This window comes from Haliotis cracherodii, unplaced genomic scaffold (assembly GCF_022045235.1).
Source record: "Haliotis cracherodii isolate W230 unplaced genomic scaffold, xgHalCrac1.p SCAF_30, whole genome shotgun sequence".
Lineage (NCBI taxonomy): Eukaryota > Metazoa > Mollusca > Gastropoda > Lepetellida > Haliotidae > Haliotis > Haliotis cracherodii.
This window is the reverse complement of record NW_027266287.1, coordinates 1,220,512-1,281,459: the sequence shown is the minus strand read 5'-3', so window position 1 is coordinate 1,281,459 and position 60,948 is coordinate 1,220,512. Positions and strand designations below refer to the sequence as shown.

At 40.3% G+C, this 60,948-nt stretch overlaps 1 protein-coding gene across 1 annotated transcript; it reads left to right on the top strand.

Moving 5' to 3' along the window:
* Positions 1–10,941: 10,941 nt before the first annotated feature.
* Positions 10,942–56,420, top strand: LOC139477050 (large neutral amino acids transporter small subunit 2-like). Its single transcript, XM_071259613.1, has 11 exons — positions 10,942–11,624; positions 44,718–44,843; positions 45,494–45,593; positions 45,903–45,947; positions 47,326–47,449; positions 48,243–48,346; positions 49,031–49,127; positions 50,255–50,404; positions 51,249–51,333; positions 51,752–51,844; positions 52,871–56,420. The coding sequence occupies exons 1-11, from the start codon at positions 11,120–11,122 to the stop codon at positions 52,933–52,935; spliced, it is 1,494 nt and encodes a 497-aa protein (XP_071115714.1). The 5' UTR covers positions 10,942–11,119; the 3' UTR covers positions 52,936–56,420.
* Positions 56,421–60,948: the final 4,528 nt, after the last annotated feature.

Genomic DNA, 60,948 nt, shown 5'->3' with positions numbered 1-60,948 from the left:
ACTGATTACATCATCTCGAGAAAACATAATTCTTCCCGTAATAATATTTTACATGACTCTTGCAAATATTGGGACCAAACAATAATGAAATATATAAGGGTGTGCTTAACTGTTTTTTCTTTGTGTATACATGTAGCAATGACGACTAAGCTGCGTTCACACAGTGCCGATTATGGCTTCCGTTTGAGATCAGACAGCGCTACGACACGAAAAGTGAAAAAGTCGGATTACTATCCTAAATGATCTGGAATGTCCTATCATTGTCCGAACGCAGTCGTATACGTTCGTAACAGTCCTACGGATCGGGAAAGTTCCAGACAGGTGTGTCCCGTAACATTCGGGAAACTCAGCCGATTTTGTCTAATTGGATTACAATCGTGACTATGTCGTGACTATGTCGTGACTATGTCGTGACAGATTCTGCTGTATCGGATCAAAATCGTCACAATGTCCTGTGTTGCCTGGACGGTGTCCTGTGGATCGGGACGCTGTCGTGATGAACGGGCATGATTTGGAGAAATTGTTCATTGCATTTTCTTGTCGATTGAGTCCAGATTGCGTCCAGATCTTGCCGAATGCGAACGTTTCACCGTCCGGTCACTGTCTGATCTCTGTCGGATCGCATTCGGGAGAATCGGGCTGCTGTCGGGACAGATTCGGTCGGTTTTTTACCATGCAGAAGATACAAATCGGATCAGATTCGGATTGAGAACAGGAGAATCGGGACGATTACAGCTGGAAACGGCTGAATCGGGGCGCTTCCTGAACAATATGTGATTGTTGTCGTGATTAAATAAATGTTTTTTACAAAAAAATGAAGTTCCGTCATTGCCAAGTGGTGTTTAACCAGTTAGTTTAGACCACGGTCAAAGACAAAGGAGCCATGGTTTAACGTACAATAAAGCGCTGCAGGGAGAATAAACTACTCGAAGCTGCGCCCTCATGGTTTATTCTCCCTGTTGTGTTTTATTGTACGATAAACAACCTCCACTCGTCGTTTATTTCTTAAATATATGGTCCTAAAACCTTGTACGCAGTAAAGGAAATTATCATACCTCCATGTTAGAATGACGAGATCTGATTGGTCCACGTGATCTTGATAAAATACTCTGTATCCCGCCTGCGAGGGAAATACATTTCTGAGAGGGTGAATAAATCCCTTAAACCCACCCCGCCACGAAGAAACCAGACTAAACGTAGATTTCTCCACGGAGGAATAAATCCCTTATACCCCACTTTTACTACCCCGGTCAGTGGGTCAGTGTGCACTTGATTTTTCATTCTCTGCTCCATGGGGAGTATACAAGCCAAGCTACATGTGAGGCGCTAGAGAATCGATCGTAAATGAGGTCGCTATTTTTACGAAGAGAAAAAAAACCGTAATCGATTTATATATCATCCCCCTTATCGTATTAGGCAGCACGACCACAAAGGTAGCCTACAGTTCGTGACTTGGAGAGTACTTGTGGTCTTCCAATGTGTGTTTTAATCGATAACTGTCAGACTGCTGAAGGCGACGCGACTCGCCCACGTTTGAAAGTACGCGAAAACCGGTGATGCAATCCACGTTTTGTATGACGCAATCTGTTTCCAGTGGCCGCGAATACCAGGGATTAACGATATGTTATCACGGAATATATGTACATTTGTGTAATTGATATTATTGGTTATAACTCTATACTGGTGTAACTATTATTGGTGACAGCCATATGCACATGTCCGGCTAAACAACTGACAGTGGTTTCTTTATTATTTGACGTCGCACCAAGCAATATTCCAGTTATGTGGTTTTCAGTCAACCGAGTCACTGAGCCTGGTCGCAAGCATAGATACTCCGGGCCTACATTTTTACACGGAATCTCACAGAATTAGTGGACTAGCTATATAGAAAATAATGAACTATGCACTATGAGAAAATCGTGAATAATTGTGAATACGCCAGTGTGAATTCCGCTGCATCTTCGGTAATACGGGGTATTATACTTTCATTTCATTATGATATACACCCTTGGCCCATTAGCTGTACCATTGCTTCGTTTTGGAAGTGACGGCTGTTGCACGGCAACGATGTCATTTTTGTGGCAGGCAATTACTTTTTTTCAGTCTGAAGCATAATTATTTTGTTTTGTTTTCAAGAATTTTGGGGGACAGTTAAGTCGGTCCCTTAAGGCGCTGTAATTCGCCGTGCAGAGTTGCGCCCCTTGGACACACCAGAAGGCGATGATTGTGGGTTCGAATGATCCCGGTTCGCCCCGATTGTGTGAATTTGGGGGACAGTTAAGTCGGTCGCTTAAGGCGCTGTAATTCGCCGTGCAGAGTTGCGCCCCTTGGACACACCAGAAGGCGATGATTGTGGGTTCGAATGATCCCGGTTCGCCCCGATTATGTTTCTGAATTTATCAACACCATACCTGACCACCCACGCCGCACTCAGCAATATTCCAGCTTTATGACGGCGGTCTGTTAATAATCGAGTCTGGACCAGACAATCCAGTGATTGACATCACGAGCATCAATGCACGCAATTGGGATGGTAGTAGTGGTAGTAGTAGTAGTAGTAGTAGTAGTAGAAGTAGTAGTAGTAGTAGTAGTAGTAGTAGTAGTAGTAGTTGTAGTAGTAACATTCGCATTCGCAACCGCATTTATGATAACAGAAGTCGAGGAACGATAAAAAACATATACCTATACCTATGCTGTTTAACGCCGCAATCAGCAACATTCCAGCTATATGATAACGGTCTATAAATAATCGAGTCTGGGCCAAACAATTCAGTGTTTGACATCGTGAGCATCGATCTACGCACCTAGATTTTGTTTTAAGTGAATGATATTTTAATGATATGATTATTGTCTGTTTGTTGTTTAAAGCCGCACGCAGAAATATTCAAGCTATTAGACGGCGGTCTGTACATTATCGAGTCTGGATCAGGCAATCCAGTGATTGACATCATTAGCATTGATCTATACGCAATTGGGATACGATGGCATGGATCAACCAAGTCAGCCAGCCTGACCACCCGACCCCGTTAGTCGCCTCTTACGACAAGTAAGGGTTGCTGAAGACCAATTCTAATCCGGATTTTTACGAATTCAGACGTTAGGTGGTGTTGAGATGTTCTGTTATGATTCTTGGAGAAGCGCCCGCAGACACGCACTCCCAAATAAACAATGGTCTTCCAAACCAGGCCACACATGCAACTGTGTGCGATACCATCTCCAGAAATGTCAAGGCCGTGTTATTAAGTTCTCCACGTGTGAGTTTCAACAGTGAAAACATATGGCTCTTGAGAACATTTTGACCGATTACTTAGAAAGATAAATTCGCTTATTGCCTCAGTAGCTTCCATTAAGCAGATAAACCAAATGTGACACATGCGTTTATTGGCTATAAAACTGACAGGCTATCGATACAACAGAGAAAGCCTATTCAAATCGTAATAACAGTGAGTGAGTGTAGTTTTACGCCGCTTTTACCATTGGGTTTCACAAACTGTACCCATATGGGGCTTCGAACCTGGGCCTTTCTTACCTTGGCGAGTGAACGCTTTTACCACTGGGCTACCCCACCGCACTGGTATCATATTCATTTTAGTTTTACCGGATTTTTTAGGTGGACCCGGGAGGTATGGTAACGAAATGATTTTTTTTCGGTCACTTATCCAAAACATGAAAAACAAAATCTGTGTCAGAATTAGCTGAACAAGTTTCATTTTTGTCACCAACACATTTTATTTTTCAGTACCGCCAGTATGTCCAGAGAAAAATGAATGAATGAATGAATTTCCTCCAGATTAATCGGAAGAATCTCAAAACATCAAGAGTATAAATAATTAAATAACTAAGTAATGAAACAAAAGTGAGAAATATTGGTAATAATTACTGCACGTTGTTTATGATATGTTTAATTTGATATAAATACTTTGAGAATTCTATTATAGTGAATTTTGGGGGGGTTGAGTCCCATCCGTTATTCGAACCCACACCAAATCGCCAGCAGACAGTCAGATAGTGTTTCCAGTCGACTGCCAGAACATTGAAAAATATTAAGTCTTGATATCGATTTTCATTTCAGTGAATAAAAATAACAAATGATATACAACATCACTTAAGTGGCACTGTATAATTCATTTTGTCAAAGTCAAAGGATAAGTGGCGGGTTTATTTGTATCTAAGGTCACATGACCCAAATTTCAGCACGTACGACGCTTTAGTTTGAAGGGCGCAGAAAATTGACAGGTTCATGCGCATAATCAGAGATTAAACCTTCTACAGATACAGTGAGTGAGTGAGTTAAAATTTGACGTCGCATCGGCATTATCTCAGCCATATAGCGACTTAAAATACAGAGCCACGTTTTTTATTTCATGGCGCCATAAGTTAAAATATACATTGTATATCTAAGTGAGTGAGATGAGGTGGTGAGGTGAAATGGGGTTTAACGTCGCGTCCAAGATTATTGCACTAATATAGCGACGTGCATGCACGTGTGTGTGTGTGTGGCTGCTTGTACTAGTCCGGACTGATGCCGATTTATAGTGCTAGCCACTGAGATACCATGCCGCAGTTTAACATGAATACCCCACTCAGGCACAGTATACTGACTCCGAGTCAACCAGTCCTTGTTTTAGCCCCTTAATGCCGAGCGCCAGACAGGGTAACAACAAGTACCATCTTTTAACGTCTTTTGGTATGACGTGGCCGGGGATCGAACCTCGAACCTTCCGCTCTCCGGGCGCCGATTTTAACAGTATTCCCGTTGTATCAAGGCGTAATATATCTAAGAAGAAATGGTATAGTAAAACGAAGCTAGGAATACTTCTCTGCTTGACTTGTAGAGAGGACAAAAGAGTAGGGAGTGAAACTCCTCTTCTAAATCCTTGTATAGTTACAAGTGAGTGAGTGAATTTAACGCCGCTTTGAACAGTATTCCAGTTATATCGCGGCGTGTCGGCTTTACGTGGGATGAAAGCCCGAAGTGATACAGGCCTTAGACGTTTGGTGAAACCACCGAGCACTGATATGTGCTCACAGACCAAGAAATATAATCGGGGCAAACCGGGATTCGAACCCACAATCATATGTTTCAGGCTTATCTTTAGGGGCACAACTCTGCACAGCGAATTTCGGCGCCTTTCATAGCTGGGCGACCCGTGCCCCTTGTGGTTAACAACTAGACTAACATATAGTCTCTGAAATGAACACATCTTACAGAAGAACAAATGTTGTTAACTTATCTCAATAAAAAAAATAATAAAAAGGAGCCCAGAGACTCTCTTCATGTTCAGAGACCCTGATACTACTGAAATCTAGACTTAACGAACATTGTAGACTTGCATGGGCTGTATTGGATATATTTGTATCAGGGTCTTTAGGACCAGAGACCATATAATAATCTATTATATGGTCTCTGGTATGAGAGACTAGTTAAGAACGTGTACAAAGGAACACGCTTGGGTCTTGATTTTGTCTTGTATTTGTTGGTTTTATTTACATACAAAGAAGACAAGGACAAACAGTACAAACAGTTACACATGCACCCCATCTTCCCGAGGCAAGAGAACTAACTGACTTTAAAAGTCCAGTTTCCACCCTTGCCGAACTAAGCTGGAATTCCTGGGCTCGATTGTAGCGCCACCAATAATTATTACGAGTTATGTCCTTTCTATGCCTCTCTTATTGACCAATCAGATTCAACCTCTCGAATCACTTGCATTTGCTTCAAACAAAACGGTGGCGCCCAGTCAAGACGATCTGATCGATAATCAAGATCTATATTGTGATCAAACGAGTCTTACATCGCGAAGTGCATCAAATCGCGTGAGCACCTTGATTAAAAACATGAAAAGATTTAGAAAATATCTGTTGACTACGAGTTAGTGGTGCACATGTTTTGCAAATGCTGCAGTCGACCGAAATCTGCATGAGACTTTACAAACCGGATTTCGATTTCGGTGCGCGATTTTGATTGGACTATGCATAGACTCGTTAGTCCAGCCAAAATGTAACTCCATAATACCAGCCTAGTTCGGCAAGAGTGGAAACTGGACTTTTATAGTCAGTTAACTCACTTGCCTCGGGAAGATGCATGCACCCATGCTCCGTATGTTTGTATATAGTTAGTTCTGTGATTCTTTAAAACACAATTATTTCTAGTATTATATTATTTATCATTAATTTCCCGGATAAGGGAAATAAATAGATCAAAGATAGAATTAGTTACTTCACCCTCTTAACTCCCCCCACCCTTACACACACCCCCACACCCCACACCAACCCCGCGTCATACCAAAGGACGTTAAACGATGGTACATGTTGTTACCCTGCCTGGCGTTCGGCATTGAGCTGCTATAGCTAAAACAAAGACTGGTCAGCATACTGCGTCTGAGTGGGGTATTCATATTCATGTTAAATTGTGGCATGGTATCTCAGTGGTCTAGCACTATAAATCGGCATCAGTCCGGACTAGTACAAGCAACCACACACACACACACACACACACACACACACACACACACACACACACACACACACACACACACACACACACACACACACACACACACACACACCTCGATCCCCGACCGCGTCATACCAAAAGACGTTAAAAGATGGTACTTGTTACCCTGTCTGGCGCTCGGCATTAAGGGGCTAAAACAAGGACTGGTCAGTATACTGTGTCTGAGTGGGGTATTCATATTAACTGTGGCATGGTATCTCAGTGAGCTAGCACTATAAATCGGCATCAGTCCGGACTAGTACAAGCAGCCACACACACACGTGCATGCACGTTGCTATATATGTGCAATAATCTTGGACGCGACGTTAAATCCCATTTCACCTCACCTCTCATCTGGCAGGACTGAAAGAGTTGATTAGGTTGGCTTACGCTACGCAGGACACAGGGACACATGACCTCACACATGACGTGAGGATACAGGCACTTGACGTCATGACACAGGCACATATGACGTTAGGACACAGGCACGTGACGTCAGGACATAGGCACACATGACGTCACACATGACATTGGTACACAAGCATACATGACATTAGTACACAGTACACAGGGTCATGACACAGGCACATGACGTCAGGACACAGTCACACATGACGTCAGGACACAGGCACATTACGTCAGGACATAGGCACACATGACGTCAGGACACGGGCAAACATGACGTCACATAAGACGTCATACATGCACATATATGACGTCAGGACGCCGACACATCTAATGTTAGTGCACAGGCACACATGACGTAATGACACACATGACGTCAAGTTCCGTGGTGTTGAGGTCAGGTAGTCTATCTCACAGTTTCTGAACCATATTATTTTCCCTTCTTCCCGCCCTTTCTGTCATAACCGCTCTAAATGTAGCAGGTCTAGATTTTCCTCCGGTTCAGGTTCTGAATCTCTCATATCACTGGGGCTATTTGTTATTATCAAAATTATATAATGTATAGTCAGAGACTAAGCGTTAGTCTAGCGGTCAGGATGTTCAGCTGGCCGTGCATGTCATTTTTGAGGCAGGCAATTTCTTCTTAAACAGTAACACCCTACCCAGACACAGTATACTGACTCCCAGCCAACCAGTCCTTGTTTAATCCCGTTTAGGATAATCCTTGATAGTACAGTACTGTTCCACGAATGATCATAATTGAGGCGGATCCTGGCATCCAAGGGGAGTAACTCTTGTGTGGCACCTGAGTATAGTGGTTAAAACGTTCGTATGTCGAATCCCTATGCTTCCCTATTATCCGCGTCTTAATGTTACTGGAACGTGTCGACAGCTACCGAACTTGAGGGTGTTTCCCCCTAAATAATCATTCTGACAAGTAACTATTCTCAGAATATACAAGCAATGTTGTAACGACGGAAGCCCATCCTATACCAGACTAAAGAAAATATATAATTTTCATAGACACAAATAACTCCATTTTAATTGAAAAGAAACCCCGGTGAGATGGGAGATGTACCTGAGTAAAATCTAGACTTACTTCAATAAGGAACTAACGATATTAACGTATTATGTAAAATACAGTCATGAAACAATAACTTGTAAAACTAATAATTAAAATATAGGTTTAAAAGTGTGTGATAAAAATGTATATGGAGTTTAGCCTTGTGGTTAAAGCGTTCACCACGAAGACCAGGGTTCGATTCCCCACACGAATACGCGATTAACCCTTTCTCGTTTGTTTCAGTTTTAGCCACCATCAAAAATGGGTATTAATTCTCGGTAAAAATGCGGGCCTTAGTTGAATATCACTCTCGCCATCCACTTAAAATATGTCCCAAATTTTACACTCATCGTATTTCATACTTATTCCGTCGTAGTTGAATAGTATCACACAACAAGATATTTTCGCTGCCCGTCGTTCCTCCTACATCGTAAGCTTCGGTTAGGAATGACACTCGGTGTGTTCCGATAGACAAGGGGCTGAGTAGTTTGGACAATACAGGGAGCCTGAGACAACAAGACGACAAGTGGGGACAAACAGTTTGACACCTGAAGGTGTCTAGACGCCGACCAGGTGTGGACACAATTCACTTGTCAGTCCTTCACGAAGACTGACCTCACGCAATCGCGAAGAGTTATAGAGAGAGAGAGGGGAAAGAGTTCTAGAGAGAGAGAGAGAGAGAGAGAGGGGGAAAGAGTAATAGAGAGGGGGGGAAAGAGTTATAGAGATGGGGGTGGGGAGAGTTATAGAGTGAGAGGGGGAAGAGTTATAGAGAGAGAGAGGGGGAAGAGTTGTAGAGAGAGAGAGGGGAAGAGTTAAAGAGAGGGAGAGGGGGGAGAGTTAGAGTGAGAGGGGGAAGAGTTATAGAGAGAGAGGGGGAGGGGGAAGAGTTATAGAGAGAGAGAGAGAGAGAGAGAGGAAGAGTTAAAGAGAGGGAGAGGGGGGGGGAGAGTTATAGAGAGAGAGAGGGGAAGAGTTAAAGAGAGGGAGAGGGGGAGAGTTATAGAGAGATGGAGGGGGGAAGAGTTATAGAGAGACAGAGGGGGAAGAGTTATACAGAGGGGGGAGAGAGAGAGAGAGAGAGAGAGAGAGAGAGAGAGAGAGAGAGAGAGAGAGAGAGAGAGAGAGATCCTGTTATGTACAAAACAATTACATGTCATATGCCCTTTTCTATTTGTTTAAAAAAAATAATTCAGCAACTGTTTTTGTTCGAAATCGAGTCAATAAATTGTGTGAAATCAATGATTAAAAGTAAAACTCCATCAAGTGCTCATGATAAACATCCATTTAATACCATCTAATACCATTTGCAACAGCTTGGCTAATTTGGTAACCTAGCCCAATAAATTGGAATATATTGTAATTCAAACAGGACTAATCCACCTTAGTCATGCGTTCACGGCTAATCGCATATTATTAATAACACAACCAATTGTAAATGCCCCTTGCTTATCAGATGGAAAATAATGATCATACACATCAAATTAAAACATTTTGAACACGTTTTCCATTTTGTAATGGACAACAGGTGCGATGCATGTTGATTGTTATCTAATAATATTTTGATTTATTTCAGTGATTCTGTCGAGTGCACATTTCAAAGAATTTTCCATATATCTGTAACACATGGTATGGTTTCCACAGGTGAGTTGATTGACATGCCTGTCCTGCACAGTCAGCATTACAGCTTTGCATATGTGACAATATTTCTTATCTCTGGTATGAGCCTCTATGAGCTTTTACGCTGGAATACCCAACGTTATTATGAGGCCACTGTTTCACGATATAATATTTTAGGTTTGTTTGTTGTTTAATGGCCTATTCGAGTCTGGACCAGACAATCCAGTGATCGATATTGTGAGCAGCGAGCCATCACCCGGGCGTGTCCCCCATTTTGACCATCCTATCCATTTATTCGCCTCTTGCGACCAGCTTTGGATGCTAGGGTCCAGTTCGAACCCAGGAGGCTACGTGGACCACTATACAATAACTGAGTTCCCAGTTCACAGAGTGAGTGAGTATGTTTCTACGCCGCTTTTAGCAATATCCCAGCATTATCACAGCGGGGACACCAGAAACGGGCTTCAACATTGTACCCATGTTGGGAATCAAACCCGTACCTTAGGTGTGAAGAGCGAACGCATTAACTACTCGGCTACCCTACATCCCTCAACATGGCACTGGCGGAAAGGACAGCGCGATCCCGCGGTGGGTATACGTACAATTAGGCTCTTATAATACAAGTGGTGTTCCCACAAGAAATGAATCGGCGACATTAAAATCGCCGCAAGCTGATTGTTAATATCTATATTCTCCTTTAGATAAGTAAATAATTTGTACACAGTGTTAACTATACGTACATTTTTAAACAACAACAATTTAAACAACTGGAACATGACACGATGCAGAGTACAAAAACCTCCCACAATATCTAACTATAATTTCACTATTTCAGTCCTCTTTACGAGAATCAGTTAACTACAAAAAAAACCCCCAAAACCAACAACAAAAGAATACAACTTTCGCTGATACAAAAGGACACCTGTCATATCAAAATGTGAATAAATAAATAAATAAATAAATAAATAAATAAATAAATAATTGTAATGTTCAACACTACGAATTGATTTGTGTAAAAAAAGCTCCCGAGTTGACTCAAACTCTAATTAGTGTCAACATTAAATATTCAGTTTGTTTTTATAATATTTGGTATTTCATGGGGTGTGTAATTTGTAAAGGTGTACAATTTGTGTTAACCGTGTTAAATTTTTCGCATATTGTCATTTGAAAGGACATATTTTAACCCAACTGCACAATAATAGATGACCGTCAGTTGGAGTTTGGTCCCGCGATGATTGAGTTATCCAGTGAGGCACGAAGGCGGTGCGCTGCACGAAAGTGCATACCAGCGCAACAAACAAAAGATCACGTGATACACATAAAGGCGTGACGTGTGCGCAACCCACGTTCCCATTGATAGTTTACAACTGAGACAACACGTTGTGATAGCGCTCTCGTACCGGGCTTGCTTATCAGTCGAATCAGTGTGTGTGTACACTGTACGATACGCTGTGTGGATAAGCTCTGATATCAAGTCCTTTATTAATCAATCGGGCATTTTACTACTAGCGGGGAATTAACATCTACGAGAAAACATGGCAGAAGCGCTCAACGATTCCTCGATGCCTCTCAAACCGGAAAATGGTGATGGAAAACCAGGATCACCCGAAACACAGCAGAGCGAGGGTGGAGTCAAACTGCAACAGAAAATCACACTTTTAAACGGCGTGACTGTCATCGTTGGTAGCATCATCGGATCGGGGATATTCGTGAGTCCCAAGGGTGTCGTAGAAGGCGCGGGAAGCGTGGGTCTGTCTCTCATAGTTTGGATCCTCTGTGGCTTGTTTTCGATGGTAGGAGCTTATTGTTATGCTGAACTTGGAACCTCAATCGTACGGTCTGGGGCGGATTATGCCTATATATTTGAAGCGTTTGGACCGTTTCTGGCGTTTCTAAGATTGTGGGTAGAATGTATGATCGTTCGACCCTGCTCTCAAGCAATAGTGGCTCTTACATTCGCTTACTATGTCATAGAGCCTCTATTTCCCGACTGCGACCAGCCAGGCACTGCAGTAAGACTTCTGGCTGTCGTGTGTATATGTAAGTAAATATTTTCTTATTTTTAACCATTTCGCTTTTATCTAGTGTATTAACTATAACCATATTTACAACCACAGTTCTTTTCCCTCAGCTGTTCAAATCATCCCGTTTTTCCCACACACCAGGATCCAGATTCATCAGGTTTTAATAATCATGCGACTTATATTTTATAATTTGATCCATTTTTTTTTGGTAATCACGGTACACAAACTTATGTGTATTTGCCTTTCAAGTTATATTTAGGCCGACTGTTCATTTCATGTTCCTCGTGGCAAGGAAGCGCGAGGAAAGCCACACGTGTTTACCCCAGTAACAATGACAAAAGACATCCGGTGTTATGTTTTTTCTCGTTGTTATAGCGTGACATCTGTGAACATATTAACACTGATTACGAAAGACCATGGTAGCTTTAGTAGTTAGGACGAAAGTATATATGTTGACATTTAATTGCATCATCCGTCACACACTCGATGACCCACAGCCACCAGATTGTGATGATGAAATCAAGCCACGTGGTAGTGTTGAGGTGCGCGCGAAACTGCGCTGCCTGAAAATGTGTTGACAGAAAACATGCGCACGAAGGCCGATGAAATGATCAATGTTGTTTTTTGGTTTTGCGGTGTTGTCACGTTTTGTAAACACGATACCTATGGGCTTATACTGACCCCCAAGCTCGGTGGATCGGAACGAGGTTTTGAAATTCGATACACCTGTCATTGCTTAGCTTCAAATACTGCTATGAATAAACGTGATAAAGGACTCGATGTAGTTTTTCAGATGTCGCAATGAGATGCGAATATATGTTGTTATTAACTCCTCGTGTTACAGATGATTATTATATAGAGCAAGCTGGCTTGTCTCTCCTGCTGGAATCAATAAGATTGTATGTGTGTTGCTAGCTATTTGTGTAACACTGTCTTGTCAGCATGGTAAAACTATTGGTTACCTTAGCAACCAAGCTTAGTTGTCATGATGTAAGTAAATAGATATAACGGTTGTTAATGTTATATAGTGCAAGTTTTTTTTTATCGTGTCATGTTCCAGTTGTATATACATGTACCAGTTGTATATACATGTACGTACTTACTGGATGCTTTATAGAAATTATATACAGTCGTGTGAATGAAAGGAAATAATTTAATTACCAGCTTAAGACGATCTTTATGTCACCGATTTATTTCTTGTGGAGAACACTATTTGTATTATATTAGCCTAATTATGCCTGCAATTATCGAGAAGACTTCCGCCCTATAAATGTGTAAAATTAAAAGGATTGATCGGCAATGCATACATATATAACTTTTGGAGGGAGGGGGGATACGGCCGGAAGTCTTTCCCAATTATCTGTATAGGAAATCGAGCGAGTGGTCTTTCGCGCGGTGAGTGAGTGAGTAAATGTTGCTTTAAGCCGCATCAGCAATATTCCAGCTATTCGCGGCTATCTCACTGTCCGTTTTCTGGTTGTTTACTGTACCATCAGACGATCTATTGTGTTCAACTGATAACATAAACATTTTGACGTTTGTTGTTATTTTCCACACACAAAAAACAATTCATTTTTTCACCACTGCGAACAGACTCGCCTTTTGGGGCATATATCTGAGCAAACTATTCACTTAACTATATTTCATTATTCCGACAGAAACACGCCTGTGTGCCACAATTAAGCTGAAAACTGTTTCCGTGATGTCATTTCTTATCTCTGGTTAGCATAAACAAGCCTCGCTGAAATTTGTGCGTATTTATATGAGACCAGCTAAACTGGCTAGGTATTCTTTTGAGTCACTCAGTTGAATATGGGACGATTGGGGAATTGCACCATTCATTATTGCCAGACGACCTGGCCCGGGGATAGAGGAAAATAATTAGCCTCCGTTATTCAGTTATAAGCTTTTCGTAGTTACAAAACTACGGATTGTTATTTCCTACTACCCCCAGGCCACGTCGTGTTATGGTATAATGGCGACATACCACACGATGAATAACCATTCCCTGTTATATTATAGCCGCTGGGGTTAGGGCAGGGTGATTGCTTTGCCCTCTTACTGTTAGTAGTATATAAATTTTATTCATTTTCTTTTCAACACTGCCAACAAACTCATCATTTTGGGCATATTTCTGATATTTCAATATCTCAAGAGTTCACTCAAATGTTAACAATGGAACCCCACGTGTATCTCTTGTGATGTTTCTTTTGTTAAAACGGTCTTGATTATTTAAATAATGTCAAAGGGGCGGTAGGTTAGCCTAGTGGTTCAAGTTCGCTCGTCACGCTGAAGACCCGGGTTCGATGTGTGAAGCATATTTCTGGTGTCCTCCGCTGTGATATTGCTGGAATATTGCTAAAAGCGGTGTAAAATCAAACTCATTCACTATAATAATGCCAAACGTGAACATTATGTTCTTTAACCAAATGTTAATGTTGTCATATATGTATGCACGAAACATGGTGTGGTGTATCCGTTAGCAAGTGTAAATACATTGACGTATGACTTGATACATCGTATTGAGCTATATATTGACCCAATACAAGATACTAGCCTCATATATACTCAATACGACAGGATGCCCATGCATGTCACATGATTGCATCAGCTCAACCCCAGCACTCTCTCCCAGCGGATATCCGTAATCTCTTGTTTTCCATTCAGAATTCCCATTTTCTGAGAAACTAGAGCAACATGTGATGATTCTTGGGGATATTTCGTTAATGTTACACGTTTTAAGACGATAAAGTTACAAGTACAACTGTCTTAGATTTTCGATGTTTTTCAGTGTCAGGTCAGCTTGACATGCGTCTAGGAAATCGAGCACGGTGACCAAGCCGCGCCTGTTTATACAGGAGCTGTTGACATGTCGCCATCCGACACGAAAAGTAGTCCTTGTCGTGACGCGATGTTGACGCTGAAGTAACGCGACGTGCTGTCTTGTACGGATTTTCTTGTGGATCGATTTGACGTTTCAGTGACAGAGAGGAGTGGTTGCACAACTTTACCACAGCTATAAAAGCAATGGGAGACTTTTTGGACAGTTAGAATAGCCAATAATTGTTGAAACCGGCCTCACGCGGAGAACCGACCAATTTCCCTCACGAATGCACTCGCTTACTCCTCGTCAGTGTGAGACCCCGATAGGGTATTGACGTTAACGTGGGCATGCGCAGTTGATGAGAGATGTCTGTTAGTGCATCAGTGCAATCCATCACCAGGCAGTCCTTCATCACCTCACCTACTGGTGTGTTCCGAATGCATGAAAAAACATCGGTTCCATTTTGTTTACCTGATCAACATTTACAATTGATTAATATACTTTGCTGTATCCCAGATCGATGCGGGTCTTACGAACTGAGCGAGCAGATTGTTTTATGGGGGACCAAACATTAAAATTGGTTACGTCCCACGCTGTGCGGTGGATGGAAATGTGGTAACACCTGCTGATGACGACAAAGCAAGATCTCCGCAGTTTTCAATTTGCCCTCGTCTGTAATATCGATTTAATCGATCTGCAGGCTGTTGCCCTATCTCTTCCACCTGTTGACCACATCCTACATGTGTTCCCGTGCTCCTCCCCCCCCCCCCCCCCCCCCCCCCCGCGGTGTTGCATCATGCCCCACAACACGTCGGGGAGATGTTTGTGCACTCCTTCAATTGTCATATCACAGCCGCGAGCAAATGAAGGACTTATATAAGTGTGATAACTCCCAGAGGTTAAGTAACAATGGAACTGAAACACTTACCATTGTCTATTGAATTAGTTTAATTCAAGATTTATCAAAGCCCGACCTACCTACAACCGTAAGCCGGATTAAAGGAAAGAATTCGGTTAATTCGAAGAATAACCTTGATCTGAATGGTGATTGCGTAGTCTTGTTCGGGACTGGTTACGAACACGTTGGACTTGTGAACATGTATAAGCAGGACCAGAAATTGATTATGAAAAATATTACGGCTATTTCATCACTCATTTACGTCATAAATATTTTGAAATTTAGCACCAACAAACGCATGCATCGATTGACACGTAATAACACACCATGTATTTTGGCAGGTCGGTTTTAGTGTACCAAAGAGCATATCACCACGAGGTCAACGATATCAACGTCAACACTGAAGTTGTTTCTGGGGCGGCAGCGTTCCAGATGTTTTCAGCTATTGAGTATTTACTCACATGCTATAATTCACCTTGGGTATTGATAGTTTTCTTTGGGTATTCAATTAGAGACCAACCCACGCGCTGCGAGGAATGATGGATTATCCCGAGTGACTGAATGGTGTTAATCGCTACCCTTGGCGGGAGACTTACCGCGTTCTTTTACGGGGGACAGATAATCAGATATTATGAGTTTCATGTAGACTATTCCAGTTATTATTACTCCCTTGACATTTTAATAGTCAAAATGAAGAAAAACAAATGAAATGTCAACCGTACAGAGAAACTTACTTAATATAAGGGTAAGGTAATAAGCCTATTTACAAGGGCCTTTTCATATGCAGAGGCTCGATAATTCCTTGAAAAATAGCCTTATCGTTATTATAGCTAAAATGGATGGAATTTGTTATCAAATAAAGAGAAACAACAATATCGGTTTTGAAGAATTTACTGCAATCAACACGAATGGCACCGTCTCTCTCCTACCCCGAATTCCAAGCCCAGCATAGGTATGCCAAGTCGCCACTGCACCGGAATGTGGAATGTCACAAATATGGAAACATCAAAGAACAAACCAGATGACGTCACTATGGACGTGACGTCACCTATCCCTATGACGTCACCTAACAACGGGCGTGATAATAGCCCGTCGTCAAGCAATATGAGGGCATTATCAAGTTACAGTGGCCCGCTCATTTCTGATAACATGCGGGCGGTTTGATGATAATTCTATCCATTTTAGCTATAAGGCAGACTATTGTTCAGATGACGTAATGTGATCAATTTGTGACGTCATCCGACTTCAAATATCGACAAGGTTTTACACACAATCATTTTACCCTCATCATTAGTGTTATAATTGTACTCTCTGAGGTCCTGTCTTTTGGGTTAGGTAAACCGATGAGTAGATCTTTTTAAAACTACCGTAAACTACGGTTATAACGAACACGCTTAAAACGAACTGACGGATATAACGAACTGACGGATATAACGAACTTACTTTTTGGTCCCGACTATTTGCTGTAGTTATGTTTATAACGAACTAAAATTAATTGTCCCTTTGAGTTCGTTATAACCCTACTTTACTGTAGTTCTACTTCTGAGCATGTTTCACCCCAAACTGGGTCCGCCACTGCTGTTTCAGTATCTTCTAGCAGTTCGGCTGTCCACGTAGGAAGGTTTTTGAGACATTGAGTCCAGCGCCTTGTCAGCCTTGACGGTCTCATGTGTCGCTTCCTGGATCCTCATTCACTTCTGTGCGTTATGTTGACCAGGTCTCAGTCGCTGTGTGTCTTGGCCCACGACATATAGAAACTAGCAGTATGGGCAAACAGAGAAATCGGCAACTTCTAAGCTTCGGCTGTTTAGAAAAGGCTCCCAGGTATTGATCAATGCCCACATTTCAGGTTGCCAGTTATGCAAAAACCAAACACATCGTAGCACCGACTTCAAAGGCAGCGAGATTTCGCGAGACTCAAGGTTGTGTTTGTGAAAGGTCGGAGGTCAAATGTCACACAGTCACGTTCTACAGATGTTGCTCTCTACCTTGCTGCGTGTCACGATCGCGGGTAGCATCCGACGCCTTGGCTTCCAACGTTCGGCATATTGATCTGAAATAAATCCCCAAATGGACAGAGAGAAGTGACCGCCCTTGGTAATTGAATAGACGCACACTCAAGTTGATGCATATGTCGGCGGTTGTGTTGTGTGGAAAAGGTGTGAAGACCGTCAATAAGACAAAATTTAATGAACAAGCATTTGCGACATTTCAAGACTACTGAACCCGCGACGATATCTACCGAAGGATCGAAAGGGTGTTATTTTTTCTTCTACCATGAATTTTGAATTTACTCGATTCTGATTGGTCTATCAGAGGCAATTAAATCACAATAAACCCCCTCTGATTGAAACAGCTGTTTTGACGGCCGCATCACCGCGGAAGCTAATATTCACAGAATAGTACTATTTTCGGTCATTGTCGGTAGGCATATTTAAGTAATTATATCTACAATTACGAAATGCACAGATGCGGTTACAGATGCATCCTATTCAAAGGATGTGTGACAATACATTTCGTGCAGAAAAAAACACGACAGAAATCAACAAAGGGAATGTATTTACGTTTTGGAGACAACAGAGAGCTTGGAATTTTGGCGCTTTTCTATATACGACTGTGACGTCATTTTTTGCGTCACAATGAGCGATATGACGTCATAATGGTGATGCGCGATGTAGAGCGAAAGCCTGGCAAAGCTTGCTTTTTTTCCTTTAGGGATGCCCACCTCATGTTAGCTTACCAAGTTGCCTTGCTTATATGCTTTCAATGCCTGTCATATGTTCGAGTGAAGTATAACGGTGTAAACAAACTGCTTGAGTATATACAGCACCATATTTTGTTCGGTGATTCCGTAATTCAGATCGATAACCCACTCAAAACACTGAACTCAACCCATGCCGCTTCACTCAGTATATTTGCTATCACCAAAGAGTTTGCGTTTTATTTAGTAATGGTAGAATGGAGATAAACATACTGTGTTTTCAATGTAGAGCTAGGTTACCTGTAGATTTAACCGCGCTAAATTTAACATTTGAAACCTCACGCTGCGCGTTCGGTTCCAAATTCAATTTAGCGGGGATAAATCTACAGGTAACTTAGCTCTACATTGAAAACACAGTATGTTTATCTCCTAATTAACCGTTTTAAAAAAAAAAAAAAAATATTTTATCAGTTGGGTACAACAAGGCCATGCTATTGTTTCGTTACTGTCTATATTAAAAACGGACGTGACTAATGTTTTTAGATACACTCAAGGAAAGAATATATGTGAACGTTTAATATTTATGAATTCCTTTGATGATGTCACAAAGTGTTCCACATCAATAATATAGTTGAGAATCTGGGGTGTTTTCTACAGTGCCATTCAATCTCCCGATTACCTCCCCATATGTGCAGCACGTCATGTCAAGCACATGATCCAGTTATAACCGTTCCTTTATTTCCCCCCTTCAGTATACGTCAAGTGCCGCTTCAGTATATTTATGATCACGGAATTGCAACTGCCCCACAGACCACCCGTTTCAGTGTTAGGAAACTAAAGCTCGGAGCACTGCTGCTTTCATAGAACTCAACTCTACTACTAAAGCATGTCGATGACCATTCGGTTATTTTATTGCTATAGTTAATCTGTCATGCCATGATAAACTACGTGTATAGCAATATGAAAGAATCGGGTGGTCCTCAATTGTTTTGGTAATATATTAAGTCTTATTTTATCTCACGACTATGGGTTAATTCTCCCCTTCCTAATATTCGATCTTTTTGGGACTGTTAAGAAACGACTGTTTGAATTTAAATACGGTACGTTAACTCGCAGGTGCCGTTGTCAAGAGATCACGTGGTACATTAGAATGAAGTTTATTATATAATATTTGTTACGTGCTGAATAAGTAAAAAAAGGAACATCCCGTCATATACCCAGACAGTATTGAAAAATCCCATGTGAAGGAGGAATGTAAATTGCCTAATTTATTAACATTGCTATGATGCATGTATTGGATGGGATTTCGATAGAACAGCAATCCTGTTTAAACTGAATGACTTTCGTGATGTATATTCCTGCCACAACACCCGATACACACATTGCATCGTATTTTCATTTTCGCCGGATCTCGGATCCGCTTAACCAACTGTCGTTCGAGTATAATTCACACATACTTTGTTTGTTGTTTGACGCCGTACGTCAATATTCCAGCTGTATGACAGCGGTCAGTAAATAATCGACTCTGGACCAGACAAGCCAGTGACTGACATCGATCTGCGCATTTTGCATACGATGACATGCATCAACGAAGTCAAAGAGCCTGACCTCCCGATCCCGTTATAGTCACCTCACGACAAGCATAGGCTGCTGAAAACATATTCTGAACACGGATCTTCAGTGTGTCTGGACTTTGTAATTTGCGCTATGTACCAAACTTAGACATTTTCCTGTGAAATATCGGTTGTCATTAACTGCTAATTTTTATACCCCGTTTACGAAGCAATTGTCACTGGAACTCAATCTTAGTTTTTAAAACATTGATGTTAAAATCAGTTAGAAATATGTAATATTTCATTAATTAACAAATTATTTACTATTTGTTGTTGACCAGCGGGGATAACGGGGGTATGTGAGCTTTGCTCACTTCTTTCTTGTTATACGTCTAATATATTGCCCTATCCGACCAAAAACCGTCGTTTGAGATACGTGAATCAAATTTCCTAAGTAGTCGAGCCTTGGGTATATGATAGCAGGACGACCCCTTGGCAGTCATAACTCGTTCTTTGTTTACATAGCGAGTTGCGCTTCTGTACAGACAAACACCCAGTCATTTATTTTTACACACGGCATTATGCTCGTTTTTCACGTGTCTCGATCCTGTTGTCGTACAGTTAGTTTACTGTTGTCGTACAATTAGTTTACTGTTATCGTACAGGTAGTGTTCTGTTATCGTACAGCTAGTGTTCTGTTATCGAGAGATTGGGGACCAACATTCGTGCTATTAACCTTGACTTCCCTCGTTTTTTTCACAATGTCGGTCTTGTTGATCTCGGTTACTGAACCCGCCGAACATTCACCGGGAATGCAATAAAGCATTCGGCACTACTCGCATCCTTCCGTAACCTACCAGCAAGCTTCTCCCAGAATGGCACCATTCGTCACCACTCGCCCCTTTCCGTAACCTGCAAGAAAACGCTATTCGGCCTGTCCCTGAATAACACGAGCTGGTCACGAATGAAAATGGCACGGGTCAGTTTCCGAATGACAAGTTAGGTATAGTGTCTTTTAGTGACGCTTCGCTGACGTTGTATTGTCTTTTATTGTGTTAGCTTTGTTGCAATGCAAAGGAATTTTGTTTGATCTTTAGCCGCGAGATAATGTTGAGGCCGAGTGTACCCGACCTACGTGCTTCGTACGCTTCAGTGAAAGCACTGTGGGATAGCTTTGAAAGCAATGTGGCACGAATAACTAATACGACGCGAAGGGGGGTAACTGTGATGTATATCACAAGACGACCCAGTGAGCGAAATGTGGACGCAGTTGCCTCGGATAGGGTATGAAGTGTTAATAAATTGCTAATAAATTTCTTATAAATTTTCATGTGATATGGGACCGCCTCCGTGGTCTAGTGGTAGAGCGTCCGCCCGGAGAGCGGAAGGTCCCTATACAGAAAGACGTTAAAAGATGGTTCTTGTTGTTACCCTGTCTGGCGCTCGGCATTAAGGGGCTAAACAAGGACCGGTCGGCTCGGGGTCAGTATACTGTGTCTGAGTGGGGTAGTGATGTTAAACTGCGGCATGGTATCTCAGAGGGCTGGCACTATAAATCGGCATCAGTCCGGACTAGCACAAGCAGCCACACACGTGCATGTGTCACTGCATAAGTGCAATTATCCTGGACGCGACTTTAAACCCCATTTCACCTCATATTTTATAGCACTGTGATTTATCTTCGTTTTATTAATCTGTTCCTGGTTTTCCCTGACCTGGCATTGTTGGGTGGCCATTGCACTGATGACAATTCTGCGAAACAATGTCGACCGTAATAAGGTACAAAAACGCACAGTGAAAATATGACATCGGCCATAAGATTATTTCTTGACATCTCGGAACAAGAGGAATTACGACATACGGAATAAGCGAGTGTTAACGAAGGATCCAATTCTGCCGTTTCCTACAATAACTAGTGGGAATCAGCTGAATGATTTGTTTGTTTATTGTTTAACGCTGCGCTCAGGAATATTTCAGCTATGTGACGGCGGTCTGTAAATAATCGAGTCTGAACCTGTCGACCAGAGAATTCAGTGATTGACATTATGAACTTCTAGTTAAGCAATTGGGGTACGATGACATGCATCAACCAAGTCAGCAAACCTGACCACCCGATCCCGTTAGTCGCCTCTTCCGGCATGCTTGGGTTGCTGAAGACCTATCCTATCCCGGATCTTGAATAACACTAGTGTCAGATTGTAGGTGCAAGAATTTACAGAAATTAATGATAACTGTCTGATATTTAATGACTGCATGAAACACTAAAATATGCATAAAAATGCGGTAACAACACAAGATCTCCGACAAACACAGTAGTGAGAGGTTATCTTCTGAAGCTATGCATCATCCACATTCGGATCCACTCGGCTTATTCCGATGGGATTGTGGTGAACCCTGTGATCGCTCGACAGAATTGCTATCTCATTTCGTGAACCAACTAATCCTCTTATTAAAGAGGTAGAAATGTTCTGTAGGAAGCTGTTTCACGTCATGAATAACTAGTGTTACATTAGCAGAGGTTAATCGAATGTCACTGTATCACGATATAAGATAAAAGTTTACTGTTTCTTTCAAGGGTGTCATCAATATCATTACAACAACTGCAATAAAAGAACATTTGTAATGTGCCATAGTCCATTAGTTGAAACATGCCCATGGCGCTAACTCCGTGACCCCGGTAAATGGAACAGTGCGCATTCGATTTTCTTTCTCAGCTCCCTGGGGAGTATCTTTTCAGAACACTATCAATTTAACACGTACAGACGTTGCAAGTAGTGTTGCGTATCGTTCTTTACTTTTGTTGCTGAGGTTGGAGGAGCAAGTCATATTGACCAAGGGTACACGCGTTATTCATAAATTCAGTTAGTCGCTGCTTAATAGGAATTCAAATTATGTTAAACAACTTGTTTTGACATTCTCCCCTTTTATCAAAGCACGCCACTTCCTCAATTTTATTGGGCTTCTCGTAAAATACTCCCTAACTCATCGTACGAATGAATAAATCAGGATGCTCTTCTCTTTGTTATCAAGTGACTAAGGGTGGTTCTACATTATTTACCGGGTTATTTTGAGAGGGGTTGATTGGCTGTCAATCAATGTCACTCAGTCCATGGACATCCGTGACATCGCCGAGCAAAACAGATTGAGTGGCCTAGATTCCGGTAATATCCAGGTTAGAATGGGTCTTCAGAACCCATGCTTGTCGTAAGAGGCGACTAACGGGATCGGGTGGTCAGGCTCGCTGATTTGGTCGATGCATGTCATCGTATCCCAATTGCGTGGATCGATGCACTTGTCATTGTCAATCACTGGATTGTCTTGTCCAGACTGGAGTATTTACAGGTTACCGTCATATAACTGGAATCTTGCTGAGTGGCGTTAAACAAAAATAAGGAAAATAGTAACCTTGAGATTATCGTCTTTCCGAAGACTCTCCCTCGATTCCTAACACGTGTGAAGTCTATGCTTCTGGTGTCCCCCGCCATGACATGGCCGGAATGTTTCTATTGGCGCAAACAAACATACTCATCGAAACCGAAGATTTAGTTTTGATTGAGTTTATGAACAAATGGTATGCAATGATGACTGATGAAATAGCAGAAAAAATACCATCCTCGTTTATCCGTGGTAGTACTCTCCCTTTCAGTCAGGATCAACACCCTGGATCCAATCGCCATCCTAGCTTCGCTTCGGAAGTGACGTCACCACCTCCATCTGTCCTATCTCTTATCTAGCACATAATTTCCGTCGCTCAGGAGAGGAATTTGATTGGACGAGTATTCTCAGGGTTGGGTCGTAAGAAGCGGGGTTATAACAAGGCTATGGCGGCAAATGGGTTTAGAGTACATAAACAATAAAGACATAACACACTGCATAATGGAGGATTATAAATGAATAGGACTAGATCCCGAAGACATTTTCGTTACCATGATCATGATGGCTGGCAGGCTTTTGAAAGGAGGTTGATGGGTGGAGAGGGACGCGCCTTATGATCCGCCATGGTATTACTTGACATCGGCGAGTCGATATCATATGATATCCACTTGATGTCAAGTGTGGACTTTTCTAAAGCTGCTGAGGGGACGATAAGACGCTCGTGGTCATTTCCAAACTGCTTGGATACAGGAGAATTGTCCCCTTTGTCCCCAACGTCCGTGAAAGCAAGGTGGACCTATCCGTCACTCCATTGAAGGCATTATCTAAGACATGTAATCACTGTTTTGTGTGTCAAATATCTTGCCTCATCTGGACAGTTCTCGCGTTAGTATCTCGACCAAGTTGGGAGCGTCAGCAGCACACGGTTCGACACGAGCAGACGACATTTCATTTGAACTTGCATTTGGACAGAACCTGTCGAAACTGAATTTGGTTGCCATTTGAGGACGTTTGTGTCATCGTGTGATCATCTCAACGTTAGGGATCTTTGTAAAGGTGCCTTGTGACGTCACAGCCTTTGACGTGAGGAAGTGTCACTAACGTGTCGTTCGCAAGGAAAACACTTTTGTGATAACTGGCTTTGAGTTGTCGCCTGTTTGTGTCAAGCTGGTCACCTGTTGACGTTTGGCTCGTTCGAGGAAGTGCTGAAGCACGTGGACAGTTTCTTCAGCCACAAGACCCATAACGCAGACGACAATTTGAAGAGGTCGAAAAGCCTGACGGAAGCTCGTTGACTTGTAGACACATTGCATCACACAACACGGAACATTTCATTGAAAAAAATAATACGGACACATCTGGTGACTTTTTCAGTGGACACTGATTTGACAAAAGGAGGCGGAACAAGCTTTCCTGATTCATTGTTTCACGCACGTGGTGTGAGTGAAGAAGCTTCAACATTGAGACATCCATTGATCTCATCACCATTGGAAGAAGACATCACTAAGACGTATTGAACACAGGGTCTCCTGACAAAATGACGGATTCCGTGTCTTATAGGAAGGTTGCCCAACAGAATGACGGCCCTTCTGACGAGCAGAAAGTGACAATCGACTCCGGCCAAGTCAAACTTCTTCCCAAGATCAGTTTATTGAATGGATGTACCGTCATAATCGGATGTATCATTGGCTCCGGAATATTTGTTAGCCCAAAGGGTGTGCTTATGTATTCGGGCAGTGTGGGTGCGTCTTTGCTCATATGGACGATATGCGGACTATTTTCAATGGTAGGGTCATATTGTTACGCCGAGCTTGGAACATCCATCGTTCGCTCAGGAGCGGACTACGCGTATATTTACGAGGCGTTTGGGCCGTTCGTAGCGTTCGTACGTCTATGGGTGGAGTGCATCATCGTACGACCGTGTACCCAAGCCATCGTGGCACTCACATTTGCGTACTACGTCATTGAACCTCTTTTCCCGGACTGCGAACAACCGGACCTGGCCGTCCGACTGCTTGCAGCGCTTTGCATACGTAAGTTTGGAATTGGGAAACTTTGAACGTTTAGCAGTTGTCGACTCCGAATATTTGTTTTTCAGTTATTTTGTTTGTTGGTTGCATAACGCCGCTCTCGGGAATATTCCAGCCATATGACGGCGGTCTGTCAATAATCGACTCTGGGCAGACAATCCAGTGATTGATATCATGAGCATCGACCCAGGAAATTAGGATACGAAGACATGCATCAACCAAGTCAGCGAGTCTGACTTTCCGATCCCGTTAGTCGCCTCTTACAAGCATAGTCGCCTTTACGCCAAGCATATATATTAATTAAGTCTTTGATACTTAGATGAAAAGGTAAGCTTATTGAACTTCTGCCATGCTTTAAAAAATGATTAGTGCCGCTCGTAATATCTGACATCTTCAAGGTCAGCTTTCTGTCCCACAGGACGTATATGATGATATTTTGTTTGAACAAAACTAGTTTGCGATCACCCGACGGGCCACGTTCACAATGGATACTAGTATCCGATTTGTTGCGTGTGGCGACTGACTGATTATATGTTGTTTTAAGCCAACACGTCCTGGTCAAGCTTTGTGGCGCGCTAATGTCAGGCAAAGAAGTGTTATAAAGCATGAGCAGGTCCAAGTGTTAGGGAACGACCATGAGAGAGTGATTTGCAATTTAAGTCGCATCAGCATTATTTCAGCCATATAGCGACGGAACGATAACGCCTACTCATCAAAATTATTACTTGATTCTCCCGAAGCACCAATTCGACCCTAAATATCAACAGGATTATTGTATGTAAATTAATGCTGAATTGTCGGACAGCGAATCTGTGTTGATACACATTATCACAATATGTTAACCGAAATGTGAATTCTATAAGCACGAACATTGGAGCAAAACTGATATCATTGGATGTAATTACATCTGTTAGCAAACCGTGGAGAATATTCTAATTAGAATGTACAATGTTCTAATTAGACTGGTACTTTGCAATTTATGTTCATTTCCATGTGATAAGAAAGTGCTATTTACATTTGGTTGTTACTAATAATATGCGATTAGCCGTAAACGCATGACTGAGGTGGATTAGTCCTGTTTGAATTACAATATATTCCAATTTATTGGGCGAGGTTACCAAATAAGCCAAGCTGTTGCAAATGGTATTAGATGGTATTAAATGGAGTTTTACTTTTAATCATTGATTTCACACAATTTATTGACTCGATTTCGAACAAAAACAGTTTTTGAAATATATTTTTTAAACAAATAGAAAAGGGCATATTACATGTAATTGTTTTGTACATAACAGGATATCTCTCTCTCTCTCTCTCTCTCTCTCTCTCTCTCTCTCTCTCTCTCTCTCTCTCGTAGAAAGTGCGATCTCTTTGTAGAAGGAATCCTGCCTCTAGTCACTCTTCAGGATCCTTCAACCATCTTTTGGTAATATGAAATACTGACAACCACACGCTCGTATAAAGTGCGATCTCTTTGTAGAAGGAATCCTGCCTCTAGTCACTCTTCAGGATCCTTCAACCATCTTTTGGTAATATGAAATACTGACAACCACACGGATCTGGTTACTGATTCTTGTTTCTCCTCTGTCGTCAAGGGCGATGCGTTTCCTTGCTATTTGTTTTAGGGTTGACCTTTCAGCATGTGGCAAGCGTCCTTGAAGGACGGGGATCGAGGGACCTTGACCTTCTCGGGTATTTTGGCGGGAACCAGTAGTTGAATTTGCGGTCACGAATATTTTCCCTTGATTGTGTTGAAGAAATGTTGAAAGGCATATCTTAGAAGCTGGCGGGTGATAAAGTAGACACTGCTTATGGATAACACGTTCTTGGGTATTGTGTTGATGCAAGAAAAGTGCCGTAAGGCCTTCAATGAATACGGGTTGTCAGAATGCAGTCGTTCTTATGAGTCAGCTGTGTATTATCTGTTACGATTACAACACAGAACTAACCTTATCAGTTAGTTCTATCGATGTGATAAACCGACAAACAGTCCGATATATGCAAATAAGGCCACAAGCAGGATCTACTTTTAGTCGGCTTTACACCGATGTGTGTACGTGCTAAAACAATGGGGTAAGGTTCCATGAAAAATTAGATTGTGGTTTCCAGATGTGTATGCTTATGTAAAGAAACATGGCTGCAGATCATTTGGCACTATATCATAAGAGGCGGTTCACTCAGTTTAAGACTATATTCCTACGCGATTTTTAAAGTGACTGGTGAATCGCAATAACGTGTTAAAACTTCGTTTACTTACAATACAGAGATTATTACCCTCGCGTGCATCCGTATTGAACATTTCATTTATTATACACACTTGGACACCTGCAACCATACGACCCAACCATGTTTGTAATGTAACTTTGTGCTGAAAAAATCAAATTTATTTCCAATGATAAAAGATCTAAGATATCTTTATGTGATTTTTTAAAAGAGTTAAAAATCAAATTACTTAAAAATCATGTAGAAATATTCTTTGAGAGCTGACTAAGCACCAGTACAGTTAATTTTTACACCCCCCGCAAAATTTCGGGGTATATAATTATACCAAGGTTCCGTCCGTCCGTCCGCGCGATTTCTCTTAAACTATTCAGTGGATTCATCTCCAACTTAGTAAATATAATCTGTGTCATAGGGAGGGGTGCAGTCAAAAGAAAAATATTGTTATTATTAATTTTCCATTTTTTAAAATGAATTTTTCAAACCCTAACGCTATCCTAGCTATGTAATTGTAACTACTGACACACAAGGCGGGTGGGGGGTATTGGTGAGCCAAGCTCACTTTTGCACTTGTTTAACATTATGATTCTACTTATAAAATAACTTCAATTGAAAATCATACATCAACTGGGAGGTATAGTTTCTATTTCCTCTCAGTATTTTTAATTATTTATAGCCAATACTGCAGTTCACACTGACCCACTTTTTGAGTGGTTGCCTGCATTGCTAGTGGACAAACAAGGAACAAATGATAGGATGCAGCAACTGCAGCTAAAAACAAACATAAACCACTACAATGGATGAGGTGACCACTCCCCCATTGCATCAAGAAGTCAGTCCACATCTTGTTTCTGCCAACATAGGGTCCCAGTATTTTTCATACCAGCCAGTACAGAGGCCCCTAGACTAACATTTAGTCTCTGAAATCTTTTATTACACAATATCCTTCTTATAAAATATTTCCCTATGCTGTGGAATAGAGCTAGCTTGAGCTGGCTAGACTTGCTTTTGTATAGATTTCTAGATTATTTATTTTTTCATTAAATAAATATATTCCACAGTCATGGTGCGGGACTAAGACCCCCCTGAACCTAGATTTGCACAAGTCTCTAAGGCAATAATTAGTTTAAATCATAATTTCTATATTTTGTAAATAATGAATAAGAACGAGTTGTCCCTTGAGACTGGAGTCCTTCGACTGTCCACATATCGAGACTTGCCTATAAGGACGACAGAATTAACACACATCCATGGACTTTTATTTGAGTACAGCCTTGGAGCAAGGCTAGCCCAAACCAGTCAACACCAGCGCCAGTGTCATGAGCCCTGGAATTGAATGACAGGGTCATAACCTGGAGCTTTAAAATGCCATAAAGGCAGACAAATTTCAACCTCCATCCGCTCAAAGGTCGCCCTTGTTGACCTTGATATCTATCTTCATCAGCTAGACAGTGCTTGATGTCAGAGGTTTGTGTTCTCATGAGCATCAAGCATGGAGCCACCCCGCCAGCACATGTTAAAGGGAGTAGCTACCCTCCCTCATGGTGTCTCCTGATCAGGGTGAAGATGAAGATGATACTTTAGTCCATGTCACATTTATGGCCTCTGGTCTTGGGTAGTACAGTTGTTGGTTGCTGTGTTTACTCCAGCTGACAAAGTAGTCATAGTTACTGTATCTTCCATCACATCTGTGGATGAGCTGCCACCACAGGATGCTCGACTTATGATTCCCTGTGGGGATTCTGGACAGGCCCCAGCAGCCTTGGGTTGTCATTAGAGGTGTGAAATGGATTAGTTGGTCAGGCTTGTGTCTTGGTTGATCAGACCTGTGAAGATCCGGGGTAGAATAGGTCTAGCAACTTCAACCCTTGCTTGCTGTAAAAGGCGACTAACGGGATCAGGTAGTCAGGCTCGTTGACTTGGTTGATGTATGTCATCGATCCCAATTGCTTGGATCGTTGCTCATATTGTCAATCACTGGATTGACTGGTCCAGACTCGATAATTGACAGACCACCGTCATATAGCTGGAATATTGCTGAGTGCGGCTTTAAACAAGAACCAACCAACCAACCAAACAAACAAACAAACAAAGCAATAGGCTCCAGTTCAAGTGTGTGATGCGTACACTCCATCAGTAAGTAAACATCTGTTAGAAATACATGTACACGTTGAAAAGGATGCACTGGGTAATTGGAGACTGTAGTTATACAATTGGCTTTTGATTATTTTTTTAATATAAAGAAACTCAAAACTAAGTGGGCAACAGTGGTTTTATTTTGGGTATTTTACACAAATATGCCGCCGCGATTCGCTGTGCAGAGTTGCATCCCTTGGGCACGCCAGAAACCTATGATTGTGGGTTCGAATCCAGGTTCGCCCCGATTATGTTTCTAGGTTTGTCAGCACCATACCCGTGCTCATGGGGTTTCACCGAAGTGGTAAACGTCTGAGACCTGCATCACTTCGGGCTTTCCTCCCATATTAAGCTGACACGCCGCGATATGACTAGAATACTGTTATAAGTGGTGTTAAACCCAACTCACTCACTCACTCACTCACAAATATGCAGCTTTTCTGGTTCCCTGCCTTTACAGTACCATCTGAAATACCCCGTCCACATGCACCTCTATACATATGTGTGTATATTTGTATATGTGTACCTATGCACACATGATTATACTTGTTATGTGAACTCGTTTACTCATGTGTGTATATTTCCACCCAGAGCAAATATGCACCATGTCTGGAGCAGGTGCAAATTTGCACTGAATGTTCATATTCTCATGTAAATGTTTATGCCAATGCCAGAAGATAGTCTAATAATATATCTGTTGATTTGCCAACACCAACAATTGGGAACGGTTCTGAAGCTGATGCTATTCAGAATACAACAGTGGCAATTATTTTTCTTTGGGTTCAGGGAGTAAAAAAGTTGTGTGCAGATTAAATCAAACACATGTTGGTTCATGCAAAGATTTTTGGATGGTAGCTCTCTCGTAAAAGATTTTTGGATGGTAGCTCCCTCGTAAAAGATTTTTGGATTGTAGCTCTCTCCTAAAAGACTTTTGGGATCAGTATCTGGTGTGTCTTCCATGTTGGGTGATAGACGCACAACAATTTGATGTTGCCCTGGGTACCGACTGCCATTCAGCCTGAAGAACTACCCCGAGCTGGGCCATGTTTGCGGATGCTGGTCGAGCTTTACAATCTCTGCCTGAGAACATCCCACAGATGCTGTATTGGGGACATATGCAAGGACAGAGCGGGTCAGGCCTATGTCCGTATGCCTTCTCGTGGGTGATAATACTGATGACCGGGGCATGATGTGCACTGGCAACGTCATCTTGCAGTTCCAAATTTCTGCCGATAAAATTCTAACAAATGGACCAAGAACAGGACACAACATTTCATCATCATAAGCTGACCATTCACTGTCCCTTCACAATAACCAAATTACACTTTGTGAGTTGCCAAACATTTGAGCATCTTGGGTTATTGATGCCCCTTCTATTGTATCCACTGACCGCCTCCGTGGTCTAGTGGTAGAGCGTCCGCCTGGAGAGCGGAAGGTCCGGGGTTCGATCCCCAGCCGCGTCATACCAAAAGACGTTAAAAGATGGTACTTGTTATAAACCTGTCTGGCGCTCGGCATTAAGGGGCTAAAACAAGGACTGGTCGGCTCGGAGTCACTATACTGTGTCTGAGTGGAGTATTCATGTTAAACTGCGGCATGGTATCTCAGTGAGCTAGCACTGTAAATCGGCATCAGTCTGGACTAGTACAAGCAGCCACACAAACACACACACACGTACATGCACGTCGCTATATAAGTGCACTAATCTTGGACGGGACTTTAAACCCAATTTTACCTCACCTCTATTGTATCCATAATTCGCCATTTTGTCTGTTCATTGAGATACTGTCTATGTAGCATTTTTAATCACGTGCTTAGCGCAATTGCATGAGTGATTGTGAGTTCCCCTCACACTTTGTGGTCGTCCTTCATGTGCTGTCCATGCTAGATGTGATTTTTCAGTGATTAGATAATGAGTTCTGATCGCCAGGGTATTGTACCCCTCAACCGTAGCTTCATTCAAATCATCACTGTCTGTCAACATCTTTGTGGGTAGCTGTGACCTGATGTATTTTATATCTTTGTGGGTCGCTGTGACCTGATCTATTTTATATCTTTGTCGGTCGCTGTGACCTGGCCAAGTATGCTTATCTTTGTGGGTCGCTGTGACCTGACCTGGTGGCCAAGTATGCTTATCTTTGTGGGTCGCTGTGACCTGACCTGGATATACGGGTGATACTAGTGGAAGCAAGACATTCTAGGATGAGTCTTTCTCAGATTCACAGCTTTCAAAAATTTGTGTTAACTTTTTCAGCCTCGTCAAGGACATAATTTCACCCATCTTGATACCGTATGTCCTATATATCTTTCTAAGTTTTATTGGTTATAGAAAAAAGTAGTCTGTAACTTCACAACCAGTCAGATGCCAGGGTCCAGTACTATTGATCTGGGTCTTGTATCAGCTGATAATGGTCCATGTCAGAAATCAGATTGTGACAGGTATAAGTTCAGTAGATATTCATAGTTTATTATGTGAGTGAGGAATAGTTGTTAAACAGTATTGTCTAGGGGAGACCACTCCCGTTGAACTTCCAAGTTCAGCCAGGTTTCAGGCCACTGTCCTCTGTAGTGAATGGGATTTATCTAGGATTCCTCAGTGTTTCCGTTTGATTTCGTACATTTCGAGGATTCGAGGACCAACCAGTGAGATACGGGGATTACAGATTATCTGCCAGAAGTGAATGAATGGTGTTAATCCCTAGTCAGAAGATCCGTAAGTCTGAGATAGGAGTATGTTATTTTATATATTACTCCTTGACATTTAAAGAGTTAACGAAGACAAATGGTATGACATGCCAATGGCAGATGTACTACTGCCACACACTCGGCAATATTCAGGTAAATGGCAGCCTGTAAATATTCCAGGACCAGACAAACCAGTGACTAAGCAAAGTCCAATGTTGGTACGATGACCCAACTAAGTCACCGAGTCTGACCAACCGATCCCTTTAATCACCTGTTTCCACAAGCATTGGTTGCAGGGGAGTTACTCCAGCCTGACCACCTGACCACCCGGCCACCCGACCACCTGACCACCCGGTCCCTTTAATCACCTGTTTCCACAAGTATTAGTTGCAGGGGAGTTACTTCAGCCTGACCACCTGACCAGCCGATCCCTTTAATCACCTGTTTCCACAAGCATTGGTTGCAGGGGAGTTACTCCAGCCTGACCACCTGACCACCCGGCCACCCGACCACCTGGCCACCTGATCCCTTTAATCACCTGTTTCCACAAGTATTGGTTGCAGGGGAGTTACTTCAGCCTGACCACCTGACCACCTGACCACCCGATCCCTTTAATCACCTGTTTCCACAAGTATTAGTTGCAGGGAAGTTACTCCAGCCTGACATCTACAGGTGTCCTGTAATGAAATGGACCCTGCTTAATTACTTAGATGCGAACACTGGAAAATGTTGACAAATGCTTTGTTTGCAGTTTTCTGTGTAAGAAACTACATCCTCCTCCTGTTGTCGTTATTTCTTGCTTCACCGCTCAACAATGTTGAAAACGAAGTCATGGAGTAATACAACTCTCTAACAAGTGACTGACACAAATACATGTTGTTGCTCGTAACTGATTTGTGATGTGCACTGAATGGATTTCAAGATTGATTATGCTGTGATATATATTTATGTACAACTTTGTAAACATAAACAAAATTTAATAACAAAAAAAGAAAGTTAATTTTTTTTAACTTGTCATGAATTTTAAAATAGTTCCAAAACACAATCCCCTGTAATTGTTATTGTGCAATATTTGAAGTGCAATGGTTTCTATTTTGGTTTTGAGTGCTTAAAGATAAAAATACTGAGCTAGGAACATCCTGAACATTAGATACAGCTTATTCTTAATGAAATATGAAATTTATTTTTTTTTCAGTGCAGGATGAAAAATATTCAGGCTTCTGAATGCTTGTATTTGAGAACCTTTTCTTACTTCATTTAGTGGTCTGTAGTCCTGCGCCATGACCATGGAATATATTTATTTTAATAAATCTAGAAACGCATACAAAAGCGAGTCTAGCCAGCTCTATTCCACAAATCAGCATAGGGATTTTTTTTTATTTTTAGAGTCAAGAAGGATATTGTGTAATATATGATTTCAGAGACTAAATGTCAGTCTAAGTGGTCTGTGGCGGAATAACTTTTCTGTGACATTCATGTCCTGTCAGTCTCGAGCCTGTCGGATGTGTCAGGTTTCAGGTCAAGGCTGCTGCACAAGACGATATCCCTAGTGTGATGCGTAGTTGTGCATAAATACTGTGAATAAGTACTGAGCATTAATACTGCATTCAAAGTATCTTGTTCATGAAATAGCCTTACACTGCCGACTTCTCCTGCAGTGTTTGGGGCCTTCCACAAAACCATCTTAGCGCTAAGGTGATCGTAAGCCCCATACTTTAACACTGGCTTATGATAGTCGTAACGCTAAGATCGCTTTGTGGAAGGGTGCCCTGGTGTGAGATGTAAGTGTAACAGGACTATGTCTGTGATAGTATCAGTACTCATTAGAGGACATCTTGCCCCACACAAGTCGGATCCCCCGGCTGAATGATATGACATCCGACATAAAAAATGTGCACTAAGGTCAAGGGGTCTTGTCCATGATGTAAGTACTGGGGGTAGTACAAGTTTTATCCCCAGTGTGACTTCATGCTCTGTATACCGGAATGTTTGGCCTTAAGGGCTGGTTGGAGGATAAATATGCTTGATGTTATGTATAAATGTACTGGGGTGTAATGTTTTTCTGCGCATAATATTTGAAATTATTCTTGCCAAAATACTGAATCCACTAGAGGGGGGTGCGCATTATACCTGGGGGCACTATACTCAAGAAAATATGGTATGTTAATTTCTGATGGTATGTGCAGAGCTCCAGATAAGCTTTTGGTGTTGTGGGTATTTTACCCATGCATTTTAAAATCATTGGGTATCGGTAATTCTATCTAGGTATTCAAATTTCTGTTACCCACTAGTTTTTACACATGTGGGTATTTAAGTTAAATATTTAAAAACACTATTCATCTAGTCCCTGCAAATTGGTGTCGTGTGGGTTCGAGAACTTTATAGGACTAAAAAATACCACGATACTTCCACAAGAAAGGGTGATGGCAAATGATCGTGATGTAACTGTCATCGTGGAGTTTGGCAAGGTTGAAGGAATGCCCGTGTATAATTTCAAAATAAGTTGCTGATTTGCTAATCGAATACGCAGGGTTACTTCACAATATTTTGATGATACGCACAAGTTTGATTTTTGAAGCGTATCTGTAATGTTCGTTGGGTATTTGATACGCTTGGATTTTATTTTACTGCATATTTCAGCATTTCTGATGCGTATTTTACGCAGTTACGCAGCTTATCTGGAGCTCTGATGTGTGAGAATTTAGAATGGGTCCCCATTGTCATATTGCTTGTCTTACGAAGCGACTACATTGATTTTGGTGGTCAGGCTCCTTGACTTGGCAGTAACCTCCAGATGGAGTTAATGCAGCAGGAAGAGAGATGACTGATGCAGAAAGATATTCCGTCACTTGCTGAATTATTGTGTCATGACTGGAGTGTCGAGATACTGATCATATCGCATCACAATGTATAAGTTTAGTGGTAATAATGACAGAAGAACTACATACTTCCACTTTCTTTTAACACAACGGATAAATTTTTATTTTTTATTGTTTTTTCTAAAATTAACAACAATTAACTTAAAAATAATATACCGTATTTGACATATTAAGCACCCAGGGGGCTCTCAAAATTAAAAATAGGGGGCGCTTATTAGAATATGATTTTGGTGAGAGAAAAAAACAGAATTGAAGTGTCATAAATTTTGTGAACGCAGAAAATTACTGATCTCAGTATTTTACCCATTTAGATATATATTTCTCTTACAAAAAATACTACCCGCATGCTTGCACATATTACCGTACATATCTATGTATTTGTGATAACACAACTCCACATAGACGATGAGGGAAAATGATCATCAACATCCATTGTTCCAAACAGGAGTGTGAAGCCCATTTCTGGTGTCCCCTGCCGTGATATTGCTGGAATATTGCTAAAAGCGGCGTAAAACCATACTCACTCACTCACTCCAAACAGGCAGTAATCAGCAGGCAAAGCTTGCGTTTATTTGAGCGGGGCGCTTATTACGTCAAATACGGTACTTCAAAATTAAAATTCATGAGAAGCATATAATGTTTTGGTAATTTGCAGCCAAAGCCACTTAGACCCAACAGTTGATACACTCTTGACAGCATCAAAGTTGAGATGGGAAACAAGAAATACCCTTTTCGATATTTGAGATAATATCAATAAACGGAGTCCTCACTACTTCTCTGTGGATGATATGTGAAACTTTTCCGATACTGGAATCTGTCAACTCAGCCGTTCCCTGTGCGATGTCATTAGTGAACTCTGTCTCTAAAGACTTCAACAGAATCCAAAGTAATGAAGTGATAATAGGTCTTGTTGGACACAAACACACCACTATGGTAATGTGGGACTGCCACGTAGTGTAGTGGTATTATGGGCTTTTTTTGAATAGGTTTATTATTTGGTAGGTGGGAGAAAAAAGAGAAGGCGTTACTTTTATTTTCAGGATGTTATTTGAATATTTCATGTGTACAGTGTTTGTGAAGCCGGTCATTGTGAACGATTGACTTGCCTTGCATGTGTTTGTGCCACCGATGGGGCAGGATACGCTGACACCCGGTATGATCATTACTTGATAGTGATTGATAAATACATTCTTTCGATATGACATTGTCTGAATCATACAAAAGTCTCTGCTTTTTGTAGAGATTCTTATTGTTACCATGGTTACCAAATGGTTTTTTTTGTCTCATTTATTACAGATGAAACATATTGTATGCACAGTTTTGTGTGTGGTGAATATAGAAGTTTGAAGTCTGTCGTATGAAAAGATATGACGCTTTCCAGATTTATTTTTTTCAACTTTAAAATATTTTAGGATTGGTGAAAATGTGAAAAATATTAATTTTGAAACAAAGAGTTGCTTCAGACCTGGTGAATGAGTCCCAGATAGCTGGCTCTGATTTAACATTTCCTCTCATGTTCAGCTTTGTTTGACAAATCTATCCATGCTTCCATACATTATTCTTTTACGTCATTGAACAGCTAGTTCCCATGACAACAGAAATGGGAGTGTTTACGTGAAGAGACTACAGTAAAAAGCACTTAGCTGTGTTATTCACGGCACAAGCTTGTTTAGTTACAAGTTGCCATAACAAATTGACAAGAAAGGAGGGGATAGAGCTGAATACTTCATGAAGAAATCAATAATCCTATGCACTGTAAACAGACTATTTTCTGTAACTCGTACCTCTGTGTTGTGACGAGACTGATTGCTCATTCTATCGACCACTGGTTGAGGTGTTCCAGGTTTTAACTCACATTGGGGACAAGCATAGGTTACTTTCAATGTTATTACATCAGATGTTTTAAGACGTTACGACACCTCTGTGCTGTAATGTCTCATCAACCATCATCTTCTATCAAGGCTTTGAGCAAAGTATTCAGAACAGCATTAAGTATTCGACGTAATAAGCGCCCAGGGCACTCTCAAAATTAGAAATAGGGGGCTCTTATTAGAATATTGTTTTGGTGGAAAAAAGAGTTGAAAGATAAATTTTGTGGTTTATTGTGACAGCCTGAAATATTTATGTACGACAGATATATTTTTTCCAGAATTCAATTGCCCATAATTAAGGGTGCATATAACACACGAGTGTGTATTATACGCGAATAAATACGTCTTGTGTACATTGATCAATCGGAAGGGGTGCTGATTGGGATTGTTCAACAGCCATTATTTTGGGCGCTTATTAGAGCGGGGCGCTTATTACATCGAATACGGTATATCTGATTTCTGTATTTTGAAAAATATCAAACGAGCTGTTTTGATTGAAAAATAAATAAGGCAGAACCATGTTTATGTTGTGGATATTTTATTTACCGTGTCATTTCTGATGTCATGGCATCTGCCACCTGTGAAGATCCGGTGTAGAATAGGTCTTCAGCAACCCATGCTTGCCATAAAAGCCGACTATGCTTGTCATTAGAGGCGACTAAAGGGATTCGGTGGTCAGATTCATTGACTTAGTTGAAGCATGTCAATGTATCCCAATTGCGTGGATTGATGCTCATGATATCAATCACTGGATTGTCTGGTCTAGATCCATTATCATATAGCTGGAATATTCCTGAGTGCATCGTTTAACAAACGTTATGGCTTCTCTAACCATGGGGGTGTACTATCGAAGGAATAGCTGTGTCCTCACTGTCTTGTGTGGGTTTTTTTTTGATTGTATTTCCTAATAGAGGCGGCAAAGAGCTTAATCAAACTCTAACCCAATTCCACAGGGTGTGGGTCATGGAGCATGATTGTCGTGAGGTCTTTATCCAGTAATCACTCCATGATTGAAATTGTTTGACCTTCGTTTAGTAGTCAATGCTGCATTAAGGTCAGAGGTCAGTTAAGATAAACAAGTGTTTCTCCTTGTGACAAGTTCCCATTTTGCAGTTAAAACTGGAATAATTTTTTTTAGGATGTCTTTTTTTCAAAGTTTGTTTTGTGTACTGCTGACAAAGCAGAAGTGTCAGAGAAAATGTAATGAACATGATGAAGATGTCGTGTCATGCATAAATTGTAAAAATATTTCTGACAGATTCAGAATCTACACACACGAAACAGGATCTTATAAAAACATTGTTATTCCCAGTGAAATCATATTGTGATGGCTTTTGTCTCGTCATGATGGCTAGAAGCTAGATGATTGATAATTATCCGAGGGCGATGTTAAGGAGTTGTCACATGACCAGCCCCCCTGCAGGGAGCCTTGTGCCCATGTCAATCAATTAAGCAGTCAGTTATGAGGGTTTGACGAAGGTTTGGTGTGGATCGGCTTAGATGAATGAGGCACACAGGCTATTTTTGATCATCATTGTTCAGTGAGGTGGATTATAGGTCTCATCTCTTCGGTGCTGTCTGGGATTTTGTCGTTAGGACGTACATTTTTGTTAGAAGAAAATGGATCCAAAGAAATGTTTAGAAATATTTCCAACCTGTGAAGACCTGGGGTAGAATAGGTCTTCAGCAACCCATCCTTGCTGTAAAAGGCGACTATGCTTGTCGTAAGAGGCGATTGGGTGGTCAGGCCCACAGACATGGTTGATGCATGTCATTGATCCCAATTGCGTGGATCGATGTTCATGATATTAGTCACCGGATTGTCTGGACCAGACTTGATTGTTTACAGACCGCTGTCATATAGCTGGAATATTGCTGAGTGCGGCGTTAAACAACAAACCAACCAACCAAGAAATATTTCCATCGTAGGTGCTGTCTCAACCTTTTTCCTCAGTCTAAGTTTAATGCAACAATGAATGAATAATCTTTACTTCCTCCATTAGTGGAGGAGGACAAACATGGAAATTATCAGTGTGTACATGCATGATAACAGATATGTTTATAGTCAGGTAACAGATAGAGAATAGACGTCAGCTGCCATGGGCGTATTACTTTGCTGACTGCTTATGAATCGAGCCCATGTATCGAGTGCCATCTTCTCTACAAGATGTGTACTGCCACCAAGTAGTATCACAACTCTCACTTCGCTGTCTGTACAAACTTCTATTTAAAGATAGTAAGTCAAACAGTATGTCAAACAGTAAGTCAAACAGTATGTCAAACAGTAAGTCAGTAAGTCAAACAGTAAGTCAAACAGTATGTCAAACAGTAAGTCAGTAAGTCAAACAGTAAGTCAAACAGTATGTCAAACAGTAAGTCAGTAAGTCAAACAGTATGTCAAACAGTAAGTCAAACTGTATGTCAAACAGTCAGTCAAACAGTATGTCAAACAGTATGTCAAACAGTAAGTCAGTATGTCAAACAGTAAGTCAAACAGTATGTCAAACAGTATGTCAAACAGTAAGTCAGTAAGTCAAACAGTATGTCAAACAGTAAGTCAGTGTGTCAAACAGTTAGTCAAACAGTCAGTCAAACTGTATGTCAAACTGTATGTCAAACTATGTCAAACTGTATGTCAAACAGTAAGTCAAACAGTATGTCAAACAGAAGCAGGAACAGTCCCTTACAAAATAGTAGTTGTAGATTATTCATGGACAGATGCGTGGTATGATTTCTTGTAATCTGTTTGCCATTTTGTTTGTGTAACACACCACTCAGCAATATTCCACCAATATGACAGCAGCTTGTACATAAACAAATGTTGACCAGACAACCCAGTGATTGATATTATGAACAACAATCCTGTTGAGTATGATGACATTCAATCAGGCAAGTTACCAGGCCTGACCACTGGATCCATTAGGGGTGGGCGGGTAGCCTGGTGGTGAAAGTGTTTGCTTGTCACGCTGAAGACTCGGGTTCAATTCCCAAAATGTGTGAAGCCCATTTCTGGTGTCTCCCGCCTTGACATTGCTGGAATATTGCTAAAACCATACTCACTCACTCACTCACTCATTGGATCCAGTCGCTTTTAACAACCAGGGCCCCGTTCTTCAAAGCGATCTTATCGCTACGATGATCGTAAGCCTATGCTAAAGTATGGGACTTCCGATCACATTAGTACTAAGATCGCTTTGAGGAACGGGGCCCAGCATAGGTTGCTGGGGAGCAAATCTAACCAGAATCCCTGATGTACATACAAACAGTGTTTTTCTGCAGTGGTAACATTTGGAGAAGTTTACTGTACCATGTCACGATGTCAAGTGCTAGTTTGTGAAAAGCTGTTACAGCCGGACTGCTCATGCATTGACCTTTGTGTCAGTTTGGAGGTCGGCCAGGAAAATGTCATCACTTGCTGGGAACCTGTATGTCAGTTGAATAAATCACAGATAATGAGGATTAAGGACTTTCAGCGTTTACTGATACAGAAGTTGATGAATTGTCAAATGAAAAGAAATAGTTAACAAGTACATTTTTTTTTAGTCAAACGTTCTACAATACATGTAACTTTGTTAGGATCTAAACACATCTGAGCTTTGCTAACATACCCTGGTAAAATATTTATTGTAATGACAATTCAGTTGGCTTAATTCAGCTGATTAGGTCTGATCGTTGATGGTGCATTCTCAACCATTTCCCTTCAAAAGAACAAAAATATGTCAAGTCGAGTTTTTTTTCAAAATAGTGTTTGGCAGTAAAATTTTAATATTTCATGGAAATGTATTTTGTGTGTGAGAAAAATGCTTTAAAATAAATACCAGTGACCTTCTAACTTCCTGTGCAGGTGGTAATGTTTTCCTAATTACTGCCTCCCCTGCTAGTACTACTTCCCTGACACCACCTTACAATGACAACTGACTTCACTCTGACAATAAGCCACAAAGCCCCGAGAGTACACAGAGAAACACAGCCACATTGGACGAGGGGATCTGTAGCAAACATAAACATTCAACAATGCAATCAATTGATCAATTACTAACCAAATAGAACCACAATTAGCATCTTTGTTGAAAATACACTCTTGTCTGCCAGTGTATTAATAGGACAGCCTTACGAGCTCCAGATGTCCGCTTCAATTCAATAATAGTGCAATATCGATCTCGCTTTCACCGCTGTCATCTCTGCTACCTTGGAGTGCGACTGGTTATTAAATCTGTGGCCCTGATCCGTTTCCGAGTAGAGAACTCGTCAGGGATCAATATAGTTTGAGATGCGTAATTCTCGATTTGTAGATGTATTGACTGAATGGTAAACATGTCGTGTGTCTTTATGTCGGAGCTGATTCAAAATAATCGCTAATTGTTATTGGAATTATCACACCTTTTTCAGTCGAGGAGCCAAGGTGACTTTCAAATTGCTTTGATGACTTTCCCAAGTTCAAGGTCATTAGAGTCATGAATCGGATACTGATTTAGTTATACAATGGCTTGTTTAGAAACTTGGAGTATTGATGTACAGGTTTTAGTTTTGATTGACTAATATATTCCAGATATGGCATACTGATTTAGATGAACAATGGCTTGTTTGGTGTATTGAGTGTTGATGTTGAGCTTTTAGTTTTGACTTACTCAATATATTCAACATCTGTATGGCATACTGATTTAGATGTAAATGGCTTGTTTGGAAACTCTGGGTATTGATGTAGAGCTTTTAGTTAATGTATGGGAGTCATGATCGTTTTAGCGCCAAGATTTCATTGTGCACGTTTGTCTAGGGCTCCTACGATTATTGTAGGTCTCTGTTAATGTATCGGTGTTACGATCTGTGTGAGAGCTAAGATTTCATTGTGCAAGTTGACCAGAGCCCCTATGACAATCGTAAGTCTATGTGAATGTGTGGGTGTTACGATCATTGAGTGCTAAGATTTCATTGTGCAAGTGGACCAGAGCCCCTACGACTATCGTAAGTCTATGTGAATGTATGGGTGTTACGATCACTGTATTGCTAAGACTTCATTGTGCAAGTGGACCAGATCCCCTATGACTATCGTAAGTCTATGTGAATGTATGGGTGTTACGATCACTGTAGCGCTAAGATTTCACTGTGCAAGTGGACCAGAGCCCCTATGACTATCGTAAGTCTATGTGAATGTGTGGGTGTTACGATCACTGTATTGCTAAGACTTCATTGTGCAAGTGGACCAGAGCCCCTATGACTATCGTAAGTCTATGTGAATGTATGGGTGTTACGATCACTGTATTGCTAAGACTTCATTGTGCAAGTGGACCAGAGCCCCTATGACTATCGTAAGTCTATGTGAATGTGTGGGTGTTACGATCACTGTAGCGCTAAGACTTCATGTGGACCAGAGCCCTCAACTATCGTAAGTCTATGTGAATGTGTGGGTGTTACGATCACCGTAGTGCTAAGATTTCATTGTGCAAGTGGACCAGAGCCCCTATGACTATCGTAAGTCTATGTGAATGTATGGGTGTTACGATCACCGTATTGCTAAGACTTCATTGTGCAAGTGGACCAGAGCCCTCAACTATCGTAAGTCTATGTGAATGTATGGGTGTTACAATCACTGTAGCGCTAAGACTTCATGTGGACCAGACCTCCTTCAACCTCAATAGTTGTCTTATGTTTGGTTTGTCGAGTAATTCTGTGTTATGGCGGGGCGTATGTCAATGACCTGAAAGACTCTGATTGTGGCGGAGTTGCTCTTGTCAGTACTTCCGATTCATTAACGTGATTGGAATGTGAGAATCAATTAAGAGCATCTCAATCAATACAGGTTATCTTGTGATGAGGTGACACAGGTTTGAACCAGATTGCACAATTTCCCGCTGTCCGACTGAATGTAAGCCATTTTGCGTGTTGTTACCACGGTGATGGGAACCCCGTGGGTGGAATTGAGGCGACGTTTTTGATTGAATCTCAGACAAAAAGATGCAGATAAATCTCAGGATCTTCGGGATGGAGACAAGCTTCATCATTGATAGCCAGGTTCAGTGTGAGAGGCATCTGCTCTGTAGAAAATACTTGACATTGTCACTCTTTGAAACAAGATTGTTTTAAAGAAACCAGTCTGTACCAAGTATGTTCCTAGGTTAGCTACATGGATCACCATGAGTTTCACTTGACAATGGTGGTACAGATCTCTATGCCTGCATTACTTCAGGCTTTCCTTCCACATCAAGCAGACATGATCGTGATGTAACTGGAATACTCTTCAAAGATGCACTAAACCCTAGCCCTGTTTTCACAAGACTATTTAAGACAATCATTTTTAATAATTCTCGATTGAAAAGAAAATCTTATTTGATAAAAATTTATTGTATTTTTGATATCATTTTTTAAATAATTTGGGCAAGATGGTATTATGGTGTCTACTATTCTTCACAGGCTGTTTGACCCGTGAAGATCCGGGGTAAAATAGGTCTTCAGGAACCCATGCTTGCCATAAAAGCGACTAAGCTTGTTGTAAGAGGTGACTAACGGGATCGGGTGGTCAGGCTTGTTGACTAGGTTGATGCATGTCATCATGTCTCAATTGTGTGGATTGATGCGCATGATGTCAACCATTGGATTGTGTGGACCATTATTTAAAGAGCGCTGTCATACAGCTGGTATATTGCTAAGTGCGGCGTTAAATAACAAACAAACAAACACAGGTCAATAAATAATAAATGTTGAAGCAAGGAAGAAAAGACTTCGGAATTTTCATTTCAACAGCTGTTGAGCTGTAATTATTGACTGACAGTATGACAATGTTATCATGTTGTTGCTACCCAGGCACAGCTGGTGGTGCATTGTGGGATATTGTGCTGCGTGTACAGTCGGGAGGATTCGAACAATGGGAACACCAAACCTGAAAAATATTCAAATTTTAACTAAAAACTCTGAATAGTAGGAAAATTGTCCGTCAATTTCAACAGCTGTGATTAGGTGGAATATTGCTAAAATTGGCGTAAAGCCATACTCACTCAGTATTGGTCAATTTCTAGGACTGCAACGATGCACCTAGGTCACGATTCGATACGTATCTCGATACGCTACGATACTCATAGTGGCAAGAGAAGACATGAGATAAATGAATGAAACTTAGTTTCTTGAAATGAAAAAGGGAATGAATTTTCATGAGTCATAAACACATATACTGTAATGAGTATTTTAACACATTGAATAATCTGCCATTTCCATGTAATGGCTAGCAAATGCTAGAATTAGTCCCTAGCAACCTCTGCTGGTTGATCGTTTTGTCACCGTACCCCGACGGCGTGAATTGTTGTTCACAATATCAATCACTGGATTGTCTGGTCCAGACTGGATTATTTACAGACCGCCGTCATCTAGGTGAAATATTGTTGAGTTTGGCATTAAATAACAAACAAATATTGTTCAATTGTTTTGAATGTTTGGGAAGCAGTTGTTAGGAAAGTGACGTCATACTGAAGCATACCATTTAACATTTGTATACCTCTTAAACATTCAAAATAAAAAAATAAAGAAAGAATTGAACATACATTAAACTACGTTTATAACGAACTGACCGATATAACATTTGTATACCTCTAAAACATTCAAAATAAAAAAGGAAAGAAAGAATTGAACATACATTAAACTACGTTTATAACGAACTGACCAATATAACAAACCTATTTTTTTCGTCCTGGCCATTTGTTGTGTACATGCTGTATATATGCTTATAATGAACTACGGTTATTACGAACTACAATTAGTGGCCTTTTTGAGTTCGCTATAACCGGAGTTTACTGCACCGTTGTCTGTTTATTATGTCACAGATGAGGGATGTGGCATGTTTTCATTAACAGGGGTCAGCTGCTGAAGCTACATCTCGACATCTTACCCAGAACTGATGCAGAGGAGCAGCTGCCGAGTTTGCACCCTGCTCATGTATTGTCTTGTTGTTTCAGTGGTGCTGACGTTCGTCAACTGTTACGACGTGAAATGGGCAACGAGAGTCCAGGATGTGTTTACTTACGCCAAAGTGTTAGCGTTAATACTCATCATCATCACAGGCTTCGTGCAGCTGGGTAGAGGTACGTATTACCTGGGGTTTTCAACATTTTGTATACTAGATCCACCAATGCAAAGATTTACAAAAATAAAATAATGTTTGTCAAACCACTTTCAGTTATAAAATAAAATCAGACACAATTTATAATAAGTACGGTATTGGACGTAATAAGCGCTCAGGGCGCTCTCAATAATAGAAATAGGGGTCTATTAAGAGAATATTATCTTGGTGAAGAAAAAAAACAGAGTTGAAAGATCATAAATTTCGTGGTTTATGCTGACAGCCTGATATGATACAAAAGAAAAGTCTGTACGTGTTATATATGACAGATATATTTTTCGAGAATTTAATTGCCGTAAGTAAGGGTGCATATATCATGTGATAAATATATAAGTCTTGTGTACATTGATCAATCGGAAGGGGTGCTAATTGTGATTTTCACTAGCCAATATATTAGCAAATGTCGCTGTGGGTGCTTATTAGAGCAGGGTGCTTATTACCTCAAATATGGTAACCCTTTGACTTTTGTCACAAAACATCTACTTCTTTATTTCCTTCATTCCATTGTCAAAGAAAACAAAATGAAATCTTGCTGATATTTTGGGGTTAAAAAAGTGTAACCCATTAATTCTCTTACCTTTGTAAACAATGAAAGCCTTCTTTTTCCCCCAGGTCAGTTTGACAGTTTCAAGAATCCCTTTGAAAACACAGAACCTGATATTGGGAAAATATCACTAGCGTTCTACTCGGGCTTGTTTGCCTACAATGGATGGTGAGGCGTTTTTGCCAACTTAGCTTGAAAACAGTTTAAAGTGCAGACACGTAGCAACACACGTTTAAACGAAAATTCACATTGCAGTCACTGATTTTAGTTTGAAAGTATATTTTTATGTCATTTTATTAAGTAAAACCTATTTTAGAAATATATTTATATGAGCTTAAGTGACTTGCACATGTAGAAAAGTTCTAGTGAAAATTTAATTTTAACAATCTAATTTCATGTAAATTTTGTCATACATGGAAAATAATTGAATGATTTCGACACAGGACAATACAGATAGGTTTTGTCACTTTGTTTCAGGAACTACCTCAACTTTGTGATAGAGGAATTGAAAGATCCTTACAAGTGAGTTTTCTCATTCAAACATACGTGATCTTTTGTATTTTAATTTTTTGTGTATTTTTTTTTTGCCGTAATAGGCGAAGAGGTGACAAAGGGGATCAGGTGGTCAGGCTCGCTGACTTGGTTGATGCATGTCATCATATTCCATTGTGTGGATTGATGCTCATGATGTCAATCACTGGATCTGGCCCAGACTTGATTATTTACAGACCGCAGTCATATAGCCGGCATATTGCTGAGTACATTCATTGGAGGGAATGGGGGGGGGGGGGGGTTTCGGGAGTGCCATGGAGGGTTCGGGAGGGTGGGATTAAGAAGCCCCAAAAGGCGGTGGTAAACAACAGACTCACTTAACGCGTTATAAATTCTGCTTTCCTAGCCCCCTTGATACCATCAGAACAACTCTCTCTCTCTCTCTCTCTCTCTCTCTGTCTCTCTCTCTCAATTTATGTTCAGGTGTGAGAACATACAACAAAACTACAACACATACAAATAGTTGTAAACAGTCCCACGAAACCTTTAATCTTGTGCATGTTATGGGGGTGATCATTTCCATTTCCATTTGGTTGTGTTATTAATAATATGCGATTAGCCGTAAATGAATGACTAAGGTGTAATAGTCCTGTTTGAATTACAATATGTTCCAATTTCTTGGGCTAGGTTACCAAATTAGTCAAGTTGTTGCAAATGGTATTAGATGGTATTACTTTTAATCATTGATTTCACACAATTTATTGACTCGATTTCGAACAAAAACAGTTGCTGAATTATATTTTGTAAACAAATAGAAAAGGGCATATTACACACACTCTCTCTCTCTCTCTCATTCATATGCACACAATTCAGGACATAACAGGATCTCTCGATCTCTCTCTCTGTCTCTCTCTCTCTCTCTCTCTCTCTGTGTCTCTCTCTCTCTCTCTCTCTCTCTCTCACTCACTCCCTCCCTCCCTCCCTCCCCACAGTGTTTAGTTATTGTCATAATTACCCCAAATGTCATCCTCATATTTTCCTATTGTTGTGTATCAGGAACCTCCCGAAGGCTATCTGGATCTCCATCATGGAGTCAAAATTACCCCAAATGTCATCCTCATATTTTCCTATTGTTGTGTATCAGGAACCTCCCGAAGGCTATCTGGATCTCCATCATGGAGTCATAATTACCCCAAATGTCATCCTCATATTTTCCTATTGTTGTGTATCAGGAACCTCCCGAAGGCTATCTGGATCTCCATCATGGAGTCATAATTACCCCAAATGTCATCCTCATCTTTTCCTATTGTTGTGTATCAGGAACCTCCCGAAGGCTATCTGGATCTCCATCATGGAGTCATAATTACCCCAAATGTCATCCTCATATTTTCCTATTGTTGTGTTTCAGGAACCTCCCGAAGGCTATCTGGATCTCCATCATCCTTGTGACCGTGGTCTACGTGCTCACCAACGTCGCCTACTTCACAACCGTCTCGCGTGAGGAGATAGTCGGAGGCGCTGCAGTCGCTGTGGTAAGTAAACACATCCATGGCTCTTTGTGGATTTAACACAGACAAGTTTAGTTTCTTTTAAAGGTTGCAGGTTAAATTGTGTATCCATTTTTTCTAAATGTTTTGTTCGTGTTATTGTGTGAATATTGTATTGTAGGAAGTTAACCTAAAATGAACTGATCAGCGTTTGTTATTATTTCCTTTGTTTTTAATGACTCTCAAAATCAGTGAAAAAGAATTATTGAATTGGTCTCGCCTAATAACAAGAAACTTAATTATTTATACAATTTGTTGTGACAAGACAGTGTATTTGAAAAACAAATAAGAGCTAGTACTAGGGCTGGGGCGGGTAACTGGGGTACCCGGGTTGGGTGGGTACTGAGTAGGACCCGGGTACCAACAGGACTACATGGTTAGCCACATGATATTATTTAGTGACAAAAATTATTTTAAACTCTATGCTTACACTGCAAGTTACGAATGTCGCATTTCTTTCTCGCTATACTCCCATTCTTTCTGACTTTTATATGTTTGAATAAAAATATAACTTCATTCAGCTTCAGTGATGCAACACTCGATGGTTTTATGCATGTAAGAACATTTTGCCAGGGCCACAGTAAAACTTTACCCAATCGGACTGTTTGTACCGATCTCTTGAGACCTATAGCGGAGTTAGGTTATAGGGGGTGGGTACCCGGGTAGTAAATTTGGACTCGTCCCAGCCCTAGCTAGTACAGAGATGTAAGTTACTCGAACCCAGTAAAAGAGATTGACAGTTATGCAAGGGAGATAACTCTTGACGTTCCTCTTCCAGATGTTCTCCAAGCGTCTGTATGGCTTTATGTGGTGGATCATGCCGATTTTTGTGTCTCTGTCAACCTTCGGCGGAGTCAATGGCATCCTCTTCACTACTGCCAGGTAAAAAATAAGTAAATATGTAAAATAGTTAACGGATGTCTATATCTCAAGGGGTTGGCTGGAATTGGATCTGAGCTAAATGGATTGGGAGATCAGGCTCGGTGACTTGGTTGATTGTTGTGTCAGTGTACCAGACGTGTGGATCGTGGCTCATGATATCGATCACTGGACTGTCTGATCAGATTTGATTGTTTTCATACTGCTAGAATATAGCTGAATGTGTTGTTAAAATATAAACAAACGAAAACTTATACTATTCCAGTAATTGAAATATGTCAGGATATATCATTTGTTTGTTCGTTGTTTAACGCTGTACTCAGCAATTTTTCAGCTATATGACGGCAGCCTGTAAATAACCTGGAACAGACAATCCAGTGATCGACATCATGAGCATCGATCTGCTCCATTGGGATTTGATGACATGCATCACCCAAGTCAGCAAGCCTGACCACCTGATCCCGTTAGTCGCCTCTTACGACAAGCATGCGTTGCTGCAGGATATGTCCGCTGTCAACATGACTTACTGTTTACTGTTGAAATAAACTAAACTATCAGGGATGAGTGTGACATTGTAAATGGCTTGGCCTGGAAGATTGCTACAATTTTTTGTTGACCAATTTACAATCTTGGACTAGTTTAGAAATTAACGATTATTGAAGGTCACCGTCTTGCTGTTGATTGCAGGTTGTTCTACGTGGGCGGCCGTGAAGGTCACATGCCTCAGATTCTCAGCATGGTGCAAGTCCAGAGGATGACCCCTCTCCCGGCTGTGCTCTTCATGGTGAGTCCAGCAGTCAGTGGGTACCCGGTAGAATGAGATCGTAATGTGACTGTTGTTGGTAACCTTCTAGTGCCTCACATGCTTAGAAGGAAAGCACTGATCCACTGACCGGGGTAATACTAGTGCAGCACTTTCAAGCATACATTGGTTGGAATTGGTGCTGAACGAGCAGAAGATTGATTGATTGATTGATTGATTGATTGATTGAACAAGCAGATGATTGATTGATTGATTGATTGATTGATTGAAAATATGTCATTGCTGTTTTCTTAATGTGTTTCGGGCGATGGGGTACCCTGGTTCGATTCCCCACATGGGTACAATGTGTGAATGGTGCCCACTGCTGTGATATCACTGGAATATTGCTAAAAACATCGTAAAACTAAACTCACCAGCTCACATAATGTATTTCCTATTTATTAAAGGGACTTTGTTTGGGCCAATTGGAATACCGAAATTAAATTTGAAACAGAAAAAGATGAAATAAAATATTTAAAATAAATTTTTTTTAAAAAAGATTAGGAAATTCAAAACTCCTTTTGTTTTGTCATCTTAATGATGTATTTCGGTCCATCATCTGCTAATTATTCTCATCACACAGAGACAATGTCTCAGTGGCACACAGAGCACTAGTTACAATGCGAAGCACACAGTCCCTCCAGTCCCACACAGTCCCACACAGTCCCTCACAGTCCCACACAGTCCCACACAGTCCCTCACAGTCCCACACAGTACCACACAGTCCCACACAGTCCCTCACAGTCCCACACAGTCCCTCACAGTCCCACACAGTCCCTCACAGTCCCTCACAGTCCCACACAGTCCCACACAGTCCCTCACAGTCCCACACAGTCCCTCACAGTCCCACACAGTCCCACACAGTCCCTCACAGTCCCTCACAGTCCCACACAGTCCCTCACAGTCCCTCACAGTTCCACACAGTCCCTCACAGTCCCACACAGTCCCTCACAGTCCCACACAGTCCCTCACAGTCCCACACAGTCCCTCACAGTCCCACACAGTCCCACACAGTCCCTCACAGTCCCACACAGTCCCACTCAAACAAGATCTGCCATCACGTTGTCCACATTGACAACACACACTAACCACGTCTGTGTTGTCTTCAGGGCCTGCTGTCGCTGGTATATCTGGCCTCCTCGGACATCTACGCCCTCATCAACTACGTCGGCTTTGCAACGTGGCTGTCCATCGGCCTGTCGGTGGTTGTGTTGCTGTACCTCAGATGGAAGAGACCCAACATGCCTCGACCCATCAAGGTACGACATGGCAGACATATTGCCTCTCACAGCTCTGTGTTACCCGTATGGATGATGGAGAACTTCCTTTAATGTTGTTTTGTACAGATGAGTGTTTTGGGCAAGTCTTCTGATATCAAGCTCCTCACAGCGATAGCCCATTCGCGGAGCTCTCTATACTATCTCTGCCCCCAGTCAAAACTCCCCACTGTGATAGGTGACCACAACCGTGCTTGGAGTTGAACTCGCAATCGAATTACTGTTATGTTGACTGTCGTGACGCCATTCACTTACCCCTGCTAAATTACTTTTCTTTGTTTGTCAATTTGAATTTCTATTTCATTAAAACGATTATGTAATTGATATGGTAAGAATGTAAGGGAGAAGTTGGTTGATTTTCTGTTTGTCTGCAATCTCGAACCAATCTGATTATACAAACAAACAACAAAGTATATTCATCTGGAAAACATGGTCAGTCGTAAACCTTTTCAAACTGAAATATGATGGCATTCCCAAAGACATAAACTAAAGTATAAACGTTACTACATTTGGGGTTAGAGGGCAAATTACAAGATTCCTGTAATGGCCGCGCCCACACTGGTGGCAGCGATGTTACCGAGAGTGAAACGAAGGTGTCACACGCTGGGAAGGAGCTTGTTCTGATATGGTCAAAGGGAGATAATCAGTATTTACCATTGCACAAATTATCTCCCTTTGTTAACTACTGGCAGCAAGAATCTTGACATCAAGTAGATGATGGTTTTCGTTAGCAAGGAATAATATTAATTTTCAGTAGAGGTGTGTCATTATTGATTATTATAAAAGTTGATTATGTTTAAAAATAGTGAATATTTTTTTTTTTTAGGTTCACCTTTTCTGGCCAATCCTGTACACATTGTGTTCCATCTATCTGGTTGTGCTTCCCCTCTATGCTAGCCCAGTAGAGACAGGTATGTACCATGTACCATGTACCATGTACTACTAGGGAGGAAACTGGTCTTAGTACTGTATCATACTAAAGTATATACTGCTTTGCTCCCTTCCCCCTTAGGACCACCTCCGAGGTACCATTTTTTCATACTGCCTCCCTGTAATAAATGATCATCCTCATATTATGTTCGAATTTATCAAAAAAATATATTTAAAAAAATAAATTGAAATGTTATTATTTCAGGACTCTTCACTGTAATTTACTGTGTCATGTTTTCACCCCCCTTAATCTTACACCTCCACCCCCCTCTCCCCATAACAAATGACCACTTCCTAATGTTCTAAATGTAATACCTCATCTTTAAATACTCTGTGAAACCAGGAAATCTGAATGTGTCCTTCTCATTAAATGATCTCCCCTCACGTTGGCTGCTGCAGGTATTGGTTGTGCTATCATCGCCACAGGAATACCTGTGTACTTCATCTTTGTGTACTGGACAAACAAGCCCCAAGTCTTCGACAACTTCATGGGTAAGTCATTGTAAGGGTCGTGGAAAGCTAAACTTTGTCCACTTATTCCCAGACTAAACTGTCCAAATCTTATCTCCCCTGTAAAAAAGACCCAACAAAAACAAAACCGAGCTGACTTTTGACATTGAGGTTTTTCGACATGTTTTTTCTGATCTAGTTAATCACCAGTTTTTTGAGGTTGTTGTAGGAGACGACTAAAGTGATCTGGTGGTCAGCTGACCTGGTTGATTGTGTCATCGTACGCTAACAGCACATAATATCAATCACATTTTTATCAATAAAAAATGGCCGGTGAAAAACTTAGAAAGGGCCACATCGCTCACCAACATGGCGTTCGGTATTCTGTATTCTAGTTGATGTTAATACATTACAAAATAAGTTACTGGAATATTGCTGATTACAGCGCAAAACAACTTCACTCAAATGATTTTGAAAATGTGGGGAATGTTATAGGTAGATACTGTCTGGAATACTTTAGATGGTTATCTGAAATCGAAATCAAGTTCTGTTTTTAAGGTTGGTTTTATGTGATTCTGAAACATCTAGTTATTGACAGCCGCAAGTATCACAGTTACCGTCTGTTCTAGAGCCATTTGGATATTAGGTACATCATGAAGTGATTTATTTTCCATGACACGAAGTGGAAGGGGGATATAGGAATGGGTGTTGTTCATCCATCCGTCCGTAAATCACGTTTCGTTTCAACACCATGAGAGATATCTTAACCAAACTTGGTGCATAGATAGGTATTGTGGTGAACTGGTGCCTATTGATAGTTTGGAATCTTTTTTTCAAATTATTTTTCGAGTTTCCATGGCAATGACTTTGACTAATGGCTTGCACACAAGCAGACATGTCATATTGGCTTGTTTTTATTGTTCTCATACACCCAAGTGGAAACAGTCAAATGGTCAAGTGCTGTTAAAATTAGAAAGTGGAGGTGCTTGTTTAGGTAAATCAGGATATTATATATATCAATTAATTTGTGTAATTCCTGTTCACTGAACTATGCATGTTCTGTTTCAGAGAGCACTACAACTATGCTTCAGAAGCTCTTCGTTGTCGTCCCAGAAGACAGCAAGAAACAATAATGACTTTGAAGCTTAGGATTTTCACCTTTCTACCTACCCTCTTACACAATGGACTCGCCCACATCAAGAATTCTCATTTTGATCAGATAAGGTCATTGCAGTTTGGACCATCCCAAAACCAAACCATCACAGGGAAGATTAGTTTTGAAGATGACCATCTTCTTGCTGAGCCGTTAGACTTTTAACAGGGGATGATTTGTTATGGAATTGACAGGGCTTGCTCGACCAAAGTGATCTTGCCTGTCTTTATAAATTTTGTTGAAATAATTGTTGATATTTCTAGCCTATACTTAAGATAATACAGGAATATTTGTTGGCAGACTGTTAGACAAGACCTACTGATATTATTGTTAATGAGTTTTTTTTGCCTTGTCATGCAATGTAATATTAGCAGATGCATTGGGGTTGTTTGGCAAAATATCTCATGAAATAGGTTAGAACAAAAACGTATTATTATTCAGTATTCATAATTTGTATGAGTTTTGTGTTATTGAAAAATCACGAATATGAGTCCGTAAACAAGAAAATATATGGCTTAACCATCAGTTTCCCTCTACACCAGCATCAAATTATTACATCCTGATGAAAATATGTTAAGTTTTAAGACAAACCAAGGTGCTTACCGTTTTCGACGTAATAAGCGCCCAGGGTGCACTCAAAATTAGAAATAGGGGGCTCTTATTAGAATATTATTTTTGTGAAAAAAAGAGTTGAAAGATAAATGCGACAGATATATTATTCCAGAAATTAATTGCCCATTATTAAGGGTGCATACAACACACAAGTGTGTGTTATATGCAAATAAATAAGTCCTGTGTATATTTATCAACCGGAAGGGGTGCTAATTGGGATTGTTCGCTAGCCAACATGTTACGAATATCGCCGTGGGCGCTTATTACGTCGAATATACTAGTTCTTATTCACAAAGCCATCGTAGCACAATGACTCAGGCCTCAAATACTTCAACATAGACATACGATAGTCGTAGGAGTAAGATTGTTTTGTGACTCTTCTTTTGATTACATAAAAACAAGATGTTTTTATAACCTCGCACCTTTATTGTATTGATCGCCTAAGAAGCCTAATCATCCTCATCCTAATCATATTCATATGTGTTAATAGATAGAACCCCTTGAACAGTGCTGACAGATAGTGATAGTGTTGATGTGTGTTGACACTAGATCGTGGTAGGTGTTAGTGTGATGTGTGATGTGTGAGTAGGTACATGGGCCACTTATTAGCATTGCCACAAAGGGCACTCGAGGGGTTTCACAATACATTCAGTGCGGCCAAAACTCTTATAGTGTCTCAATGGGCATTTCTGTCATCACAGACATGTTTTTTGATGAAAAATATATTTGTTGAAATACCAAGCCTGTAGGTGCAAGTTTAAAAAGGTTGAAAAAGAGCGTTCTAGCAGGAATGGATGATCTGATGAGTTCTCTGGGAAGGTCCCGAGGCTCGAGTTCCGGATACTTACTTGGAAACCAGTGAATATATCCAGTTGCAGAAAACACCCATTGATGGCTGTGCTAGGATTAGTAATCCTATTCTACTGCTAGGTTTACAATTTAAAAATGTTTAAAAAATTGATATGCATTGTATCTAGTAATCGTCATTCGTTAAGGCGCCAAAATAGTCTTACATTTCATGCTCCCAAGGGCAGGTAACTCTAATTAGCCAACCCCAAAGCAGACGTGAAACAGAATTTACTTTCCCTCTCAGCCTCAAAATATCCTAAACATATTTATTTTAATTATTTGTAAATTTTGCAATAAAAAACAAGGGCATTATTACAGTACTTTGTGCAATATAATCCACAATAACTGCCTACGTTTTTGGTTTGATAAAGTTCAGCTCAACTACTGGCTGCTTATAATAATTGTTCAAAACCTAGTTCAAAACAGACACTGGAAAATCTAAAAATAGCTTTTCTGTCTATGGCATTTAAGAATTGTTGCGTTTTCAGTTTCTCTACCGTTCGTTAATGACAGTTGGGTAGGGTGGCCGAAAGGTTGATGCTAGGGGCATTCACACCAAATGCCCGGGTTCAGTGCCCCTTTTGGTACAATCTGTGAAGCACTTTTTTGGTGCCACCATCCCTGATATGGCTGAATGAAGCTAACAGCAGCATCAAACACAACTCACTCCCTCACCACTCCTGACTCCTCTGGTTATCACTCATCCACAGAGATGGCACCGGTGCCTTAAGTTCTGATATTTCTGCATTAGAGCAGGAATCCGATCAGAATTTGGCATGAGTGTTATAAACAAATATTTTAATCCATCACCAGATCTTTTATTTTTTACTAAGAATAAGAACAGAATTCTATTTGTCTAAAATGCTGACAATCGACTTGATATTAAATATAACCCTTATGATGTGTAGATCCATGCGATCAGTTAGAAAATGTCTTGCCACTAACAGTTTTTGTCTTTTTTTTTCATTTAGCATGGGGATATTTTTAAAAAAATTATTTCTGGAAACTTGCCAATATTTGGGGCAGTTTCCTCAAATGTTACATTTCATCCACTTCCATTATGAATTGTTTGTATACAAGTTATTTATACTATATTTTTGTAGTCCCTTACACCTTGCCTACTGAACCTTGAGTTTATGAGCGGAGTGTTATGACGTGCAGATTCTGTAAACAGTTTTACAGAGAGCTTCTCATCCATGTTGTAACAGGTTAAATAAACAACAAACATATTTCCTTTACCATGACTGAGTGTTTTGTTGTTAATTGTTGGACAACATGCAGTAATTAAGCTGTGTTAAATACTCGTGTGACAGACGATAACTTGAAGCAGCATTTCATCCAAGACAAGACAAGTGCTTCTTGTTACTTTGGTCTTGTTGGTACAGAAACAATACCTGACTGTACATGTTTGTTTTTGTGTTTGTATGTTGATGAAATATATGTTAAAAAATTAGCCTCTAAAAATATGAATTGTTTTCTTAGGTTAAAGACTGATTTTCAATGAATCAAGATTCCTAAGATATTGAATATGTTTATTGAACATAGTTTTTGTGAGTGATGTGATTCTCTGGGGAATCACTGTCAAACAAAGGACAAGGTTTGATAAGAATCCATTTGGGGAAATAAGCCATTCTTGAAATTGTTATGAAAATTAGCAAATGTGCTTATGTAAATAAGAATACGACCTTTCCATTTCAACTTTGGATTTCTTCTGCATAAACAGACCTTATCATACCGAGTCTTTCAACAACTATTACCCCATTTGCAAACCCCAATTTGATTGTATTGATATGGATAGTGAGACTAGTTGTTGTCTCTTTGTTATTATTAAAATGTATGGACTGATCACATGTGGCAGTTGCCATGGAAACACTTATGACTTGTTTATCTACTCTAGCATGGAATTCCTCTATCAGGTACCAGTACTCAATTACTTAAAGAATAAACACTTTTCAGACAAACAACCTAAAACTAGAAAACAAGGCTTGGGCCAGGTATTTGGCAAGCTTCGTTTCTCATTTTTTGTTGATTTGTGAATAATAATATTTTTTGTCAAATAAACATGATAAATAAGTACATTTTTGAAAATGAATCTCATTGTAGAGTGTAGTTAGTTGAGTATACCTGATGCTAGATATTTGTTAGTAATTCACATGACAATTGTTTTTGACATGATTAGATTTGTAAATTAATTCTTTGGGCGTTCTGGCGTTTGATATTTATAGATGGTGTGTACAGGTATGTAAACTATATTTGGATGCGCTTGCTACACAGAGGGTGTTATTATTTTCCTTGTGTAACATAAGTCTGTAACATGCTCATACTGAATGTAACATTGTAACATTGTAACATGTCATTTACCTATTTTAGATTCACTTGGAGAAGGGACAGTTGTTTGCTTTTAGAAACATGACATAATATGGGTGTTAAATCTAATTTTTGGATTGAAGTGATTTTAGATAGCTACGTTTTCTGATTAGTAATTGTACAGAATGTTTTAGAATGTTGTAGGAATAAGGATATGGTATAAGTTATGTAGTTGTGATTAGCAGTGTCAGTTCAATGTCTGTCCTGCACAACCAGATCCTGTTTTCAACACAAGGGCAGATAACTCCATCCACACCTTCATGACATATTTGTATTAGAAAATAAAGAAAAATATGTGAGATCATCGGATCCATTTCATACTTGATCCAGAGGAAGAATATGATTGTACACCCCCAATTTTAAAACAAAAGAAACATTAAGAAGCTTTATAGATTTTTGGGTATGTGTCAACGCTATAACTAGTCATTTGGGGATGTATTTTCAACAATATTTTATGTCTGCCCAACATGAATTTGAAAAAGAAAGCTGTATCCTCGCTGGATTTATTCCAAAATAGAAAACCAAAACACAAACTTTCTAAAACATACCATCATTGACAATTAATAACTCAACATTTTATGAGGTGGAGAGTGTGTAGCTAGCTGCTTGCAGGGAGATTGGGTTCCTTCATAGCTGTGTGTGTGTGTGTGTGAGAATTGTGCTGGAGCTATTGGTGACTGCACTAAGATATTATATCTGTGAAATGTTCTGAATCTCGACCCATGTGGATTTGATCACTTATTGCAGTGCTCCAATATACTTCATGTCTTTATTGCTAGTAGATGATGTTATTCCCCCAGTCAGTCGTCAGCCCCCCTCTTGTGTAGAGTGATAGAAAAAACAATACTGTTTGTCGAGTTCTCTGAAGGTGCCTCGGTCGCATTGGAGTCTGTTTTACTCTATGATACCACTCTTGAATGAAGATCTGACAACACATCCCTAAACAGTATTGTCAGTATACGCCGTGTGAACATTGATCCAGTCAGATGTCAGCTTTCTTTAAAAAGAAAATGGCTTAATTTCTTTCCAATTTTATTTAGAAATTTTGACTTTTACAAAAGAAATTGTACACAGAACACAAATATGTATTCATGGTATTCTATTTTGGATGTAGATGCCATGGCTCTCCAAAACAGTGCATAGCATATCAATGGTGTAATGTGGAGCTTTTATTATATTCATCTGGAACTGTCAGTTTAAGTTCATTTTCAGGATACAGAAATTAGACATACAACTCTGAATGCTCTTGACACTAATGGCTGATTAGAAAGTTCAGCTGACACACATGAATTAATTGTCAGATGCAGAGGTGGTATTGTGTAGGAGTAAAAGATCTGATTTACTTGAGCTTGGAACGTGACTTCAATGGAGGTGTCTGGTACCGTCACAGAACATTTGGAGATGACAGGATACAAGGGTGCTGTATATTAAGTATTGCTTTTTGCATGTATTGAAATCCTTGATCATTTCCAGACTTGTAAAATATGTTTCTTATGCTGAAGAACAGTGTCGTGTGAACTGTGATGCATTCCTTGTAAAATGATATGGTATTGGCAACTGAGAATAACAGTATCTCCGAGGACATTGTTGTTTGTTAGGCTAGTTAAAAATATATCTTGTTTCTCATAATTAACTGGGTATGGAGGGAGGGAGGGAGGATTTATTATAGACTTGCATGAGTCTCTAAACTTTATACTTTAAATCGTAATTCCTGGATTGTCAGTAATAAGAACTATTGTGTGTTAGCTTGATTCTAATGTGCCATACCCACAGCAGCTCGAAGAGATGAACATGCAGGGTCCCCTGCTAATCACGCACACCACGAATAGCATGGAGTGAACAAAAAGTTGGAATCTGATGCAAAATCGAAATTTGAGCTGGAAGAGTCTATTCTAAACAGTGCTTTAAAATATAATGACGAATAGGGGTTGGTCTTGAGAAATCACAAACCTTTTTCAATAAGTCTTACGTTACATCAACGATTTGAATCAACAGGTCTGATACTTGAATGACAACTATGTATGATTGGAATGAAATATTCTTCCATCCAGAATTACTGAGATCAATGTTCTGGCTGTGGAGATGAACAGTAGATAATGGAAACAATACAAGACTGTATTTATTTCATGGCTGAATAGATTCAACTTTTAAATGATTCTGTAAATTCAGTTTAGATGTTTGTCCGGCTGTTTTATATCTCAGTGTTATGTAAACCTGTCTCACATTATGGTAAACTTTCGAATACATTTTCAAATACACTGCCAGATGTTGCAAGATCATTTTGTTACAGGCAGTTTTGTGATACCTTTGTTTTTTTGTTAATTTATTGGTTGACTTTTTAACTTGAGTTCCTTAATTAACAAATACTAATCCGATAATAGTGTATCGAGTCATGCATCTCAACTGAGATATACGCATCATATTCAAGTAAATTGTTTAAGGCAGGATTTTGTAGGTGTGTACTGTGTATGTGCATCCCACTGGTAAAACATCAGACGGGTTTCAATTTGTGTACATTGTACAGGTAATCCCCTGATGGTGATGGTGATATTTTGAACTTGTTAAAACACAACCGTCATGCACCTAAAATGTTTTTAGTATGTAAATTGAGATGGAAAAGAACTTCATTAATATTTGTCCATTTGATCAAAAGGTTGGTAGAGCAAGGCCAATATCCAGCTTTTAACATGATTTATCTGATAGATCTTGCCAAATTTGTAATTGTGAAATTTTTCATCATCTGATGAATTTATTTGTAATTTTAGTAAATTTTCTTTTTGCCATTTACCAAACCAAAGTATATTTTTTTAGCTTGTAAATATTTTTTTCTCACAACTGTACACTAACATCAGTTTCCACAGCAGTTTAGTATGGGCAATTATTTTTTTATGGCATTGAATGAGCTTTTTTATTTTAAATTTAATTGAATTGTAGTAAATTTTTTTGCAAAATATTGTACGGGTCACCATCAACACACTCAAAGTCTGTTGTTTGTTGTATGAAGAAATGGGTATTTAATTTGATAAAATTGGGTCAAGTTACATTCCACACAGAAGATGCTTTTTAACTGTTGAAACCTGACCATAGTTTTCTGAAAAGAAAAAAATGAACGATTTGATCAATCTTGCAAAAGTCTTTTCCCATTTTTTAATTCTCAATAATTCCTGAAGGAAAAATGATTTTTGAGTTATTGTTGCCTCTTTCTGTCATTTGTGAATTCCTCAGGTGCAATATTTTAATGTTTTTACTAAAATGTTAACATATTTTTTAAATTTTAATTTCGATTTTATGACGTATGACCTTTGAGCATGACCATGTATACAGATTTTATTTGTGATTTTGATGTTACTGAATTTCAAATTCTTCGATGGAGTATGGCCTAAGTAGGTAAGTACCCAACCAAAAAATCAAATATTTAGAAATTATTTTTAAAACAGTCCTGATGGATATTTGTTGAAATAGCATGTCAAACATCTTCATGTCATCAGATTTGAATGTATTAATGTTCAATACAACATGGGAACCTGCCTCCTAGTATAGCTTTGTGCAAGAGGCTGAATGAAAAAAATTAGTAAGTATGTTGATGTTTGTGTTTTGTTTATATACTGTGTCTGATGTACTGTATGTGATGGGAGCGTTGGTTGAATAGTCGGTAATAGGCTATAAATTATTTGCTGGCTATGTACACACTCAAGAACTTAAATTTTTCACCACCTGAAAACCTAGTTGCTATGTTTCAATGTTATACAGGGGAGTAACATAGCTGTGGTGGAGACGTTAATGTAACTAGGCTCCGGTGTACATGTTTATGTGTACAAAGCTGATTGTATGGGTTTGCTGATGCTGATTGTAGACAACCTTGTAGAATACCGTAATAAAATATTTAGACTTATTGGAGAAGTTGTTCTCTTTTGTCTTTTGAGACCACCTCATGGTCTAGTGGTAGAGCGTCTGTACGGAGAGTGGAATGTTGCTGGTTCGATCCCCAACCATGTCATACCAAGACGTTAAGATGGTACTTGTTGTTACCCTGCTCGGCATTAAGGGGCGAAAACAAGGACTGGTCAGCTTGGAGTCAGTATATAGTGTCTGAGTAGGTATTCATGTTAAACTGCGGCATGGTTTCTTAGTGGTCTAGTACTATAAAGTCGACAATAGTCCAGAC

What these genes read in the sequence shown, in the direction of transcription:
- LOC139477050 (XM_071259613.1), top strand. Translation starts at nt 11,120, where the DNA reads ATGGCAGAAGCGCTCAACGATTCCTCGATGCCTCTCAAACCGGAAAAT. An exon ending in TCTGGCTGTCGTGTGTATAT is followed by an intron (nt 11,625 to 44,717) that starts GTAAGTAAATAT and finishes TTGTTGTTTCAG; the next exon opens with TGGTGCTGACGTTCGTCAAC. An exon ending in AGTCTTCGACAACTTCATGG is followed by an intron (nt 51,845 to 52,870) that starts GTAAGTCATTGT and finishes GTTCTGTTTCAG; the next exon opens with AGAGCACTACAACTATGCTT.